The 72089-nt window shown below is 38.9% G+C and overlaps 2 protein-coding genes and 1 long non-coding RNA gene across 3 annotated transcripts in view; 1 reads left to right on the top strand and 2 right to left on the bottom strand.

Moving 5' to 3' along the window:
* LOC143438573 (epidermal retinol dehydrogenase 2) overlaps positions 1 to 7283 on the bottom strand; it is a 20123-nt gene extending 12840 nt beyond the window's left edge. The window contains exons 1-2 of the mRNA XM_076924254.1: positions 7146 to 7283; positions 3469 to 3815 (exon numbers count right to left, since the gene is read on the bottom strand). Of these exons, the coding sequence (XP_076780369.1) occupies positions 3469 to 3801 (333 nt within the window). The 5' untranslated portion in view covers positions 3802 to 3815; positions 7146 to 7283. The remainder of the gene's footprint in view (positions 1 to 3468; positions 3816 to 7145) is intronic.
* A 14312-nt stretch (positions 7284 to 21595) lies between these two features.
* Positions 21596 to 41381, bottom strand: LOC143438571 (short-chain dehydrogenase/reductase family 16C member 6). The gene is made up of 6 exons (XM_076924253.1): positions 41061 to 41381; positions 34475 to 34606; positions 28083 to 28182; positions 27498 to 27642; positions 23931 to 24056; positions 21596 to 22580 (listed from the first exon to the last, which is right to left on the bottom strand). Exons 1-6 carry the CDS (start codon positions 41379 to 41381, stop codon positions 22454 to 22456), a joined length of 951 nt encoding a protein of 316 aa, XP_076780368.1. The 3' UTR covers positions 21596 to 22453.
* LOC143438572 (uncharacterized) lies at positions 40789 to 45437 on the top strand. The gene is made up of 3 exons (XR_013107318.1): positions 40789 to 40943; positions 41300 to 41429; positions 44979 to 45437. It is a non-coding gene; the product is annotated as an uncharacterized LOC143438572 (long non-coding RNA).
* Positions 45438 to 72089: the final 26652 nt, after the last annotated feature.

The raw sequence follows: 72089 nt of genomic DNA, 5'->3' as shown, positions 1-72089 counted from the left end.
TCCTCACTGCACTAGATTGCTAAGCTCAACACTCTACACTTCCTTCTCCTCTCTCTCCAGTACAGGGGTTAGTGTTGGAAGGCCATGTTCCTTCTTCACTCAAACCCATCTTACCATAGCCTATGCTTCGTAACCTTGTTTTAGATTTTGCATTGGCAACATATATTTCAGTCAAGTGATGGATATAAGAACAGCTTTATCATAACCAAACAGCATATAGACCCCATCCTGGCATATGCAGAGATATGGGAAGAAATATAATATAGACTTTAAACACAAGGCAGATTAGAAATTGCCTGTCTTATTTTCCTCAACAGACTGGTTTTCTTCTCTCCACTTCAAAATTTTAGGAACAAGATCCGTGAGTCATGTTTGTTGTTGAAATGCCAGCTTGAAAAGGCACTGTTACTTTAGAACTAAGGGCTCCGGGTGACACAGTGGTTCTTTTGCCTCTAACAAGCCTTCAGTTACTCATCTTGGCTCCTAGTGGGCACCAGCCTTTCCAGGATGATGACAAGGCTGGTACTGTCCCTCTGTTCTTTTTTGTGTTCTGAATTCCATCAGTGCCATTAGCTTATACATAATCAGTAACAGACTCACACCATTTAGAAAGGACCACCCATAGTAGTTATCATGTGTTCATAAATGAGGCTCACAACAGTTCCTCTTGTATCTCTAGCTGTTAGTGTGTGTGCCTGTGTGTGCATGTCTGTGTATATGTATGTGTGTACTCATTTGCATTTGTGCATGTATGTATGAGTATGTGCATGTATGTGGATGTATGTTCATGTGGGTGGTCGTGTATGTGTGTGCACACATTTATGTGTTTGTGTGTGTATATATGTTGGTGCACCTGAAAGAATGGATGGTGTAAAGTTCATCACAGTAGCACAGAATGGTATTGGTGAGGACATATCACCATGGAGGATGGAAACTGCTATTGTAGAAGGCCCGGGTTCCGATCAGGTGACATGACTGTGCCAGGTTTCACATAAAACACTGGAAAAAATCTAAATACTTTGGAAATCTAAATGCTTTGGAAAGAGGCTGGTAGTTCATGAAATTCAACATCAAATTCAGCAAGGAGAGTAGCAATAGGAATAAAAACCAGATTTCCCAGCAAAGGGGCAAATGTCAACAACTTCAGAGATTTGGGATAGAAACAAGAACCCGCTGGAAGGCCCTGGGATTTCAAGCATGCTACTATCTTATTCTAAAGCTCTAGGATGGCCAATGTGAATTCCCCAACAGCTCAGGTTTCCCATTCCCTACCTATTAGAGGTAGCAGGCAACAAGAAAGATCTGCTTTTGCTAATTACTATGTGGTCCATGATTTTGGAAATCATCAAGAATTAGTTACCAATTTTAGGAAAATTGTTGATGCTACAAATTAAATTCAAGAGGATGTCCTTCCTTCCTTCCTTCCTTCCTTCCTTCCTTCCTTCCTTCCTTCCTTCCTTCCTTTAATTTGAGAAGAGGCTGTTCAAGGCATAGATATGATAATCCAAACTGATTGTCATTAAACACCTAACTAGAATTTTTGAATATTACATCAGGATAATTGAAAACCCCATAGTCCCAGTTTGTTCATATCCTATTGTTCAAAATAACTTGTCACCTAGATGAACCACAAAGCAGCACTGGACTTTCTAAACTCATGGCTAAGCTATCATGCTGAGATACAAGCTCTCAATGCCACTCAAGACTAGATGAGAGAAAACTCTAAGTACCACTTCAAAAATTTTCTTCATGGTCATTCTCCTGGGGGACATGCCTTAAAAATTCGGATAGTTTCTTTCTAAAACAAGAAGTGGAATGGTGAATTTATAAGTAAAATTGTTTCCCCTAAATGCAAAAGAGCACATTGTCAATATGCTTCAAGACTATAAAGTGATAAAAAATGAACAAGTTAGAAATATGGAAGGGCAAACCATGTCAGAAGTCAACTATCTGGGACAGACATGGGTCCTAATTCAAGAGATAGGGAAGTAATTATTTATAGAACACTATTAATTTGCCATTATGGTAAAGGTCTTCAGTGTCTGAGTATGGACTCATGATTGCTGAGCCTGATTAGAGAAGTTGTTTGTAGTTAGTGAAAGTCAATATGTTAACCAGTATGCCTCATAGGTAAACAGGTGCTGCTGGCCAGTTGCCCCACTTGGGATGCAATCCCAGACTAAGCCTGGGTAGGCTTATCAGGTTTGGACCTTCAGACTGTATCAGGCAGTCTGTAATCAGAATTAATGGTAAAAAAAAAACAAAAACAAAAAAGATGGGCAGTAGAAAGGCTGTTGGAACAAGCAGGCTTGGTTCCTCCCTTTTCACTAAATTGGGCAATCCTCTAATTGGCCCAAGAGAGTATAGCGTGTGGTGCATGCATCCCAGTGTGGATATAAGGAAACAGAAGTCCTTTTGAGGGGCAAGACTTGATGAGCTAACAGCCTGTCTGCCAATATACTGGAGTTTCAGCTTCCTGAAACTCTAAAGATTCATCTATGTTATTGCCAAAGAAGTATTTAAAGCAGTGATTCTCAACCTTCCTAATACTGTGACCCTTTAATACAGTTCCTCAGGTTGTGGTGACTCTGAACCATATAATGATTTCGTTGCCACTTCCTAACTGTAATTATGCTACTGTAATGAATTATAATGTAAACATTTGCTATGCAGTATAACTGATATTCTACCTCTATGAAAGGGTTGTTTAACTTCAATGGAGTTGTGACCCACAAGTTGAGAACTAATAATGATTTAGAGGATCTGGGTGTGAATTAATTCAGTGATGGTGCAAGTGCTTAGGAAACATCAAGGCAGTGGGTTCGGGCTCTACTACCACCAAAATCAAATAAATGTTCTCAGGTTGAGTATTCTCATTTTCCCATGATCGCCTGAGAAAAACACATATTCAAATGGAAGACATGGTGGCAGAGAGGATATAGCCCATGATCTAACTCCAACTAAACAGGGTGCACACATATATTGTGTGGTCTTGGGCAAAGCATTTGACATCTGTGTCTCATCCCTCAAAGAAGGATGTTTCGACCTCTTGCTCCTTCTTCCACTGGACTGGTACAGCATGAGGTGGAGGTGAGATCCAGATCACAGGGTACTACCCAGGAATCCAGAAACTCAAGTCCTGGCCATTCCTTTGCTAACTGTCAGCTCTATTGCTAAAGGAAACTAGATGCCCACACAGACTCACTGTTCTATTTTCAAACGAGAATAATAATTTACCTTATGGTGTTATGATATGCTACATACAGGGTATTTTGCAAAACATTTTGAATACAAAAAGAATGAAAAATTCCAAATTCCCATTTCCCCCAGGTTATCTGTAAAGTAGAGGGATACTGAAGACAAGTGGAAAGCCTTAAGACAGATACCAATGACTAAAATGGGTGCATGCCAAAGTAATTGCATAGGATTCTCACTACCCACAAAACCAACGAGACTCCCTTGCTGTACCTGGTCAGCCACTCTGTACACTTCTTCCCTCTGGCTGCAGTCACAGGTGTAGGCATGCACTCTGGTGGCTCCTGCTTCCCGAGCTATCTGACAAGTCTCCTCGTTTGTTTCTTTATTCACATCCCAGAGAACGAGCACTGATCCCAGTCGGGCAAACTGCAATGCTAAGAGTCTTCCGAGTCCACTCCCAGCACCTGTTATGAGCACTATCTCACCAGCAACATTTTTCCGTGGCTTTGAGATGACATGAAAAAGTAGGGCCTCCAAAAGCGTCAGCAGTGATTTTCCTAAGAAGACAAGCAAGTTTTTCGCTGATTCCACGTTGTAAGACATGTTCTGGCCAACACCTTTAAAGCAAGGGAGAGTTTGCTCAGTTCTCCTTTTCTGAAGGAAAATACTAAGGATGTGATAGAGCTGCTCTTGCTGGATACTGACACTAAACTCAGGAGCGGGCAGGAACCACAGCCATGTATGGTATCTGATACTACGTCTACACAAGGGCCTCAAGTTCCACTCAGATCTGCATGCCAGCTATGTGGCACACACAACACTGTTTGTTAGTTGGCAGCTGGAGCCACCTTACCCAAGAGTATGCCAAGGGCTGTGCCTGTATTTATCTCTAGTTAACTTTTGCCTTACTATGACTCATGATGGGAAGCTCAACCATGCTGTCACATCATGATGTTTATAATATCTTTCTCTCTCTCTCTCTCTCTCTTTTTTTTTTTTTTTTGGTTTTTTGAGACAGGGTTATAATATAACTCTTAATGGTGTTATGTTTTTGTCTCCTTTTAGGTTTCTTTTTTCTCATTTGCACTACAATTCTTCCATTTAGTGATGCTATCTAAGATTTGAAGGCCAGGGATTTAGTTCAGTGTAAGAGTGCTTGCTAGCATGTATCAAGCCCTGGCTTCTTACTGATCCTCAACACTATGGCAAAGAGATTTGAGACAAAAGGGGAAATTGCAAAATCCTATCTGCATAAAGAGAACTAACTGGTTTTCCATCAACACCCTACTTTTCCTCCTCCAGTTGATTTTACATCAACACCCTAACTCCTTTTACTAGGCTGAGGGCCCTTGTTCAGTCAGCTCCCCTTCACTTATGAGATTTGGTGAGGCAGTCTTGGTTGCCTTCTCTGCCTCTGTGAAACTTGGTGCGGTCTCCAATGTCCTTCTGGACCTTGATCTCCTGTTTACCAGGCTTGTGCCTTAGGGCCGTTCTGTACCCGAGAGGAGAATTCTCTGATTTATCATAGCTCTGGCTCACAGAAAGTGCCTCACAGTTGTTACCAGTTTTGGTTTGGATTCATAGTGCAGATCACCAACAAGGCACCAGGTTTTTGTGACGGGGGTAAAGAGCATTCCTGAGCAGGGTGTTCCATTGAGAGGCTCACATGCAGGTATAGGTTTCCAGAGTTCAAAGGACAGATGGTAGCAGCTCTTTAGTTTGCTGGCTGACCGAGGATCAACTAAATGCTTTTAATGATAATGGGTAGTTTGGTCCATCTTTAGAAGGGTTTAGCACATGAAAGTTGCTAGGGCCTAAACTAGTTTCTGGCTTATTCTACACATAAGACTGACAGATGGAGAGTATGTATACATGACCTGCTTGCTTAAGGTCACTGTGCTAGCATACGTCTAGGTCGGCTCTCTGTCATGCTTAGCAATTATCAGCTTCAGTTGCTTCTCTGTGCTCTGGGGATGGGGCTTGGATCTCAACTTAAACTGTTGTAGATGAAGAAACAGATTGTCAGCAGATAGTTGATTCATCATAAGCAGTATTGTTATAATAGTGCCATGGGTGATCCAGATTGGGGCCTGCAAAGAAGCAAGAGGCGAGGGGTGTTGGGAGGCAACCTTGCCAGTAGTGAGCAGCAGGAGGCAGAGACTGAGCAGTAGCTTTGTGGCTCTGAAGGCAGGCTTCTTCTGTTCATCTGGGGCTTCCAGGGGGCAGTCCCTAAGGTTCACACTCAGATCTGTGGTTTAACATTGGGCTTTACTATACTTTGAATGCAACAACTCAGATCCTCTGCTAACTTTGCTCTGATTTATTTCCTGAGCAACTTTTGGATGATCAGGTTTCTGAGGCAATCTGTAATGATACCTTGGAGAATGACTCCCATTTCTGTATGCGGTCATAGGATGTGTCCCTGTAGCCCTGTCAGGGTGTATGCTGGATTATGCACAAAGCAAAGGGATACTCTGGCCACTTCCTACACAGTAGCATCTCACTCCATTAGCTTCCCATTAGAACACACACGGCAGGTGACCCAGCCAGGCCACGCTGTTCCCTTTTGGCACAAAATTATACGGTATTTTACCAGAAGGACAGAGCCCTCTGCTCAGTAGTCTCCAGCCATGTGGAGAAATGTCAGGATGATGCAAACTGGAACAAGTCCCAGCTTTTCCCTCTCTTGGCAGAAGTGTCTTAGGTACTTAGGAGCTTGGTACCATGTAGTAGCTCCATGTCAAGTTTTGGATTTCTTCTGTGTAATCATGCATTCAGTGAGGAGAGAAATTGTAGAGATGGGTTTAGGATGCTACATCTGTCAGTGTCATACTTGGCAAATTTGATTAACAAAAAATTATTTTGTTGCTAGGTCTCAGTATTCTCTAAGAGGCTAATGTTCATGCAGATGCTACTGCACCAGGGGCTGCAGGAGTGAGTAGGCATCAGCTTGTGCACAGCCATTTTTAGGGAACACAGGTTGGGGAGAAATGTAGAAGAGCTTGCTGGATTTTAGTCACAACTGCTTCTCTCCATCTCCTCCCCAGTCTCCAGAAGGTAGCATATTCAGAGCATGAATTCCTCGATAGGTCTGTGGCCCATAGACAGCACAATAACTCTCTAATGATGCCCTGGGCATTCGTGGGAACAAATGGATCAATGTTCTCTGGCTATACCCTCGGAAGGTGATTTAATAAGTACAGCAGCAAACAGAAAGTGAATCTATGCCTTCATCTTATCTTAATGACTCACTCATTCTTAGGAAAATACAAGTGTATGCCATTTCATCAGGCTGAAAACTTGGTATCATTCCCAGCTCAAAAGCAGAACTAGCTGGGCCTTTAGTCTCAGCACTTGCGAGGCAGAGGCAGGTGGATTTCTGAGTTTGAGGCCAGCCTGGTCTACAGAATGAGTTCCAGGAAGCCAGGGCTACACAGAGAAACCGTGTCTCGAAAAACCAAAACCAAAACCAAAACCAAAACCAAAACCAAAACCAAACCACCACCACCAACAACAACAACAACAAAAACCGCAGAGCTAACTAGGCACATAGTAATCCTGTGACACTTGCTTCCAAGACCAGGGTTGCAGAGAGCAGATGGTGGGCAGATGATGGTGGCAGAGACATTGCCAACCACAGCTTCTGCTCAAAGGAGTGAGTTAGAGGATGCAGGGAGGGCGTTGTGAATGTGCAGCCCTGGGCAGAATACAGGAACCAGGGCCAGTAGGTAGGAATCCATTCTGCTCTCAAGCGACCAGCACCTTACCCTTGGAGGGACAGACATCTGGGTTTGCCCAGAACATTGTTCCTGTGCACTGCTGGCTCTCCTGCTGGTCCCTGACTGCTGCTGAGGCTCCCCTGGGTTAAACTCTTATGACTGGATCTGGGCACCAGCGGTGCCACCTCTCTAGGAGCAGCCCCAGAATGTGGGATCTCTGTGACTTACCTCTCAAACAGTTCCCTCTCTGGTCACCACGGAGAAGCAGGAGTCTTAGGCTTCAGGCACCCAGGTCCCTGGTTAAGCAGCAAGGTTCAGATGTTTATCCATGAGTAGGCTGGGGCCCAAGCCAAGGGGGTGGAGCCTCATGCAGGCACCCTTTCCTGAGAAAGGTGGAAAGGATAGTGGAGACTGGACATGTGCCCCAGTATTGCCCATTCCTTTAAATTTTCCCATGCCAAGGCTGGATGCAGGATTGTTAAAAGAGAATTGACAGAGTCAGTGGCAAGAGATTTCGTAACGCCAGGTGTGCTTGCAAGCCCAACCAAGATTTCACAGGGTTTAGGGACCAGGTTGTGCCCCAGATATCTGCAGCTCATGGCACAGATACGAAATTCTACAACACTGATTCTGTCACATGAAATCCAAAGTCTCAGGTGTCTGAAAGGGACATGAGTGTGATCTTGGGATCTGTCAGGAGGTGGGTGGATGGCAGCTTGGGTGCCTGTGGCTCAGGCAGGTAGCCAAGGGAGAGTTTATTTTAACAACATAAAGTTGAGAAATCAAAATAGAGTAAGTGTCAATGGTGCACTATAACCGGTTTCTTCAATATCGCTTGTGTACAAAAACCCCCAACAAGACACTGCTATAATAAAACAGCCAAGAAAACAATCTAAGTTTGTAAAACTAGCGAGTAATCTCATGTGTCTCGAAACCAAAATGCTTATGATGGGCAGGGTTTCGTGGGTGGTACCACACTGAACAGGAAATACCGGGAGCAATAACCAGCTCAGGTCTGGATGTGCATTTCCAGAGTGGGAAGCAACAGAGCAGGGGTAAGGCCCAGAAGTGTGTAACCTCAGCCAAGTTTTATGTGGGACAGGCTTGGGCAAGAAGAAAAAAGCCTGGAAAAGTAGGGGCAGGGAAAGCCATGAATTGTGTTTTCAGTGTTTAGAAGTTTTCCTGGCAAGGCCTGGAAAGGTTTGGGTAGCTGTCCTGTGGGACAAATGTGTGAACATGGTTAGGTTACTCATCCTTAGGTTAGTCATCCTCACTGGAGGGCATGTAGAATAGGAGACCTTTAAGGATTGTATAATGAGGTCAGCTCAGATGCTCTCAGGGTCCATGAAAGAGGGCAGCCAAGCATCCTGGAAGGAAGAAGTGGCTAGGTTGGAGGTGCTGAAGGCTGTACAAGTGAGCAGAACCTAAGGGTGATAGTGGACGGAGGCTTGAAGAGGAGATGCTGATGGGGCTACCTCATACAGCCCATCTTCCAGTTCAGATGGATGGACACTAAAAAACTCAAAGGCTAACCTTTCATCACCTTCATGGCTTCTCTAAGCAGAATCCTGGGATGCCATTCCGGCTAGACATTGGGGAGAGAACTCATGAAAGAAATGGAGCATTATTAGAAATTTCATCACTACAAAATAGGGTGTGAGCAACGTGATGCATTGCATGTGCAGCCGAAACAGCTGGAGACCTGGAGTGTGAAGGCTCTGCCTGAGGATCAGAGGCTCAGCTGCTACTGAGAGTTAATAGAGGGCTTCTAAATAGAGTCCCTCTGTAAGGGAAAGATACAGACAGTTTACGATGGAAAAGATTCCATGGACTAACTGACATATGACAGTATGACTCAGCGCAGTCTGAGTGTCTTGGATTGGATGGATACATACTCAAAGAATAGTTACCCTCCACACTGACAACTATTTTGAGAAAGAAGAGTGTGTATTGCAATATAGGGTGTCAGTTATGTAATTCTCAAACACATACATATAGATACACATGAACACACAAACACACACACACACACACACACACACACACACACACACCCAAAACTTAAGATTTGAAAGGCATATGCCCTTTGACCCAATTCTTTCCAAAGAATCAGGTATTATTTGTTGGTTTTCAAAAGAGAAAGTGGGTGATGGAGAGTCAGAGATGGAAAAAAGACTTTGTAGGTAAAAGGCTGCTGGAGAATGCAGGGTTCCTCCAGCTGGAAGTTAGGCCTGGCTGCTGCTCACAAAAGGCCTCCTCCATGGTTCCTCACGGCACAGTCCCAACATGAGAAAGTCCTTGGGTTTCCAAGACGGGTTTATTGGCATGATGGATGGTGGATGGATCTAGATGCACCCCCCCCCCCCAAAAAAAACCCAGGGAAGTCCTGAGTTAAATAGGGAGGGAAAGAGGGGGGAGAGGCTGGGGAGGAATGCTTAATTGGCTCCACCCTCTGGCCTTCAGGTACCTCATTAGTATATAAATCTCTCTAGGGCCTGAGGCCTGTTTATTACACCCTCCACTTGTGTCCTATGGTGACTGAAGGGTGTAGGTTGAATGGAGATCAGACCTCTTGTCAGGAGCCTGGGTTCTGCGGGCGTGGCCGAACCCACAACCCAAGAACCAGGATACCCTTCCATGGCCCGACAAGACTTTTTTTGTTGAATCCTTGGATCTATTAACCTTCTGAGAAAATAAGCATATTAAGGAAAATCTTTGGTTATTCATTTCTAAGAATTATGTGCAAATAGGTAGTCTCTAGATGGTTTCATTAAAGTCAAGGTTTTCAAGGCTATGGAAAATACTCTTCACAAAATATATGTTTGCAAACATGATAGAAGGTGAAGTAATGCTCCAATCACTTGTCTAATGAAGAGCTCACTTACAGGCATTAAAACAACGATGAATGATTTAGCAAGCTTAACACCTTTGCTTATTGAAGAAATGGCATTTCGATGGATTTTTTTTTTTTTTTTTACTGCTTTCCTGGGCTTTTGTCTGCATTCTTCAAAGGTTTCATTTGCACCCAGTTTTATTTCACAATGAAATTACTCTGAGGTTGCACACATGATATTCTCGTCTCAGATGGTGAACTGCCCATGTGTGTTTAGATCCTGCTTTCCCTCCATTGAGATGTAATAAAAGACATAACAGGCGGTTAAACATACAGAAGTGCTAAAGAAAAAAAGTGACTCCCAGTGAAAGCTGCCTAAAGACAGGCAAGTAATTGATCTAATTTCCAGAAACCAGGCAAAAGATACCAAGAGACGAAACGCACCCAGGAAGGCATGGCACAGGTGACTCATCCTTTCTCACAGAAACTCAAAGAACCAGGTTCAGTAAGAGGCACAAAGAATGGAAGTCAGACAGGGGACACAGAGATGAACTGAAGAATGTTAGGACAAACAACTAGTAGAGTAACTTATAGTGAAATGTAGGAAACCATTTTACAATTTGGGGATAGGCAAGTCAGAAACCACATGTAAATACCTAAACCCCACAGACTTCTCCATAGCAAGAAAATAAGAAAAGTAAAATATGAGCAGACTAGTAGAAACTGATCACTATAGTAATACTTCTGTAGACTAGCAGAATAAACTGGGGAAAGTGGATAGTGAAATGACAGGCAATTCAGACAAAGGGGAACTAACAGAAAGCTTCCCTGAAGGTGTTAAAATGTCACTGGTATTCAGAAAAAGTCAGTTCAAAGGATTACCCCATTCCCTGCCCCCAGCTATCAAAATCCACATATCAAAACATTAGATGAGAAAACAGAATCCTGGCAGTGTGATCTGGAGTGTCCTATGGTTCGACAGTACTTAGGTCTGTTGTCTATTATTTTGCATCTTGGAATCAATTGCTTGGCATAAAGAATTTCCAAGGAGGCTTGTTTGTGAAAGCTAACAAGCTAGAAGCCATGCAGATACCTCTGTTTCACTAGCCTTGGTGAAGTCAGGTAATAGAGCTCGGAGGCTGACAGTACACTTCCTGGCAGGGGAATCTTTAAAAAGCAGTTAAGAGAAACGGCATAGACTAATGCTATCAAGTCAATTCCAGGATCACATTATTTGTGCCTGTGTATACTTGGTTTTATGTTAATATGCGTGGAGATGCACAGAGAAAGATTCTCTCCATTCCTCATGGTAATTCCCAAAAGGGGAAAGATGAGTGAGGGAAGTTGATGGTCGCTTCCTATGTTTTAATATTTGCTTCTATAGTGTTTGGTATTTTTTTTTTTTTTAAAAGTCATTGGTTAGTCTGTGGTACTAAAAGCAACAGTAAATTAAACATGTAAACCTCCTATTTAAAAAGACTCTTTTTTTTTATTGTTTTCTAACTTTTTTCATTTTTATTGGTTATTTTATTTATTGACATTTCAAATGTTATCCCCTTTCCCAGTTTCCCCTCCACAAATTCCCTATCCCCTCCCCTTCCCCCTGCCTCTATGAGGGTGCTCCCCCACCTGCCCACTCACTCCCGCCTCAGCGCCCTAGCATTCCCCAATCCTGGGTCATCAAACCTCCACAGGACCAAGGGGCTCCCCTCCCAGTGATGCCAGATAAGGCCATCATCTGCTACAAATGCAGATGGAGTCATGATTACTCCAGTTCATGGTTTAGTCCCTGGGAATTTTGGAGGGGGGCTCTAGTTGGTTGATATTGTTGTTTTTCCTATGGGATTGTAAACCCCTTCAGCTCCTACAGTCCTTGCTCTAACTTATCCGTTGGGGTTCCTGCTCTTAGTCTGATGCTTGGCTGTGTGCATCCACATCTGTATTGGTCAGGCTCTGGCAGAACCTCCCTAGGAAAGTTATACCAGGCTCCTGTCAGCAAGCCCTTGAACATATTTATGGGGAAATACTTCATAAAATAGTGAAAGAAATACAGTCACCAGATGATATATTTTATCAAAATACATTGTAGTGGACGCAGGGGGTAATAAAATAAAAACTTTCTGAGAACTGATTAGTAAAAACCATCTATTTTGCCTGTGGTAGGACAAGAGGGGAATTCTGCTGGCTGAATCCAGAGTGAGTTGCAGGCACATCTGACCTGTGCAAGACTGGGACAAACAGTATGTGTGAGTCATCACGGGCTGAGTGGGTGGAGAGTGTGTGTCCTGCCACCTGACTGGGGGAAAGTCAGTGCATAGCAAAGAGATGTAGACACTTCAGAAAACTGAGACCAGAGGAAGGCAGTGATAGGACCAGGCACATGACTGGACTTCAGTAGGAACTACGTTTCTCAGGATGGCTGGGCAGGAGGCCAAGCATTCATTCCACTCCAACACAAAAGGACGTATTGTTGTATGCTGGTTCTCTCTCCTCTATTTATTTCAAGATCATTATCACTGCTAACAATTTCCCCCCTGAGTAATTGCAGTGTGAATGGCATGGTAATGAATTTATGCGAATCTGACCTAGATTGCTGTCTCTGAAGCACTGTTGGATGATAATTCAGACAGATAATTCAGGCCAGTGTCTCATGGCCCATTCCCCGCCCCCCCTTCATTTTTCTTTTTTTCTTTTTCTTTTTTTCCTTGTGATTTCTTCTCTTTCCCCTTTGGATTCTTTGATCAGAGGAAAATCTACTAACAAAGGGCATTGGCTGTTCATATTGGTTATGGAAAGAATTATCAGAGGATACGTGATCAGGGAGAGCAGTAGGGCAGTCTCTTCCCTGTGTCTACCTTTCTTGGTTTTATTGTGTTGTACTTAAAAAGCTGGTGCATGTTAAGCACCTAGTGTGAGGATTAGTGTGTTGTGCAGCTCTTCAAGTTAATTCCCTGATTCAAGTTAATTCAAGTTAATACTTTGACCAAGAAGTTCTGTTGCAGAGTTTTTAAACCGTATTTTGGTTTAAAATGTATTGGGTACTAGAAATTAAATTGATAAAGATTCGGACCCTGAATGCATGTGATAACTTCAAGGATTGCCTTTCCCAGTATACTTTTTTTTTTTTTTTTTTTTACTTATATCTGAGATGAGAAACTTCTTTGACATGCTCTCGATGGTTGTCCCTCAGCATCCCAGTTTGATGTGTCTCTCGATGCTTATCTCTCAGCATTCCAATTGCTGCTGTTCAACTCTCTGACAGTCTGAACTTCCCAGGTTTCTCCTTTCCTATGGATATGTTTGAGTTTCCCTTCTTTCATTTTACAGGTTGCTAGGCTTGAACCTGTCCTTAGAAGGAAAGGTAATTCCTACATTCAGGTTCTGAAGGTATGTGGAGGAGGTACTTTGAACTTTTATGACAGGGCCTTTATTAAAGGAATAATGGCTTAATTAGAGGATGAGATTGAACTCCCCAGCTTCCCAGCTTCTCTCATGCAGTGACCATCATCATCTGCATCTGATGAAATCATCTCACCAGATGCTGGCGATTTCCCAGTCACCAGACATGAAAGAAATACATGTATTTTCTCTGTATTTTACCAGGTATGTGGTATTCTGCAACAGTGGCAGATGATGCATAAAGACACACCTGTGATAGCTGTATACTTGCTGCATTACCCTCTGACAAGCACCAGCTTTTATTGGACTTAATTCTCTGGTGTTTTCCTTTGTTAATTTCTTTTCCCAAATGTTCAGCCAATTATATTTAAGAATATATATGATCTAATACCAGAAAGACTTTCTCCAACCATGTAGCCATTCCTACAGCTAAAAATATAAGTCATAATGATTTATTGTTTTCAAACACATTTGATGTTTTCAGTAGCACACAGATTGTCCTGGGAGGCTCCAAGCAGGGCACACAGGGATGACAGTTGTCTTCTTCATGGAACACTTTGGGACACAAATGGAGATGGTTAAGGACTATAGCCTTGGATAATATTGAAAGAGTTAAAAGACTTTAAGAAAAGTAGTTCCCTGGTCTTTAACATGTCCTCCTCAAACAAGTCTACCTGAGAAAGGCCGGAGATCTCCTGTCTTTGAAGCTCTGTTTCTGTACCTCTTTTCAGACTCAGCCTCATTCTATCTTATAAAATGTGAAGGACTCTTGGGTGATCCAGCAATCCAAGAAGCTTCTGGGAAGAGGTCAGCAAGGGCAAAACCAAAATTAGTTGTGGTGCAAAGTGTTAACATGAGCCTGCATTTCGTCTTCAGAGTGGGGTCTGGGGAGGAAGGGACTGATGCCTAGCACCTCAGTGGGGAGTAGCAAGAAGGCTGTGGCTTGAAGTTCCTAGCCTCAGTGACAGTAAGAAATACATGTCTTCCCTTTGTATTGTTCCAGTTTAAGTCTGTTAAAGCAGTAGAAAATACAAGGCCCCATTTTTCATGTTTTATGTATTCTTTCCAATGTCTGAGTACTTCAGACACTTAATACACCACTGTTCTGCCATGCTCCCAACTCCCCAGTCTTTGTAACTACCAGACATTCCCCTTCCCCCAATTTTTCACTACCATCCATCCATCCATCCATCCATCCATCCATCCATTCACTTTACATCCTGATTGCAGGCCCCCTTCTTCTCTTTCCAATCCTATTTTTACAAACCCCTGCCTCCCATTATCCCCATCCTTTCTCCTCAGAGAAGAGCAAGTCCCCCTATAGGTACCAACCTGCCTTGGATATCAAGTTGTAGTAAAACTAAGTATGACTTAGTTTTACTTGAATGGCCGAGAAGCACTTTAAGAAATGCTCAACATCCTTAGTCATCAGGGAAATGCAAGTCAAAACAACCCTGAGATACCACCTCACATCAGTCAGAATGAATAAGATCAAAAACTCAGGTGATAGTAGATGCTGGCAAGGATGTGGAGAAAGAGGAAGACTCCTCCATTGTTGATGGGATTGAAAGCTGGTACAACCACTCTGGAAATAAGTCTGGTGGTTCCTCCAAAAATTGGACATAAACCACTACTTTTCCCTAGAAAGACAGACCACTATTAACCACCTTAGTCCCCAAGCCCAGGGAATAGGGGCACTGACTCTTCGTTAACTTCTTCAAGCTGATTATGGGCGTTGAGATATTAGAAGAGGGGTTGGGGAAGAGTAAATTGATAAGCATCTGATGCTGTGTCTTCACTGCATACAGATGGAATTCCAGGACATCAGAGGTTTGAGCAGGTCTGCTCAGTTTGCTCGATGAGTAGATACACCGAGGCTGTGTATTCTGTAATATACAATTTTCAGTGGGTTTTGTTGGAACAGGGAGGATTAGCTAGGATTTACTGCATAGCCACAACCTATTGATAGAAATCTGTATAATTAGTATCAAGATGAAGTTATAATTTCTTAAATGCTACAAAATTTACTTTGATTTGAAATTTAAGGTTTTCATTGGTACGAGTTTCTTATTGATATAAAAATGAGATGAATATTGGTACTCTCATGGGCATTGTGCCTGTATAACACATTTAGGAATACAAGGCCTAGACACACAGTCCTTCTTTAACTTTTTTAACAGATTTGAGATGGTTAGCCTGTGATTTAAGGGCCTATAGCAAATTCATGGCTTGGAGTTTATTGTTAGGGTGTTCTCTATGTTTTATTTAGAAATAGCTGAGAGGAGTTAACAGACAACAGCCCAGGTTACCTTACATGGATAGTTGGTTTTCAAAACGTCAGAAGTCCACAGAATTGACATGACAAACATTTCAGTATTAATGTTCATTTTCATTAGAGACCTGTCTGCTCCGGACAGCTTCCTATATTGAATTCTAAGAAGAAATCGAGCATCCTTGGAGTTACTCCAGTTGTGCAGAGACAGTCACAAGGCAAGAATTGTCTCTTTCCATCTACAGACAAATTACTGTCCAGAAAAGGACACACTTGCAGAATAGTCAACTGATTATATCTGCCTAGACAGAGTAATCAGCCCTTAATAACTCTGCATCACTAAGGTCTGTCAGATGATTCTGGGCCAGAAGGCTGAAGATTTGATGCTCCAATGTTCTGTAGTATAGGGGCTGTCCAGGTGTTCACCGGTCTCTATAAATTGGCTAAGTTTTAGAAGCTATGCTTTGTGCTTCCCATAATTTCAGTTAACTCAGTCATTCTAGATTTCTGACAGGGTTGAAGACCTATAGTCTCCATAGCCAATCCTGGCTATTTACTTTGAGATAAAAGATCTGAGTGGAAGGTTTTCAGCTGACATTCATTCTCAGCCAAGAAAAAAAGCCAGGTTCAAAACTAAGTGTTTTAGTGAGGAGAGATGACAGAGGTTCTGGTTAGTCAACAAAATGATGGACTGGGTATTAGGACTATCTTGTACCTCACTGGTACAAATAGGGATAATTATGCTCTAATTGTGTTTTGAGAGAAAAGTGTTATTTTAACAAGAAGGTGATATGTATGAGGAGCTAAGGGGAAGGAGTACTGAGAGGAAGAGATGGAGTAAGGAGAGGAGAAGATGAAGGAGAGGATTAGCAAGGTGATGAGAGAGAGAGAGAGAGAGAGAGAGAGAGAGAGAGAGAGAGAGAGAGAGAGGAGTATGGAGGCAGATGTCCACGTGTCTTCACCAGTCAAAGACAGTTTATATATCTAGGTTGGGTATTGGGTTATACTTCTGATTGAGCATTACCAAATATATAAAGCCTTTGACTAACACTTAAAAAATTGTATAAAAGCAAAAAGGAAAAGGGGACATGGGATAGGGGTTTTCTAGGAAGGAGAAATGGGGAAAGGGGATGGCATCTGAAATGTAAATAAAATATAAAAGAAAAAAAAGAAAATTGGACATAGCATTACCTGAGGATCCAGCTATACCACTCCTGGGCATATACCCAGAAGATGCTCCAACATATAACAAGGACACATGCTCCACTATGTTCATAGCAGCTTTATTTATAATAGCCTGAAGCTGGAAAGAACCCAGATGTCCTTCAACAGAGGAATGTATACAAAAAATATGGTACATTTACACAATGGAATATTACTCTGCTATTAAAAATAATGAATTCAAGAAATTCTTATGTAAATGAATGGAACTAGAAAATAATCATCCTGAGTGGGATAACCCAATCACAAAAGAACACACATGGTATCTACTCACTGATAAGCAGATATTAGCCGAAAAGCTTGAAGTAGCCAAGATTCAACTCACAGACCACATGAAGCTCATGAAGAAAAAAGACTAAGTGTGGATGCCTCGGTCCTACTTAGAAGTAGTAACAAAATACTCAAGGGAGCAAATATGGAGACAAAGTGTGGGACAGAAAGTGAAGGAGGAGCCGTCTGGAGGTCATTCCACCTGGGTATGCATCCCATGTGCAGACACCAAAGGTAGACACTGATGTGAATGTCAGGAAGTGCATGCTGACAAGAAAGAGCCTGATATAGCTACCTCCTTAGAGGTCTGCCAGAGTTTGACACATTCAGATGCAGATGCTTATAGCTAACCACTGATCTGATCAAGGGTTTCCCAATAGAGAAGTTAAAGACTGAAGGAGCTGAAAGGGTTGTGGCCCCATGAGGAGAGCAATAATACCAACCAACCTGAGATCCCCAGGGTCTAAACCACTAGCCTAAGAGCACATAGGGAGGGATCCATGACTCTATCTGTATATGTAGGGGAGGGTGGTCTTGTCAGGCATAGGTGGGAGAGGAAATCCTTGGTCCCATGAAGGCTGAACACTGAGGGGGGGGGGGAATTCAAGGGTGGAAAGGTGGGAGTAGGGGGATAGGTGGGGTCACATCCTCATAGAAGCATAAGGAGGGGGGGTGAGATAGGAGGTTCCTGGGTGGTGGGGGAATGAGGTAAGTGGATAAAATCTGAAATATAAATATAATATCCAATAAAAAGAAAGAAAGAAAATATGACAGAAGAAATCGATACATGGATCAAAAAAATGCTAAAACTAAAAAGTTTCTAACACAAAATATCCAGGAAATCTGGAACACTACAAAAAGACCAAACCTAAGAATAATAGGAATAAAAGAAGGAAGAGGAGGAGGAGGAGAATGCCCAACTTAAAGGCCCAGAAAATATCAACAAAATCATAGAAGAAAATTTCCCTAACCTAAAGAAAGAGATGCCTATAAATAAATGTACAGGAAGCTTACAAAACACCAAATAGATTGAATCAAAAAATTTACCATTATATAATAAAGAAGTTTTACTAGTTAAGTAAAACTAGTATGAATTAAGGACAAAATTGGGGTTTTCTATTTAGGTTTTTCCAACATAATAAAACTCAGCCTCTGAAGAAACAAAAAACAAACAAACAAACACAAACAAATAGAAAACCCTAGTAGTCTGTTTTCTGCTTTAGTGATCTTTTCCCATTGTGGCTTTCAAATAGAGGGCCCCACTTCTGCCCCAGTATTCCCTGTCTGTTGACTGCTCCATGTGTTCTACTGGGGTTCCTTGAAGATAATGGGAGACCATACTCATTTCAGTACTGGGATTTCAGGGTGGTTCCATCATGCATCCCATCGCCTGTATGGCCGGAGTGTAGCTTCTTCATGGGAGCAACTATGTTTTCTTGATTGCATTTGAGACCATACTTGGTGCTTTATATTAGTGGCTTCTCTCAAAGCACATGGGTCTTCTTGGGCCCACAGATTGCAAGGAATGACTGAAAGGTCATCTGTATCACTAACACCTTGCAGAAGCACAGTTGGCCTCACTAGATGCATTGTCTTTCCATTGGAAACTCCTCTTTTCTTCAGCTATTCATCACATTCTTCCTTTACACTTACTCCAGGAACTCTTCAGTAAACCTAAGGAGAAGAGGAGGGAGTTCCAGCTCCACTTTACTCCTGCATTCAGGGAATGTGTCCCTCTACAGGCTTCTGAGAGTTTTCTTGGGAAAAGGCATATTTCTTAGAAGAGAATATTGTCTCCATTTCCCAATTGTCTTTCCTCTCCCCATCCCTTGTTTTCCCCCAAATCCTGCAAAGTTATCCCAGACTCTGTTTTCTTTTTTAAACCAAACTCTTGTCTGTCAGGTCACACACATTTGGTGATTTCACAAATACTGTTGCTCTCAATTTCCCAGTAAAGATGGACACAAGAGAAATAACTCATTCCTGTTATTTAGAATTTCAAGGTCAGGCCAGTCCAGGTGACAAGTCACACACTGTCTTTGAATCTTTAGCAGTTGAAATTGCCTTTAATCTTAAGAAGTTTTTATTATTAAGGAGTTTTTTTTTAATGTGAACCCAAATCTTCTTTCCACTATTAAGAAAAGGCTCATTTCTCAAAGCCCTTGGGGTGTACTAGTACAGTGATAGTAAGATGCTGCTTCATTAGTTTTTAAGATTTCACTTGAGTATTTGGTTTTTAAATGGCTCACTCATTACTAAATACTGTTTCCACAGTATTAACTTTTAGCACAATAGACTATTTTTAATAATTAAGTTTATTTTTGATAATTTCATAGAAATCTAATGTAGTTTGATTACTATCGCCCAGCCTCTCCCATCTTCTTCCATTTTGGGCCACCTTCTTTTTCTCCTCTCTTATCACTTTGTTTTGTGACTTAGTGGGGTTTATCCAGGGCAATTTGTGCAATCATGGGTTTGGAGCTGTGCATTGGACCCTGGTAGGCTCACCACTCTTGTTTTTTATTACATTGGATTAAGACATTTCTTTGGAGTATGAGGGTGAAAGTATTTGCCAATTGTACTGTTCTATTAGGAAAAAACCCCCAAATCAACCACCACCACCACTAACAACAACAACAACAACAACAACAACAATCTTTTGCTTTAATGGCTGCCAGACTGACAGCACATGAAATGTTTTAAAACATTTTTTAAAAAAGTTTTAAAAGTACAGTTACTTTTTGAGAAGTTGGTAGAAAAAAAAATCATATGACCAAGTTTCAGGCCCACTCAATTCAGTGTTGATGCATTTGCTAGATTTCAAGGTCAAATGTAAAACCATGGGAAACATTACACAGGTGCCTGCTACTGGTAGTTGGCCCTTGTTTTTCAAAAGTGTGGATGTAAATACCTTGAGACAAAAGTGATTTGGAAAAGAAGGTCCCAGAAAGCACAAAGGATGAAACTTCAATTTATCACATGTTGAGTACACTCATAAATTCACACTGGGGTGATGAGGCCTTGTGTTAAGTATTAGTGCTCCTCTCGAGATGGTTCAAAACACATTGGAGGATATGTATGGATCATATACAAATGCCACTGTGCCCCCCGACCCCCGCCTTCACACACATTTGAAGCATCCTTCAGTTTTATTCATGGCATCCTCTACCAATCCTGGATGAATTACAACGGACATTGTACTATGAATACTTGAGGATATTGTAATAGAAAGAAAAAGCACAATGGCTTATGAAGACTTTTTTGTTTAACACAATATTCAATGGCAAATCAAGACTGAAGGGGAGTTGGCTCCAAGGGTCAGGGAATAGTCACTACCACTGGGTAGTGACAGTCCTCCTAACGCATACTCTCTTCCTCCCCTTGGCCAGGTTCTAGGACCAGTAAGAGTCCATGCGCAAGTCAGTAGAGAGGTCAGACATATTTTCCTCTCAGCTTTGGAATGGGGTACATGTGGTATCTGCCTTATATCCTCACAGACTCAATAATTCCACAGATAAAACCTTCACAGTCCTAGTGAGTAGAATCCTCTAGCCCCAGGAAGTCCAGAGTATGATGTCATTCCCTAATGATATTGTTTATTTATCACTCCTCTCAGTTGCACACTACCAACCAGGGATCCTTATAAGCAATGTTTCTTAGAAACATATATGACACATAATGCTTTCTGGGTTACCAGGGGAATAGAATTAGGGAATTGAGGCGGTTCTTATGTAGAGAGGTAAATGTTCTGTTAACTTGTTTTATCCAGACTATGTCAATGCAAATAAAAAGCAGGAGAACAGACTGTGCAGTTCTTAAATTCTGCAAGCTTATAATATTGAACCACAATATTGACCAGGAAAAGAGCAAAAGCAAACCAAACCAAAGTCCCTTGTGTGGTTAGCAGCACTTGGAAAGCTCTTATCCTGTATTTAGTGACTGTTTTATTCATCTCTCTGTTTGTAGTGCCATAGACAGCAGGTACTTGGTAAATATATGCTGAACTAGTGGGTAAAAAGACTCTCCCTAGAGCACACATGAACAAAAAACAGGTCCAGTTTTTACTCACAAAACTGTCAAACATCTTATTGCCTTACTGGTGTTCTTCTTAAGACTGCTTTATTCTTCTATCAGGACAAACTCTCCCTTCTTTTTCTGCCTCAAGGTAAACAATGCTTTAGTTGCATGAATGTATAAGGAGCATGTCCCCAGTAGCAGAACAGGTCATAGTAATAAGCTCTGTCACTAACAGAAGGCATATTGTAAGGCAGTAGAAACGTAAATGTCAGTCCTTAGATGCAAGAGAAGTAGCCGGGTGGTGGTGGCGCATGCCTTTAATCCCAGCACTTGGGAGGCAGAGGCAGAGGCAGGCGGATTTCTGAGTTCGAGGCCAGCCTGGTCTACAGAGTGAGTTCCAGGACAGCCAGGGCTATACAGAGAAACACTGTCTGAAAAAAACCAAAAAAAAAAAAAAAAAAAAAAAAAAAAAAGATGCAAGAGAAGTTAATGGGCTCAGTATGTGGTCATTGCAGTTAAAGAAGCATCTTGAGCATGGAGGGCACCAGAAGTGCCATTGTTAGGACTGCTTGTGAAATGGCCAGACATGAAGTGCACATTCCCATGTTATAAGTGTTTGAAAAAATAACTTGAATTGAGATATATTAATTAAAGCAGCATTCCTGATGTCATTAGAAAAATAAGTTTTATTTACAAGCCAGCAGAGTATAGAAAGTCTAAGTTGTTTATTTTTCTCATGAAGTAAAAGAGTGAAGAATTGTTCAACACATTGGGATGCAAACAAAACTGGTAAGTTACAGATTTCTTTAATTCAATAAGCATGTTCAGTTTTAGATGTACTAACAGTCTAAATATGATCATGTAAACCTAGTAGGAGTTAATAGGCAACATAAATTAGCCTTCATTTTGTGAAGTAAACATTTTTAACTACAAATTAAGATATATGTTGAAAATTATCAGCCCACAGCATTGATTTACAAGTTCATTACTTATAGTCACCTCTTTTTGGGAAGTGTCTTATATTCTATTTTAAAGTGAGATTTGGGCCAATTTGCATTAATGTTTTATAACTATAGGATCTATATGATCCTATAGATCATAGGTTTTATCACAGGATCCCATAGTCTGTTTAGAGTTCACTGAAAAGACTGCAACAAGCTGAAGAATTATATGGGAATCTGGATAAATAATATAAATGTTTAGAAAAATATCAGTGTGGCTGAGAAAGGTGATAAATGTCTACAAATCTAGCCCTCAAAGGCTGAGGCAGGAGGATTATGAAAGGCCAGTCTAGATAGTATATTGAGAATATTTTTGAGAGAGAGAGAGAAAAAAAAACAAGGAGAGAGAAGAAGAGATAAAGAAAAAGCCATGTGCAAATTGTCTCCTGAGAAGACAAGCTGCATACTTTCCAAAACCTGGATAACCTCAGGTACATTGGCATGTTGCAACCACTAGTGGGGGGTGGTTTCCAACAATGTGCTGTCTCATCTCTGTATGTGATTATCATGGTCGAGGCCTGAGCTATTGCTCTTTCCTTTCTGTTTCAATCTGCAGCTCTTCTGCTTTGGATCTTCCTGTGAATGAAGCCATACACGAGTCCACGCCAAGGTACTCACACAGGGCAATCATCATTTTTGGAGATATTATTCTAGAGAAAAGTAGAGAAAAGTTATGATCCTTTACAACTCTTAGAGTCACTAAAGGGACTACTTTGCAAGGACCAAGTGAAAATAACACAAAGTCTGAAAGATCAAGATTCATGTTGTGCATCTATCACTCAATGGATGGGGTGAATGGAAGGATGCCATCATATCATAGATCAGGACCATCAACATTATGGAGGATGATGGATGTGTTTGGCTCTTTCTTTACCCCATAATCATTACCAAGCTTTGAAAAATCCCAGTTTCTCCACTTGCTATACTCACTGGCTCTTTGGAGAGATCAGATGGCTCCCATTTACTCAGTATATATTCACTAGTCAGCAATAGCAAGAATTAGAATAAAAACATACCAATTAAGATTATGTGCGGTACAGTAGTTTTAAGTGTGAGGGTAGTTCTAATGTTCATCGGAAGCCCCAAACACATCTGATTCTAAGCACTGTTCTCAAAGAGAATATATCTTGTGCTTACAGAAGAGCAGGAGAAGGTCCTTATGTGAAAGCTTTAGTAGTTCTATTTAATCTTGAATTATCTATTCTTTCTAGACTCCAGATGTGCTATGCTGGCAAGCTTCCTGAACAGCCATCAGGGCTATAGGCAACACACAAAAGACACCACCTACATGCTAGAAGTGGGCCTGTGAGAATCTACCCACAACTACCCCCAGAACACATTGTATTGGCCTTTAAAAATGTTGCAGGAACTCTTTCACTAAGTGAAATGAAGAAATTACAAAATACCTTAGTCTTTTCCCAGAAACATCAGGATTTTTGTCCATTGTTGTAAAAGTGTAACTCTGAATTATACAAACTAAACTGATTAAAAAAATAAAGACATAAAAACAACAATTAAAAAAAGCTGAATGTGGTGTTGCATACACTAATCAGAAAGGCGAGACAAAGGTGTTGGAAGCCTGAAATATGCAACATGATAGTATCCCTAACATCCCAAGTAAGTGAATGAAGAGACACTCACAAGCAACAACAACAACAACAACAACAGCAGCAGCATCATCAGCAGCAACAACTATAATACAACAAAACCACAGGAAACAACTCAAAACTTCTCCAAAGCCTCGCCTAGAGTTTGCGTGCTTTTTGGTTCTGTGTAGGAACAGATGCATTGTGCTCTTGAGAAGGCCACATAATGGCTCAACTTAATTAACACCAGAAGTAACAAAGACATGGTTCAAGAAAGTCTAATAAATCCTCCTAGTGTAGTATTAAAATTCTTTGTCATTATTTTAAATAACAGTGACGTTATCTTCTAGATAAGAAACTAGCAATGATCAGATAATTTGTTCACAATCAACCCAAAGGTCTTCACCAACTTACTGTTTGAGAAGCAATGCAAAATATATAAACTTGGGTATGAGGAGGTAAACTTGGTCCTCTAAAATAGCATTGAATATTTTTTGAGCCACAAACTCCTGCTCCAGGAGAGGTAAGAGCAATGGATACCTGGAATAACAATACAGAGCTTCTGTCAGTAGACTGGACTTTCCCATGGTGACCAGTATTGAGTGCTGTTGAGCTTCTTCTGATTTATAATTTCATTCAATTTTAGCTAGCGAGTATACTTTATATGACTTTATTATTATAAATTTTATTGATGGTACTCTATGATCAAGAAGATGTTTTCTTTTGAGCAATGTTTGAGTCATACTCAATACAAGTGTACACTCTTTTTCATTGAGCAGAATGACTGTCAAAGTCTATTACATCTACTTGGATGGGTCTTTTGATCTCAAGGGCATCATTTAGTACCTTAAAATTTTATTAAAATCTTCTTCTCATCTCATTTAAGCTTTTAATAATACTATTAAATATTATACCTAATACTATTAAGTATGACACTGTATTTATAATTAGTTCAAGAAAGGAAAAGAAATATATAGCTCTACTGCCCTTTGCACAGTTATCTACTTCATGAATTTTTTATTGTTTTTGTCTTGTGAATTCTTATATTCTCTGAAAGGTATCACTTGTTTCATCTTAAAGAGCTTTCTGTTTCTTGTATTTGGAGCAATAGAATGAACTCTGTTTATAGTGGCCTTGCTTTTTTATTAAAATTTATTATTATTAAGATTTTAAGATTTATGTACTTATGTGTACTAGTGTTCTATTTGCATGTATGCCTGCATGACAAGAAGAAGGCATCAGATCCCATTATAGATGGTTATGAGCTATTATGTGGTTGCTAGGAATTGAACTCGGGACCTCTGGAAGAGCAGCCAGTGCTCTTAACCACTGAGCCATCTCTCTAGTCCTATGGCCTTCATTTTTGCAACATGGCTTTGCTGGGAAAGATTCTTGATTGATTTCTTGAGTGTGTCATCTGAAGTCTTCTTGGTTTTCATTATTTCTGTTGAAAGTTCAGCTGTTAATCATACCTGAGTTGACTTGTTCATGATGAGACATTTTTTCTTCTTGATGCTTGTAAGATTATTATTTTTTTGTCTTTCAGTATTTTGATGATGCCATGCACATATGGAATACAAAGTATTCATCTTTCTTGGGGCTCTCTGAGGTTTTAGAAAATTTCTAATGGAGTTTATTAGCATGATTAAAATTTACTTGAATAATACCTAAGATTTGTAGATATGAAAACATCATAGTGGCAATATCCCATAACCAGCATTTGGAAGTGAATGGACAACTATGTTGCCCATCTTCATTTTGTTAAATAAAATTCATTTATTATTTCCATCATAACACAATGACTACGTTGTCCAGGAACCAGTCCATTTTAGGAAATAACTTTTAAAAATATATCTTCAATTATAATGGAAGACTGACATGCAGTGGTTGAGGGATCCTGGGTATAAACATTGATGAAAACCCAGAGCTTTTTTTTTTTTTTTTCCCAGAAACTACTCATTTTATAAACTACAAGGAAATAATTAGTATTTTAGTGTTTTCCTATTTGACAATTGGAATGGCAGTTTCCAGAAATCCCTTTGTCACACAACCAAATTCAGCTCCTCTTCTGGAGGATAGAGACTTGCATGTGTTTAAACTACCTTGAGAGAACAGCCAGCACAGTCTAAAACATCATAGTCACTACACTTTCTAGCTTTCATGCTTGTGTGGCAGACTGTGGAAAGCTTAACAACAAACCAGCTTTTTGGAACACTTAACGACAATTTACTTGCAAGTCTCAATTCTGTCCCGATTCTCAAAATTTAAGATGTTTTCTCCCAGCTATTCCCTACATGGTCCACACTGGGATAAAGGGAAGGATTGGGTGATTGGACCTGCCAACAACTTCTGATGCCTTAAAAAAAGTCAGCAGCTGATCACAGAGGCAGCATACTAAGCTCCTGATGATGAAGTGATTCTGGAACCTGAATTTTGTTAGTACTTTATTGGTTTTCATTGACTGTTTCTGTTCAATTTTCTTACCATTCAGGATATGGAAGTTGAGAGGGGTGGAACTAGAGGTGACAGCTACTGCCTCCATCCTCTATGCATTTCTGATAGCCCAAAGCCTGGGAAGACATGATCTACTGATGCCAGAGCTCTGGCAAGTCTACCTAACATTAATCTCTTTTAGGAGACTCGAAGACATGGGGCCTAATGTTTGACTGCTAAGGATCCCGGAGCTCTCTAACAACATGCCACCACTCTAGAAGCAGGAGATGGCCTGTAGGTGGATTTTGTTACTTTGTGGGTTTTTCTTCCTTCTACCTTTTTCCATCTTTTCTTCTATTTTAAACCCCTAACATTACCTAGGAGAGAAAAAATGATAGAGGAAAGGGGGTGACATAATTGTTAGACTTCTTTCTGCTCATTGGGGCATCCAGTTCCTTGGGGGCAAGTTTGATCATTGTCATCAGGATATCTAATTTCTTGTTCTTGTTCTTCTTGTTCCTCCTCCTCCTCCTCCTCCTCCTCCTCCTCCTCCTCCTCCTCCTCCTCCTCCTCCTCCTCCTCCTCCTCCTCCTCCTCCTCCTCCTCCTCCTCTTCTTCTTCTTCTTCTTCTTCTTCTTCTTCTTCTTCTTCCTGTTTCTTTTTTTGCATGTAACCAACAGCAACCAACCAACCAAAATTAATCAACGATCAACCAACAACCCACCAGCAGCTCCAACTCTCAAGGCCCTGGCATTTATATACTCTCTGAAAAGTCTGCAGAATTCCAAATGTTACACAGCCACAGAAATTATCTGAAACTTGCAAAATCATGCCCATGCTAGAGCATGAGGCAAATCATAGTCAGCTGCTATGGACAATCTGAAGCATCTCCATACCCGACACCTGGGATTAAAATGAAAACATAATTCTTACAATATTTGTGTTTTTTTCAAAGAAACCAAAATTCCCAAACTGTCACTACAGCTGCTCTCCTTGCCAAATGCCTCTCCAGAGCGGCTTCACTCAGGAACAAGCACTGTCTGGATGAGGCTCCTCATTCAGGGTACTTCTGTCTCTATGCAGAGCTGCTGAAAGCAGATTTGATCAGGACTCCCTGCTGCTCGCTCTTCTGAGGAAAGGTGGTCTTTCTCCAAACATAGCTCACTCTTGTGATAGAACTTATTTCAGTTCATGTCCTAACAATGATAAGATCTGCATAGTCCTTACATTGCACTGTAGTTCACTGCTCCCTGTGCAAAAGTCTTTCATTAGCACTCTAGTGATTCAAATTATTATAGATAAATTTTGTCCTTATATAAATAAAGATACATTTTATATTTATATAAAATCACTTCGCAACATTTCCTATATACATTAACAAACATCACAAAATATTTTATACCTGGGGATATTTATACTTTTATATTTTACATAGGAAGCAAATTATTTTCTCAATTTAACCGTGATATTTTAACACATTCTCATTGTTAGCATCTGTTCTATCTTAATATTATGATTATTCTAAGAGTAAAGAAAGAGCTCACTTACTTGGTTGTACAGCCTTCAAACATTCCAGTTTTGATGAAATATGGGCAAACGATGGTGCTTTTAATTTTAGTTTTTTTTGCCATAGTTAACTCAAGGAAGAGAGACTCAGCAAAGCCAAAGGCTGCAAATTTGCTTGAAGAATAATCTGAAATAAAGTGAGGGGCCACTAGTGATATAGCTTGGAAAATTCTCATAATTATTTATTAAAAAATCTTCTTCTTTTTCTGGCTTATTCTTGAGGACAGAGTATCTCCACCCAGTGTGGCCCAGAAAATCAATGAAATTGTTTCAATTTATCTTAATTGAAAGAATACCAATAAACCAACAGGTGTGCACGTGTGCATGTGTGCGCACACAGAAACACACACACACACACACACACACACACACACACACTATTTTATGTGTTTTTTCAAAAGGAGGGTACAGTTTTCAGTCTGTAATTGTGAAAAGGGATATGGGGTGGTGGTGATCTCCTGGGTTGAATGTTGTAATATTTCCCTTTAGGGCAGGAAGAGCCTCTCTGCATTCTGGAAGGGCCCTCTTTCTGAGGTATAAAAGAAAGTACAGCGAATGGATAGTCACCTGATAGTCCATTAATACCAACGAGTCCTGCTGTGCTTGAAATACAGACCAGGTGACCATGGTTAGCTTTAATCATGGCAGGAAGGAAGGCTTTACAAGTCTAGGAGATATAAACACATTGTGCCATTAACTGATTAATTAGTTACTTTCATTATTCTGCAAGCATTTGATGAGTTTATTAATCCACTTAGTGAATTTCTATTTAATACTCATGGTGTGTTAAATTCTAAGGTAGCATAAAAGTAGGACATATACAGCCACTTTGAGTTTACTATGTGCTCAGATATAAGAAACAGTGAATACTTTTTTTTTGTCCTTTGAAATCAAGTTTACTAATTTAACCAGAGCTTTTTATATTCATTGGCTTGCTATAATTGTAGAAACTTAAAAGTGCTCCCAAGTTTTTATTTAATTTTGACAATGTGCATAAAAATCAATCACACTTACATTCCACGCTTTCCTATCAACTTTACCATCAGTACCGGTTTCCTTCACTTTCAGGACTTAGCAAAATCGGAAGAGATTGCTAGAAGAAGATGGATTCAATGCTAACTCTGTGTCACATGGTAAGAGGGGCACTTTAACATTGTCTACCCTGACTAACATATTTGGTATGTTTTGGTAAACTTGATTTATTTATCTGTAAGCAATATCATAAGTTTCCACGCCACAAATGCCTTATTTCTTCTTTCACTCCTGCTCCTCACATACTCTCTCAGGGAAGTTTCACAGTATTTACTGAACCCCAGTAATAGGCTCTTTTTTCTCTAAATGTTGTTGATAAACAAGTTGGAAAAAATGTAGAAATAGGGCAGAGATAATGACGTAACTTGTAGCATACGAGAATGTTTTCTTTAAAATGATCTTTAAATTTATTTATTTATCCATTTATTTATTTGTATTTGTTTGTTTGTATGTGTCTCCATGTATCCACCTTTTACTTTCTATTACTGGGATAAGCATAATGACTAAAAACAACATTCTGTATTTTCCTTTCCAGCTCCTGTGAGGGTCAAAAACAGGTAAAAGATCAGGGGTATCATTTCTGTGCGCCTTTCCTCATTACTGTCTAAGTCCAAGTTTCTCATGTCACCATTTTGTCAGCTCTGACATTCTACTGGCTCAGAACTGAGTTCAGTAAAAGCCTGGCATGTTCTGTCCTATCATTCATTACTGTTCCTAGGAGGTATATAATTTGACAGTGTCATATTTTCACAGTGGAGTTTCTGAGAGGCTGCACAGATGTGCTTGCCTAACAGAGAGAAGCCGACCACTGGACCAAAAACAGCATCTTAGCTTCATTTTGTTTCGTCAACTTTGTTCTATGGCTGCTATACTAATGCCTGAGTTTGTGCTTCGTTGATGACAATTGTATTCTGTCATTTTATACTCATGTACCATGTCAGTAAAGGATCTTCTGTTTCTTGTGGTTATGGTGTCTTTCTCTTTAAATAATAGAACTCTTGGAATGACTGTATGCTGGTTGGAAGTGGCAGGATCTGTTTATGGTCTTTCAGTTCAAAAGCTTGAAGGTGCTGAGTCCTATAGGCATTTTCTATGTTATCACCCATTAGACTTTGAATGTGAAATGCAGGGTCTAGAAGCTTAGGTAGAGCTTCCATTATGATACCAGTTTTATATCTGAGAGCTTGCTGACTGTGCGAGTCAATGTCACTTTGTTATGGAACCACAGGCACTGAGGCAGAGAAAGCTCCCAGGTGGGAGTGAGAGACCATTGATGTTTGTTACAGTCTGACAAACTGCCAAATACTTCTGGGACAAAGTGTCCAAGGGAATCTGTAAGCTACTCACACAGATCTAACTGTTTTCAGAGTTTTGCTTTGTGCTGGGGTTGGATTTGCTGCTAGTTTTTTATATTTCCAGTTGAAGACAAAATTGGCTGGATATTTACAGGAACCCTCACCCCTTATCCAGAGAAGATGCATTTTAAGATTTTTGTTAATGCTGAAGCCTTGGTGAATATTAAATTGTACATGTGGGATGTATTATCCTATGTATATCTACATGCTTATGATAAAATTTAATTTATAAACTAAGCAATTGGACAAACAGTGACTAATAATAAGCTAAAACAAGTATAATAATATACTGTGACAAAGTTATATTAATGTGACCTTTCTTTGCTCAAAAATCTTAGTGTATTATGAATGTTACAACTTTCACATATGACTTTTTTCCTTAGTAAAGGAAATACTTTGTCTTCTATTTGGTATACAAAAGTGACAAAGATATTGATCTTGTACTTTGAGGCCATTTTTAAGTAAAATAAGAGTTCTCTGAGAACCAGCTATAACACTTGATTTTGAGAGAGTGATCAAGTGATCGATGGGTGGGGGCTGTGTATTGCAGATACATTGACAAGAAAACGACTTATTGGGTTGGAATGATATGTTGAAGAGTTCACCATGTCACTCAGAATAGCATATAATTTAAAGATTGGGACTTTACCCATACTGTATTGATGGGGGCTTCATAAAGAATGTTTAAAAGATGAATTAATGATAGAAATAAATAATTTACACTATTTCCATGGGTATTATTAAAGGAAAGAAAAGGAGTACAGAGAAGTGTTCATTTAGCAATCATTTGTCAAGAATGCTTTTTAATGTAAAATATTTTTGTGTGCCTGTGTATATGTGTATATGTGTGGGGTAAATGTGTGTGTTTACACGTGTGTGTGTGTGAGCTGTGTATATGTAGAGCTAGAGGTTGAATATAGGTGTCTTTTGAGTTTGCTTTCTGCCTTACATTATTGAAGTAGAGTCTCTTACCTGAACTCAGAGCTCATCAATTTCACTTATCTAACTAGGTAGTTTGCCATTGGGATCTCCGGAATCTGCTTCTCACGTGCTAGGATTACAGGCTGGCTGCCAAGATTGCTTAGCATTTATGTGGGTTCTGGGGATCAGAACACTGGTTTTCATACTTGGGAAGCACTCTTACCCATTGAGCCATCTCCTCGACCCATGAAGTATTTTTAATAACAGAGTAATTAATAAGAGATTACACTGGGTATAGGTTGTTATTATCTATATTAAAATAACTATGTAAACAAATCATAATTGTTCTATAAAAATCTGTGCCTTTTTCCCTCAAATTTTTATATGTAGGTTGTGATGTAAAGAATCATTAAATTCACTTGATTTTATTTCATTGCAGTTATTTAAGGCTTTTGTTTTCTCTGTAAAAAAAAAAAAACTATTGAATAATCTTCCTGAATGTTTCCACACCCATTGACAGGTTTGAAAAATTATTTCTATTTTTATGGAATATTTATTCATTTAAATCAAAAGTGATGTTTTTACTACCAAAACCAAAGTTGGTAGTGTTGAACTTCTTTTTGAATTACATATGTGGATTATCTCTTACATGTTTTTAGTTTACCTCTTTGACAACCTTTTAGCATCATCAGAGATTATATTGATGTATAGATGGTATCAACTTTAATGACTTGAAGTTTTGGGAGTTGCATTAGTTGGGTAACAATATGAGAAGTTTATTCATAACATTTTAAAAGAAGTAAAATTCATAGTATAACAGGGCCCCAGATCTTAGTAGGCCCTCAGACCTTAGCACAACTGACCCCATCATAGAAATACCATTCAGGCCATAACACTTTTAAAGTTAACTATTAATTGAGATGTTGAATTTAATGTTGTATATACTTTATCTTCTAAGAGAATGATAAGATTAATTAATTTGTTAATATTATATTGAAAGATTAAAAACAGTATTCTCATAGAAGCAGGGGAAGGGGGATGGGATAGGTGGTTTCTGGAGTGGAAACCAGAAAAGGGGATAACATCTGAAATGTAAATAAAGTAAATATCCAAAGAAGAAAAGAAAAACATGGTATCTTATAGTTATACTGAATAACAGTTAACTCAAACTAGTGCCTATGAAGTATACTCTGGACAGATCTTGGAGGAATGTTAGTTCTCAGACTCCATTAGATACCAAAATTCAAGGTCATAGAGGTCCCTTATACAGCATGATACATGATACACAAATACTTGTGTATAATCTATGAACTTTCTTTTGCAAATTTTAAGTCATGTCTGTTACTTACAACATATAATTCAATGTTAGTGCTATCAATATATTATGTTTTATACTGTATTGTTAAAGAAATAATAGCAAGAAAGTGTTTATACATGTTCTCTCCAGATGCAACATCATTTTTCAAATATTTTCAGTTAGTGCTTGATTGAATTTGTAGCTATGAAGGAAAGGCTGTAAAGGGCTAGTGATGGATCTTTAATATAAATACTGTTTTATTTTCTGATGAGTATATTGATAGGTGTATGGGAAAGCACTTTATCTTTATTCTTGACTTATTTCTCCAAAAATTATTGCATCTACTAATTTTATATAAAGACATTTTTTGGATGAGTTTGAAATCTTGGTTTATTTACAATCCTATACTCCTCTACTTAAGAAGCTGTAAGTACGTGCAAGCTAGAGTCAAATTCTCTGTGAATTCTTTGTGTAGTATTACTAGAACCCAGTGAAAAATATTTGTGGATAATAAGGGAAGGCAGTTTTTCATAGACTTGAAAGCTTAACATTTTGGAGAAAAGAAATCTCTCACTAGAAGTGATATAGGCACAGTGTTTGGAGATATCTATGGTGAGATTAGCCATTAAGCTTTGGAGCAGGTGAATCCAATGCAAGAAAGCAATATATGAATTGTGAATCTCTCAAATTTTAGAAATGAATGATGATTCTCTCTGTAGTTTCTGGATGGCAGTGGATGACCTGGTTTTATTGGTTGGTTGCTCAGAATAATGCCTGAATTTGCTGACATATACCACAATGGCTTATGTGTGTTTATTGAATCCTTGTACTATTAATTGTGTGAACCATTAAGGCTGTGGCCTTAGACATGATAGAACAGTACAGGCTCAATGACAACAGGAAGCCAGAAGGATGAGAGTCAGGAGGAAGAATTTTGTTAGAGCACAGAGCTCATGCCAAGACCCTCTGAGGAAGGTTTGACATAATAGGGTTTAGTGAGAATGTCTGGAGTAAATTGAACAGGAGTAAGAAGTAGGGAAGGAGAGAGTTTAGAGATAGATAAGAGAGGCTATCTCTATGTCATGGTAAAGTTTACAAGCTATGCTATGATATTTTTTTGGACTCTGTAAATGAGGACTGATTCTTACATCGAATGAGATTGTTTGATTAATTCAGTGTAAATATCACCTTGCTTCCACATGAAGATAAGGTAGAATGCATTAGGGTTGAAGATGGAAAGTTATGATAAGCTGTCAGTAAATGAAAGAGGTGCCTTGAACAGCTGGCATCAAGGGTGGAGGGTCATGCACTTGGGCATAACTTGTATGGCAGGCAGGACAGTGTTTTTTAAAAAGGAGGGAATCAGGGTGATTTCTATGTGTATGATATGATTAGTAGTGTGTGGTTCCTAGACCCATCTACCAATATAAATGATATTTACCATCATCCAAGAAAACAATTTTAAGATGAAATAAATGAACAGGGAAGGAAAGTAAGAGCTTGTAGAAATGTTTATGGAAGACTAAAGTACTCAAGCACTGTGTTAACTGTCCTGTTAGTATTGGCCGAAATAAATTTGTGGGCTCCAGTGTGATTTCACATCGGGTTTTGGTGACTCTGGATGAAGACAATGATGCGAAGATGACAAAGATTGCAAAATATTTGAGTTGCAGTGAGTAGGAATTGGGAGACTTGAAACAAATCAATCCCAAGGTCTTTCAGAGATAAAACATTGATGTTCTGCTACTCTTTGACAGTCTCCATATTACCTATGGCCCTGGCTGAAGTCACTTGGATATCCCACACCCTGCACTTATCACTAGTGATTATTTTTTTTTATCACAAGTGTAGTCCCTTCCAGTGGAAAGAATTTTGGTAGTCCTAGCTTCCTTCAGTCTCTTATCCACTCTGTAGAGTGGCACTGTCCAAAGCCCAAAGCCTTAGCCTCTAGGCATTAGTGAGTAATTAAATGTACTCTAATTGTCATACATTATATATTATTATTAAAGAGCATAAAATAAGAATTTAGCTCTTTATTCTCATCAATCAAGGTTTGAATGATTAGCTTATTAGAAAGCAGAGAGAGAACATTTTCATTGTGAAAGGCGGTTAGAGATGTCCCTGAGAATTTGAGGTAGGGCAAAAGCAAAAAAAAAAAAAAAAAAAAAAAAAAACCAAAAAAACCCAAAAAACAAAAAACCAAAAACCAAAAACCAAAAACCTAATTTAGGCCAGGTACAGCAGAGCCTGGTGAAAACAGACAAATGCTGTATGTCTTGGCAAATAACTGAACAATTGCTTCTGGAAATGCAGAGAATTCTGACTTTCACTAACAAACACAAAGAAAAACTTACCCAGAAGTGACAGATGGCATTGACAAGAAATGATTTTTCCACCAAATGATCTGGAGTATTGAGTAATGACTTCCCTGTTACAACACCTGCATTATTAACAAGAATGGTGACATCACCGACTTCTTCTCTAACCTAGCCAGAGAGGAGAGAGAAATGGCGTAGATTGAAATGTTGAATTCTTGACATTTATCTTCCTAAGTCACATCCCCCCTTTGTTTTACTCAAGTGTAGTTGTGGAGTGCACAGTGTGTCAATGACAGTTAAAGGTAGTGCCAAGATTAAATTGCCTACTGACACTTGGCAATAGTTGCTTGTGTAAGGAGACTCTATGATGTCCCCACTACTATGAACTCACTTAGCAATATGCCCTTCAGAACACATCTCCACTGTTCAACCATACTTGTCTATTATTTCCTTAAAAGGATTTAATTTGCTCTTGTCTCTTCATGAAGAAATTCATCAATTTAAAAGTAATCCTAGGATGCTTTTTGAAACAAACATTTCAACTTGGAGATTTTGCTTAAAGAACTTGATGATTTCTTCTTGAAGAGAACCAAGGACACAGCAGCAGCTTATATGATTTTGAGCATCTCTTGGATTCCTCTGATGAACAGCTTGAAAGGAGGTTTCTCATGTCTGGTACTGGGGTTTTTGTCAGAGACTCTATGTTGCTGGGAGCATTGTCAGCCCAAGTAAATTCATTTAAACTGCATGTATTTATATACACTTATATGTGTTATTTATAATATTAGATAAATAAAAATAATGAGTTTAAAAGCTTCTCTAAACATCCATTGTGTTATTTTTTTTTCTTCCTCCATCCCATTACTTTGGTATTGATCTTCCATCATGGCCGCCAAATTAAGTCATTGCCAATTTTGACCATTTCCTTCTTAATATCACTTGTATATTTTTGGTGAAGACACAGTGCCTTGGACACAACCCACAGAAAGGTCACCTCCCCAAGGACCAGCTTGCATAGTACTGGAAAGCACTTTGAAAACTGCCAAGGGAGAGAGCAGCCAATAGTAAGTTCTAGCCTGTTGTGATACCTATATGCCACAACAATGACCATTAGGGCAAAATATCCCTAAGGGTGCAATAATGCCACTCACATCTTGTTAGTAACCAAAAATTACTAACGGTCTAATTGGATGTAAGGCCCACTTAACAGGAAGAAAATCATTCCTGGTACTGGAAACCTAGCAAATTACAGGAGCTGTTGAGATCATGGATCTTAGAGGATAATCCACTACTTCTACTTTACTAAGCCAGTGTAGTTAATACCTAATGACATTCTAAACATTTATCCTTATATTCACGAGCAAGTGTAGTTCTCTTCCCTCATCAAAGAAACTTCTTTTTGTAACAGATGGAGACCATTACAGAAACCATAACTAGTCAGAATACAGAGTACTTCTGATTGTGGGGTGCCCAGCTCCAATTGATATTTTACAATATACCTCTTACACTTATGACTCAGGGAACATTGAAGAAGAGAGAACAGAAAAATCATAAGGGCCAGAGGACCAGATAATCTGATGTAAGATTGTATCTCCTAGAAATAACAGGGAAGCTTCACCCATAAAATATCTTAGCAATATGAAAGCCTGCATAAGACCTGAGCAAGGACAACACAAAGAGGCACACTAACAGGGAAGGGGATAGCTCATGGGGCCCCGCTTCTAAACAAAGACAACTAAGAGATGCTAAGAAAGGGAGAAATAGTCTTCCCTAGGAATCAGGGCTTTAATTGGTTGTTTTGGTGTGTGTGTGTGTGTGTGTGTGTGTGTGTGTGTGTGTGAAACATTGAAAGAAAGAGAGCATGAACTTGAAAGGAAGCAAGGAAAGGGAAGGGGAAATAATATAATTATATTTAACTTCAAGAAAAAAAACTCACAGAAGGAGCAAAAATTCTTACTGTGTTTATATGACATTACAAAAACATACCATTTAAGTGTTCAGTTGGATGAATTTAAATTCACATACCCATGTAACATCTATGTCAAAAATATAAAACACATTTCTAAGACCCCCCCCCCCCCCCGCAAAGTTTTATACATCTCCTTTCTTGTAAGGTATATTTTAGATCTGGAAATTTCTCCCGAGGTTTGGCATTCAGTTTGGTGCTTTTGGGACCTAGTAGAAGTTTTGGGATGTGGGATCTAGTAGGAAGTTTCAGCCATTGGAAGAATTTTCAGTGGGGACTGTGGGATGTAGCATTGCTTTCTCCCACTCCTGGCCATGTGGTAAGTAGGCAGGTTGCCATGCCCTGTGTCCTCTGTGGTGAAGTAAGTGCTGCTTTCTCCTGACTGGCTTCAGTGATACATGTTACCATGTCCTGAGCCATAATAAACCTGTTTTCTTGGTTAAAAAAAATAGTTTTCATAAGGAGATGGCCTACTATACAAGGGTAATACCCCCTTCTTTGTTCCTCCTCCTCTCTTTTCTTCCCTCCCTTCCTTCCCACCTTCCTCCATCCTTCCTTTCCTTTCCTTTTTGGTAATAGAGGCTGAATTCTGGTTGCATGCTAGGCAAGCAACCTACTATCAAAATGTTTCACTAGCCCTCTTCTTTGCTTCGGGGCTTCAGTAAGTTGCTTAGATGCTTAGACAGGTGTTGCTCTTGTTCTGTAGCCCAGACAGGGCTTGAGCTTGGGGTCCTCCTACCTTAGCTTCCTGGGTTGTTGGGAAAAGAGCTGTCCCTAGCATGGCCTGTTTCCTGACTTGGATCTCTATTGCTCTGGTGTTCTTTCCTGCTGGTCTTTAGTGCCAGCAAAGTGTAAAGAAATTCTTTGCCCATTTGTCTCAGAGCATCTCTCTTCTTGTAGCCATTATGTTTACTGTGAGCATGTGGATACCTGATGGGTAATTTTTATAGTCGTCAATTCCCTGATTCCTGTTTGGCTAGGGTAAGTCATGCTTGGAGTGAAGACATCCAAAACAATGATGTATTTGTTTCAGTTCCCCCAACTTCTGTTACCCTGTGTACTCTGCCAAAAAGACTAGCTCTAATCTCAACGTTATCTTCCAGTAGGATTTTTACAAACTTCACAGCTATCTCATCTCTTCCTTCTCACATGGCCCACTTCTCTGCTTACATAACTCACTAAACATCATGAGTCCTGGTTGGAGTAAAGCATACTCCAGGAATATTAGGTAAAGTGTGTCTCTCTTCTGCCATTTTGTCTCGGATTGTATCTCTGTAGGTCACAATAAAGCTGATGCTGCGTCAGAGTAGTAAACAGGTTAAACAATGACCTGAAAACATCTCTCTCTCTCTCTCTCTCTCTCTCTCTGTCTTTGTCTGTCTGTCTGTCTCTCTCTCTCTCTCACACACACAAGCACACACACAGAAAGACAGAGAGGGGAGAGAGAGAGAGAGAGAGAGAGAGAGAGAGAGAGAGAGAGAGAGAGAGAGAGATTCCAATCTTTTGGAAAATACAACTATTCTTTCTTCCCTCTAGACGAGAAGGATTGCCTATCCTGACTTTTCTGATTCCTGGTCCATGTTATATGCTGAACCTACCAGTTGGAGATACTTTAAATATGTATCAAATTGATGTTTGGATCTATCTACCTATCTATCTATCTATCTATCTATCTATCTATCTATCTATCTATCTATCATCTATCTATCTGCTGTTGATATCTGTGAGTTAATATGGGTTGGTGTTCACATTAGAGCTCTCTGCTTCGGAGGAAGGCAGGTCTAAGAAAAACTTGCACAAAATACTAAGTAGTAAAGGACATCTTACTGGTTTAGTGAGACTATTAGTGTAAAGAAGGGTTCAATCTTAGATAAGTCAGGGAGACCTGGTCAGAAAATGTGGAGAAAGAGATATATGTATGTATATATATTATATATAATATATATTTATATAATATATAATATATACATATATATTGTATATATTAATCACTAAATATCTTAGGGAAAAATGGTCATTGACATCACTCCAAAAGAAAGTCCTGCATCTAAGAATCACTACTATAGGAGAAGTTACTATCTAGTTTGTGGAATTAAATTTTTACTCTATTTAGGGAAGACATTTAAAGAAGACATTGATCAAGCTCATGGGTGAGTAAACAGGCTATGGGAAGTTAAGAATCTGCCCAAAGACTCACTGTTTCTGAGAAGACATTGACTCACATCAAACCTGGAGTAGCATACAATACTTGCTTTTACACAAATTTGCTCTTTTGATTATAGCCTCAGCTTGCCTCGAACTTACAGTCTTGTCTCACTCTTCTCAGAGCTCAGATTACAGTCATGTGCTACTATGTTTGACTGTATTTGTTGACTTTGCACACTGGAATTGAAAATTCTTTTTTTCTCTGCTTATGGAAAGCTAATTACTCTGCCATTTGGAATGTTGTCATGCTAACTGGCTCTCCATCCATTTCAAGGGTGAGAATGATGTCTGCCATTTGCTAAAGTCTTACAGGTAAAGTATTTCAGTTTCCCAGTGTTTAAGAACTAACTACAATTAAGTGAAAGACAAGGTTGAGGGGTAAACTTGGAAACATGTTACTTATAAGATAGTGGCAAAGAAGAAAAAACCTTTCAGATATATTTCAATGGCAAATATTTCTAATTTTTTAAAAATATTTTTCTTCTGGACACCAAGAAAATTTCAACCAGAAGAGAATGCTTTATAGGGAGACAGAGATGGTGGTGTAGGAGGCAATCATACGTTTCAGTACAGGGATAGGTTGGGGAATGTTCGCATAGCTCACAGCTCACTGATGATGCTCCTGTGATAATGTAGCAGGGGTCTTAGGGCTGTTTTATGTCCACTGGTTTCCTGATACATGATCTGGCTGTTTCTTCAACTCTCCCTGCCTCTGTTTCATAATGGACAAAGTAGTAAAATGATAGTTCTTGTTTCATTGTGAGATTTGCATATGATCAGAGACAGAAGTAAAGGTTTTTTTTTCCAGGTACCCTGAACTGGCTGGTGCCTGGTTCTGGAACAGGATCTCTGACTCATCAGATTACATTAAGTTAACCCCTAATGCATTCTCCTGGGAGCTCTTTCTGTCATGTTTCTTTCCCTTTGGATTTCCCCTGTTCTGTACCAAAATGGATCCAGGGAGTTATAACACTCACATTGTTATTATTTGTCAGTAAGTTACAAAAACTCAAATCCTGTGTGGTTCCTCACACAAAAAAGAGGAAGAGGAAAGTAAGGAAGTATGAAGCAAGAGGTTCAGAAAGTATCATGGTTTGGTCATTCAGTAACTAATTTTGAACAAATCCAAGATTGAATTGCACATACAGAAATTGGATTGCAAAGAAATCTCTTGGGGATTCTGTGGTCAAACTGTATGTACCTTGTGACTCCCAGATACCTGGCCATGACTCTGTCTCTTGCCAGTTTCTGCCTTGTCTTCTTGAGTAAGCTACAAGGTCAGTACTACATGGCTTCTTCCTCTGTTTAACAGGAATGATGATAACAAAATACATTTTATAAGGCCAAGGTGTGTTGATTAACTGGGTTATGAGATACACAATTGCTGAAAAGAGTAACATAAGATGAAAATAATATAGTTGCTAGTTTTATATATTGTTTTGCTTTGGCTTGTTTGTTCAAATATTTTGGATTAACTTTGATACTCTGAGTAGAGGCTGGTACAGTAACTTTTTTTTTTTTTTTTTTTTTTTTTTTGAGAAAGCCATTAATCACACATGTCCAACTGCTTCCCCTAATAGGATTACCACAATCTAGGCTATTAATGATTGTCTGTTTCAATAATGCCTGAGACATAGAGCAGAAAACTGAAATGTTCTTATGCTCTATGTTCCTATCCCTTTAAAGTCACACAAATTATTCAGTTACTAAATAGCCTGTTCTTTTCTGTGGAAACAACAATAATGGTGTCTGCCTATAGTTTCTCCTCCTTCCTGCCTCACTGATGTTTCCATTGTTGATCCTCTATGTGCTGTGTTGTGCTGTGTCTGTCAAGAGGATTGTGGATAATGTTAAGTATCTCACCCGAAGTCAGACAATATCAGTAGGTAAACTGTGAGAAGAACCTTTGTACGCCGAGTGATTTCCTCTTTATTCTCTTTATACTATCCTCAAAAACCACAATGTGGCCATAGGTTTGCCATAATCTGGAGGAGGGTTTCATTGTTATCAAAGTCATGGGAAAATAGGGAGGTAAAGCTGCACACCATGACCTGCCAACTCACTTCACAGATACGGAGATGGGTGTTGAAAGGTAAGTAATGTGGTAAAAGTTGCACAACTAAATCAGGAGATCTGGGACTTGGCAGAGTGTCTACCAATCACAGGTGAATCCCTAAGCAAAGCTGCCAGACAGGACTGGGCTCTGAAGTGAGTAGGTTACTAAGCAAAGCAGTCAGGCAGCATTGGGCTCTGAAGCCAGGACAAGACCTTCTAGGCTATGCTGCTTTTTGTCTTAAAATATGAAGCCATATTAAAAATGAACAGAATCAAACTGTAAGTACACAGCAATCTTTGGGAGAACCTATAATAAATCCCTCCCCCTTTTAGTAGTAAAAGTGCAGGTTAAAGCAGTTTTCCCAGAATTGTAGCAAGGAGCAATGATAAACTCACCTGGTCAGCAACTCTGTAGACCTCCGTTCTTTTGCTGCAATCACACGTATAGGCAAAAACTTTCACATCACCTTTTTGTTTGACCAGTCTACATGTTTCCATATTGCCTTCTTGATTAATGTCCCAGAGAACCAAAGTGGCCCCGTGACTGGCAAAATGCATGGCCAGTAGCCTTCCAAGTCCACTACCAGCTCCTGTTATAAGTACAATCTCTCCAGAAACATCCTTTTTCTTTTTAGGAATTACCTTGAAAACTAAAGATTCTAAAAAGTAATATAGAAACTTTCCAAAAAAGATGACTGTGTCTGCCACTGGATTCATGTTGATTGATTGAAGAAAGCAACGTCCTAATAAGGGGGAAAGTACCTGGTAAGTCTATTTTATTATAACAGCTGCAGTACAGTGCATCATTTAGTACAGGGGCTTTATATCTGAGACAGTATTTTCAAATCATAGCTTAAGCAGAAATTGTCTTCTGATGAGTAGTAAATTATATAAACAATGATCATGATAACATTTATGTTAACAAGAAACATCTTAATTATTAAATTACATAAAAAATAATTATGAGAACATTTTATGTTAATAATAAACATCTTAATTTATAGCACTCACATTTTCAGATAATGTGATTGATAGCTAGGCCATAGATGATAAGAATAGCTTTGTAGTTAAGTACATAAAATCTTTATGCCATGACTCACTCAGCCTTACATGATCAGTAATCTAAGACTTAAGCCATTTGGTCTAGCCATTTGTCTACTGCATTGTCCTAGTTTGTTTTCTATTGCTGTGATAAAGATCATGAAGCAAAAGTAACTTAGGGAAGAAAGGGTTTAATTTACCTTACAGGTTACAGTCCGTCATGAAGGGGAGTCAGGAAAGGAATTAAAGGTAGGAACTTGAGGCAGAAACTGAAGCAGACACCATAGAGAAATGTGGCTGGTTGGCTTGCTCAGCCAGTTTTCTTATACAATCCATGATCACCTGCTCAGGGGAGGCACCATCTGCCATGAGCTTGGCCCTCCCACATCAATCACCTCCTAGACTTGTCTACACACCAATGTGATAGAGACAGTTTTCTCAACTGAGGCTCACTTTTCTCAAATGACACTGGCTTATATCAAATTGACAAGACAAAACAAACCAACAACAATCCCTCCAAACCTAGACAATATGAATGAATCATCTTAATTATCTAATAGAAATGCTCTTCCCCTTGGCAACTGTTTAATAATAATATAGAAATAATATACTACAAATATAGCTTCTCTATATTTTCACCTGATTCATATAACAATTTTTGGGTCAGACAAGTTAAGTATAGTATTGCTACTTTATACTGAAATAACAAATCTTAAGTAATGTCATTAGGCAGTCACATAGCTAGCTAGTCAATGGCAGAAGTCTCTCTCACTGTCATTCAGGACTTTTTAACTAGAATAGGCTGTTCTGAGAACTAATGGGTCCTTTACCCACAGCCATTTTTTAAAAAAAGAATTATTTATTTATTTTATGTATGTGAGAACACTGTAGCTGTCTCAACACATACCAGGAGAGGGCATCAGATCCCATTACAGATGGCTGTGAGCCACCATGTTGTTGCTGGGAATTGAACTCAGGATCTCTGGAAGAGCAGTCAGTCAGTGCTCTTAACTGTTGAGCCATCATCTCTCCAGCTTCCACACTTTTTAAAAAATAGATTATTTTTTATATTTGGTCACACTTTCCTGGTTTCTGATAATTTTCTTCTGTCATACTTTGACAACCCTACACTAATGTCTTATAGAGTCATTAGATATAGAAACAAAGAATTTATACTTAAGCCTGAGTACCTCAATGGTACCCACTATAATGATGATGATAAAAATACTATCATACCATTGTTATTGAAGCTGTGAAAATTCACATACCAGGCTACTACCAAGTGCTCATAAAGGCATTTAAATTTCATAAGGGTGCAATCACTAAGAAGCTGAGCAAACCCAGTTAGTAATAGTGAAGATAGAATTTTACACCATACCATTCTAAATGATAGTGCATACTTTTCCATTCCTGCAAAAAAGTTGAGTCTGATAAAAAGAATTGCCTTTCAAAACTTTTCATTTTAAACAAGTCAAGAAGTAAGTTAGATGTCATATTGAGAATGTTGAAAGACCCATGGTGTTACCTTGCTGTTAGCCCTATCCTGCCAGTAGCTTCCACTTAGAGAAGATATAAAGAGAAGAATTTTGTCCCTAAATCATCACTGTGAATATTTATGTGGATTCCAGAGAGGAAGAAATAAAAGGAAAAAATTTATGTTCAAATAATCAAGGGTTGGGTTTCAAAAATGCTCTACCGTTGAGAAAGACAGTGTAGCTCTGAGACAAGAAAGCTAAGTATGCCTGAAAGCCTTGAGGAGTGGGCAGTACTTGAATCCATGCCTGCACATAAGAACCTGCAAAACCCAGGCTCAACATCCATGTGAAAATACCAATGCCAACCCCAGTCTCACAGCTTGCTCTTCCACTTGAAGCCCTTAGCACATGTCTAAAAAAATGAAGGAATACCCTTGTGAGTTAAAGCCCCATTTATTGAAAGTTATTTCTGAACATTGTATTTATAGCAACCAAAGAAGGAAGAGTTCTGCCATCATGGAGTCTGGGCTACAATCCAAATCTATTCATAAACAGTGCAGTGCTTGGGTACTTTTATACCCACATGCACTTCCTTGTTAACCTTCTGGACTACAGAGTGTTAAATAAAAGCTAGACATAAAAATGAAGTAGTGACAGCTGATACTTGATGAGTAATTACTCACTGTAACACTTCATAACAGAGTACTTGGTAGCTCCAAATGTCCAAGCACTCAATCAGGAACTAAAATTTTTATGGGCAACACTAACTCCATCAGGGTTTATGTGTACTTTTAAAAACTTTGTTCTAAAATAGAATGCTCCTAATGGCATGAAAATACAGTTCAATGGACATTTAAATAGTGGCTGCCATCTTAAAAATGCATATCCCTTATCTGTTAAGTAGTTCCAAGCACAATATGTTGACATACAATGATTTTTATAGCAAGATAAACTGAATTCATCCAAGTCATATTTTATATGCTGTTTGTTGATAAGTCTAAGATCCTCTTAAGGGACCAAATATAGGTTCTTGTGTACATATGTTGTGACATACATGAGTCAAGTGCAGGTGCCCATGTGGGTGTCCCTTAGCACTTGCAAACCCCACAAGTACTTCCTCTTTCCCCTGAACAATTCCTTTCTTCTTTCACACATTCTCCTTAACCTGATAAAGCCACAGAAAACAAGGACAATCTACTAGAAAGAAATAATAACGAGACTCTGGAGATAGTACATTAATTCATGGCCCCCTCTAGGAAATATACTTAGTCATTCTTAGAAAAACAAGATCTTAACAATGATATACAGTTGCTGTGGGATGCTCACAAGTACCCTTCCTGTCTCGTTAGTATTGGAATCAAGACTCTTTATTTGGAATCAATACAGCAGTATTCCTCCACTGTGTTTCATTTGCAAAAGTAGAGACCATGCCTTCTCCACCCTTTTGCAAATAATTGATACTCCATATTGGATTCTCAAAAGACTTTGATATGGTGATCCTGTCAAACCTAGAAATTGTATTATCTTTCATATTTGACTTCCCCATTTCTCCTGTTTTAGAGGAAACAGCATACTTTGGGTTATGGACACAGTCACCATTTCTAGAGTATGTATGTTGAAGCCATCCAAGGTCATAGCTGGCTCAGCCAGACTCCCTCCATTGACTCACTGCCTGTCCTGCCATGGTGAATATGGGGAGAGAAAAAGAATCTGTGTGTGTCTGGGAAATAGCTTCATAAGAATTTTTTTCTACTACTCTGATTCTTTAACACTTTTGAGTTTTGTTCTAATTTTACAGAAAACAAACAAGACCACAATGATAAAACAGAAGACCACAAGGTTTGTGGCTGAATCTTGGGGTCACTCGACTTTCCCTGGCCAACAAGTCTACATGGCCAAATTAATTTACAAGAGTAATAATTTCTTCAGAAGCCAATTTTTTTTGTATTTCTGTACAAAACTGCCAATATCATGAACAGAAGGGGAGAACCATGAAGGAGAAAGAAAATGATGTTTGGTGGTGTTTCCATTAGCCTACAGCAGCAGTGTGGAGATGGCTCCATCAGCCGAGCTCCAGGGACTTGGTGTTGCTTGGGAGGGATCCATACAGCATTTTGCGTTCTTCATGTGTAATCATATTGCTAAAGACAAACTACTTCATCATTTATTGTAAATAACACTTCCCCAGACCTACCATAAAGTTTCTGTGATGTATTGTCTTCCAGTTGCAATAAAAATTACTGAGTTGCATAAAAAATGATATACAGAATATTTCGAGGTACCAGAGGATCTAATTATACATAATAGTTATTGCATTCAGATGCTAGTTTTATGCCAACATGACAGAAGCTAAAGTCCTTTTGGAAGAGGAATCATAATTGATAAAATTACCCTACCAGATTTTCCTAAGGTGCATTTTCATGGTTAGTGAACAACGTGGGAGGGTTCAGCTTACTCTGGCTGGTGCCATTGCTGGGCTGGTGATCCTGGGCACTATAAGAAAGCAGGCTGAGCAAGCCACAAAGAACAAGCCAGTACATAGTCTCTAATTACTTCTGCATCAACTCCTGCCTCCTGGATCCTACTTTGATTTCTTTCTGTGATAAACTGTGATGTGGAAGTACAATCAAAATAATCCCCCTCCTCCCCAAGTTGATTATGGTCATGATGTTTCATCACAGCAATGTAAAACCTACCTAAGACAAGAAGACACAGGTGTCCTCACCTTTGTGAGGTAACATGACTTGTGTCAGCAGCTAGAAGCTGTGACACATGTGAATTTGTTTGATGAGTTCTGCCATATCTTTGGCACCTGTCTAGGTACCTGACACAGATATGATGGGATTGCCTATTGCTTACTCCATATTCACAGTGGGGTAATATATTGCCCATATCATGAAAATTCAGCTGTCAAAATGGCCTGGTGTTAGAGATGTGCCTTTGCATTCATGAATGAACTCTTTAATAAATAAAAATGTATGGTGAAGCTTTATCAAGCTGTATAGACACTGTGAAAGTATACCTCACATTTTCTGCTTGATTGGTTTTTCCCATGGTGTCATTTTACCATGGCCATCAGCCATTCTTGTGTTTCCTAAACCATATCTACACAGAATACAAACACTTCATTAGCTTAGTAAAATACATATGTAGTAAAGTTGCTAACTTATTTACATAATTTGATGGTTGGGTAATTTATTTTATTGGATATTTTATTTATTTACATTTCAGATGTTATCCCCTTCCCCCATGCCTCCCCATAAGCCCCTTATTCTATCCCTCCTCCTCCTTTTTGCTTTTATATCATTTTATTTACATGCAAGTATTAAGGTCAGTTCTAGGTTGAGGAACTAGCAATACAATAGATAAATAGTCAAGGAACAAGCAAGACAATAAACACAAATAGTCAAAGAACAAGCAAGGCAATAAACAAAATCCCATGATCACTGTTTCTAAAGGCTTATCAGGATGACCAAAATATCTGAGCCTACTTCCCTGTCCTAACCCAAAGTCATTTTCATGCCTGAAGCCTACTTCTTTGTCCTAGCTTAAGATTTATATTCCTGCCTGAAATCATTTCTTTGTTCTAGCCTAATATTATATTCCTGCCTGAAGCCCATTTCCTTGTCCGTGGCCAGTGTCAGATCCCTGCAAAGAAGCCCCTAAAGCTCTTAATATCTACCTTTTTTTTTTATTTCACAAAAAATACTAGGCCTGTCTTAGGTCGTTCTGACAAGGATGCCTTCCTTAATCATTGTGTTATCAAAAGAAATGCATTTCTGTCTTAGGTTTGTAAGGCTCTGTGTGGAATCTTACCCATCCTTGGCTTGCCAGCCTGTTAAATTAATAACTCTGTCTGAAGGGGGGTGTCCATTTTTTGTTTCAAGTCATGTACTTTGGCTGCCAACATGTTGAAGTTGTTAAAGACAAGCATTCACATGATGGGCAGGAATAAAAGTTTTCCCAGGTTGGGTACTTTTTGCTGTAATTTTTTAGGAAAACTTTATAGCACTCCCAACCCCTGAGAAAAGGCCACATAAACATTCCAAAACCACACTCTCAGCTTGGACAACCAGAACATTTTACTGCACTTCTTTTCCATCTCTGGCAGAATCACTTGTAAGTAGTTTTTAGAGATTATCCTGAGTGTAGTCAGGTCTCTTCTAACAGGTAGCCATGTCATATAACCCTGGTAAAATTACTAGTCCTAATAAAACTGAGCACACATCAGCATCTGCTAGTAGCCCACATTCAGGTATCCCTACCTGACCTGAATATCCATAATAATCATGCACTATGTTTGGTTACATCTTTAATACCCTGAGCTCTGCCCCCCCCAGTAAATTATAATTTATTAAGGTTTCTCTATGGCAAAGTCCATCTTTCCGTTGTGTAATTATCAGAATTCAGAAGAATAGTTTTTGGGTACCAGGTACTACATTGCTCCCTACAATCAGTTACATAATAGCTCTTTAAAATGTTCAGTTTTAGAAGTTGTTTTAAGACCATTGATAAATTGTTCAGACTGAGTTCTTATGTACTCATGACCTGTGGTGTCCTGCTCTTTCCCAACTCCTACCATGGATATTTTAACAGCACAATGGAATATCTGATACGACTTATGTGTAAGGCACATTACTATCAGTCCAGTCAATTTATACTGAAACAGCCACAGTGTTGTGTGTTTGTATGGTAATGCCATAGGAATTAACATCCTGTGTCTGTTATGACTGTATAATACAAAGTGTTCTCGTATCTGTGTTCTACCTGTCCCCTCTGTCTTCCTCAAAATCCATGCCAACCAGTAATCCTGCTTTTTCCAGAGGGTTGATGTTTCTGGAATGTCAATATACAGTCTTTTAAATAGTTTTCTTTCATTAAACGCAATGTATTTAACATTCTTATGAAGCTGACTGATGGCTTCTCCTTGGCTCTTGTCTTCTCATTGGAAAGAACTCTGCTAAGACACATGGAGAGTCTAATCAAAAGTTTATTTTGCAAAACAAAGCATACTCAATTTTATGTAATTTAGTCCTGTTGCTGGAAGCTTTATTTGGTGACAAAAAATACCCAGTTGGGACTTTATCTCTCTCATTTTTTTTCTGTGATTTCATTTAGATCACCTTCATATATGTATATATTTTAAGAAGTTGTTAAGTTGAAGCTTGATTATCATCAACTTAACAGATAATATCCACATATAAGCAAATACATACCACATTTATATTTTCAGGTTTGGGATACTTCATTCAGTATGATCTTTTTTTTTCTAGTTCTTTCCATTTACCTGTGAATTTCATTCATTCTTTCTTTTTTAAAAAAATTGAAAATAGATTCTTCTATCCTGAACTTCAATTTCAGTGTATATGATGAACTTTTCTGACCTCTGCAGGCACTAGGCTCACATAAGGTGTGCATATGTGCATGCAGGCAAAACACTCGCATGCATAAATTAAATAAATCTAAAAAATAAAAAAAAAAGAAAATAGATTCTTCTTTCACACAATATAACCCAGTTTCCCCTTCCTCTCTTCTTCCACTTCTCCTAGCTCCCCCAACTTCCATTTCCCCCAGATCTATTCCCCCTCTGTTTTCTCTTCAGAAAGAACAGATCTGTAAGGGACTACATCCAGACAGGACAAAACAAGATACAATCATATCAAGGCTGGACAAGGCAACCTAATAGGAGACAAAGAATCTCAAGAGCAGGAAAAGAATCAGAAACACACCCATTCCAACTCTTAGTCTTATAAGAACACTAAGATAACAGCTATAACATATATTATGTAGAGGACCATGTGCAGACCCCATGTTTGTCATTTCAGTCTCTGTAAATTCATATGAGTGCTGCTTTGTTGATTTGGTTGACCATTTCATAGGATGTATCTTTGTCTGATTAATGGTAGCCATTGCCTTTCATAAGATTTTCAGTTTCATGGGATCCAATTTATTAATTGTTGATCTTAGTGTCTGTGCTTATTGATGTTCTGTTCAGAAAGTTGTGTTCTGTGCAAATGCGTTCAAGGTTGTTCCTAACTTTCTCTTCTATTAGCTTCAGTATGTCTGGTTTTAAGTTGGGGTCTTTGATTCATTTGGACTTTGTATTTTGGTATTCTTCTACATGCAGACATCCAGTTTGCAGCAGTATTTATTGAAGATGCTATTTTTTGCAATATGTATTTCTGGTTCATTTATCTGTCCATATGTGTATGAATTTATGTTTGGGCCTTCAATTTGATTCTGTTGATCAATGTCTATTTTTAGGCCAACATTGTGCAGTTTTTATTATTATAGCTTTCTAGTACCACTTGATATCAGGAATGATGATACATCCAGCATTTCTTTTATTGTTCAGGATTGTTTTAGCTATTGTTCAGGTTTTTTGTTTTTCCATATTAAGTTAAGAATTGTCCTTTCAAGTTCTGTAAAGATTTGTGTTGGAATTTTGATGGGGATTGAATTGAATCTATAGATTGTTTTTGGCAGGGTGGTAATTCTTATTATGTTAATCTTACCATTCCATGAGTATGAAATGATAGAATTTTTATCTTCTGATATCTTCTTCAATTTTTTCTTCAAAGGCTTGAATTATTGTCATATAACTCTTTCTCTTCCTTTGTTAGAGTTGCCCCATAATGTTTTATATTATTTGAGGCTATTGTGAAGGGTGTTGTTTTCCTGAGTTCTTCCCCTTAGTTTGTCATTTGTTTATAGGAGGGCTACTAGGTTTTTTTTTGTTTGTTGTTGGTTTTAATTTTTGCAGGTTTTTTTTTTTTTTTTTTGTTAATCTTGTATCCAGATACTTTGCTGAAGGTGGAAGGTGTTTTTAGCTGTAAAAATTTTTAATAGAATTTTTTGGGTCACTTATGTATAGTATCATATAATCTGCAAATAACCATACTTTAACTTCTTTATATGTAATGTGTATCTATTTCATCTCTTTCAGTTGTTTTATTGCTCTAGCTAAAAATTTAAGTACTATATTGAATAGATATAAATAGAGTGGACAACCCTGTCTTGTTCCTGGTTTTAGTGGGATTATCTTTAGTTTCTATTCATTTAATTTGATGTTGGGTATAGGCTTGCTGTAAATTGCCTTTATTATGTTTAGATATGTCACTCATTTTCTAATCTTTCTAGTATCTTTATCACAAAGGGGTGTTGGATTTCTATCAAAGGATTTCTTTGGCATTTAATGGGATGTTCACATGGATTTTTTTCTTTCAGTTTATTTATATGGTGGATTACATTGACTGAGTTTTGTATGTTGAACCATCCCTGCATCTCTGGGATGTACCTACTTGATCATGGTGGATTATCTTTTGGATGTGTCCTTGGATTCAGTTTGCAAGTGTTTTATTGAGCATTTTTGCATCTATGTTCATAAGGAAAATTAGTCTGTAATTCTCTCTCTTTGTTGAGTATGTAGTTTGGATTCCAGGGTAATTGTGGCCTCCTAAAATGAATTAGGCAATGTTCATTTTATTTTTCAAAGTCTGGTAGAATTCTGCACTAAACTGTCTGGCCATGGACTTCTCTCTCTCTCTCTCTCTCTCTCTCTCTCTCTCTCTCTCTCTCTCTCTCTCTCTCTCTCTCTCTCCTTATTTATTGGGAGACTTAATGAGTGCTTCTATTTTATTAGGGATTATAGGTATGTTTAATCTGTTTAGCTCATCTTGATTTAACTTCGCTATGTGGTACCTATTGCAGAAATTATCCTTTTCTTTTAGATCTTCCCATTTGGTGCAGTACGGTGCTGGGAATGAGACTTGGCGATTTAACCTGGAGGAAAAAAAAGGAGAGGGGAAGATCTATAGTCAGCCTGCTTCCCTGGTGGATGTGGACTGTGACTTAGTTGTGAGTACCTACTGGATTAGGGAGATAGGATAAAACAACTAGTTAAAGGAAGAAGGTTAGGAGAGGAAGGTTTATGAGATCCACGGATGCAGGGATAGAGGGAAGGAAGGCTTCAGCAGGTGTTCTGTTGTAGAGATGAGAATGAGACTGAAGGATTTGATTTGGAAGAGAAGAGGGAGTGGTGAAGGTGTTCAGTTAGCTTACCTGTTTGCCAGGCCTCCTCAGCTAATGTGTTCCCAGGAAATGCTTGCTGGTGTTGGATCCTGGGTTAATGGCATGAGTTGAGGAAAGGAAGGCTGGAAAAGATCTTTTTGATTTGTTGGGCATGAGTTCAGAAAGGAAAGAAAACTTGCATCAGTTGTCCTGCTATAGAGCTGCGGATGAGACTGGAGACCAGGGAGATGAAGATCTTCAGTCAGCCTACTTGCTTCCATGGCAGAAATGACCTGTAGGCCAGCAAAGAGTACCTGTTGGATTTGGGGGATAAAGCATCAAGTGAAGAGGAGGGTTTAGGAGGGAAAGATCTGTGGGATCTACTAGAGATGCAGGGAGGGCTGCTACAGGTGATGCAGAGCTCAGGATGAGACTGGGGGATTGCATCTGGAGGAATAGATGGAGAGGTAAAGATCTGGTACCCTGGCAAGGGTGCATTCCTTGTTACTTTTAATATTCTTTCTTTGTTTTGTACTTTCAGTATTTCGGTTATTATGTGTTATGGGTACTTTCTTTTCTAGTCTGGCCTATTTGGTGTTCTGTATGTTATTACTACTACTTTTTAAAATTTTTATTCATTGTTATTTACTTATTTTTTCTTTTTATTGGATATTTTATTTATTTACAATACAGATGTCATCCCCTTTCCCATTTCCCCTCTCTAGAACCCCCTATCCCATCCCCTCTCTCCTTATGCTTTTATATTACTTTGATTACATGCATGTATTAAGGTCAGTTCTAGGTTGAGGAACTAGCAATACAATAGATGCAAATAGTCAAGGAATAAGCAATACAATAAACACAAATATTCAAAGAAAAGTAAGGCATTAAACCCAATTATGTGAACACTCCCATGATCACTGTTTCTAAGGGCTTATCAGGATGATCAAAGTATCTGAGTCTACTTCCCTGTCCTAGCCCAAGGTCATTTTCATGTCTGAAACCTACTTTTTTGTTCTATTCTAAAATTTAGATTCCTGTCTGAAATTACTTCTTTGTTCTAGCATAATATTTAGATTCCTGCCTGAGATTACTTCTTTGTTCTAGCCTAATGTCAGCTTCCTGCCTGAAGCCCACTTTCTTGTCCTTTTCCAATGTCATATTCCTGCCAAGCAGCCCATTTCCTTGTCCTTGGCCCATGTCAGAATTTCATGAAGTCATTTGTATATTCTTTATGGTACAGAAATATACATAATTGCTATTTTGAAGTCATTGTCTTATGCCTCAACTCAACTGCTTTTCTTAAGACCTGCTACAACAGTGGTGCTGGATTCTGGAGGAGCCATATTGTTTTTATTGTTCATACATTTTTTTTTTCTGTGTTGTGATTCAGTCACCCGGAGTAATGATGTTTGGTGTGTTTCTTGGTGTAGATATTTCATCTTATTTTTGTTACATTAGCGTTCTGTTCTTTGGTTGCTATTTCTCATGTTGGGTCCAAGCCACATACAGGGGGTACAGGACACCTGTGTCCCAGCCAAGTGTGCTGGCTGTGAGGTCCCTGGCAGAGAGCTGTTAGATGGGTTTGGGGGAGTCACAAAGAGATGGAGATGGGCTAAATAAAAATGTTTGAGAGGGGTAGTGGGGAAAAACTAGGGGGACTAATGGTCAGTACAAAGAGGCCGAATCCTAAGGGATTATGGGTGGACTGAGAGGTTGGGCTCAGGCAAGTAGCCTGCCTCAGGGCTAAGAGATTAGAATACAGAACAGAAAAGGTTGCCTACCCAGGTCCCAGCCTGGTGTGGTGGCTGTGGGCCTTTGGTAGAGAGTGGTTTTTTTTTGTTGTTGTTGTTCCTTTTTTGGAGTGGAACATTGGCAGACTCACAGGGGAATGGAGGTGGGCTAGAATGAAAGGCTAAAAGTCCACAGGGAACACTTTGGGGGCTGTAGGCTTCCAACAAGAGGTCTATGACCTAAGGGCATGTTTGACAGATTTAATCTGGGATATTTCTAAAATTACTTCATTTGGCATCTACAATGTTATTTGGAATTTGATTACTTAGATTTCTTTGCTTTAATTGCTGTAGTATAGCATAGTCAGCCAGTCTATTGTAGATGGGGCGAACTGTTTATATACCAACTTTCCGCTTTGCTGAGACTTTCCCTAGGCTGGAACAACTTCTTTTCTTATAGTCAACCTATTGACAAGCTAGTGGACAATTCATGGACAGACAGGGATGTGGCAGTTCTCTGTACTGCACTACTGAAATGAAGAAATACCAAGTAGAGATAATCAAATACCTGAGCATGGCCATGCATGCCTTTAACTCTCACACTTGGAAGGCTAACACAAGACAGTTGTAAGATTCAGACGAGCATGAGCTAGTTGTAAGACCCCATTTCAAAGACCAAACCAAACCAAACCAAACCAAACCAAACCAAACCAGAGCTAACAAGACTGTGGCTTTAAGTTTATGTTTGGTAAGTCACATTTCTAACCTTCAATATGACTTTGATAGTGAGTGCCACGCATATTAGATTTATAAAAATGAATGAACAGTGTTTGCTCTCCGGTGGGTGTTTCTTAATAAGATCGACTCACTCCTTGTACTTGAGGCTGACTTCCAGACTGATGTGTAAGATTTGGTTCTGTGCATCCCAGCCTGAGCCTCCATCCCTGGTCCTGCCCACACACTGTGTTTTGGAAAGGACCACGTCCTATCATTTTATCCTCTTAGGTTCATCATGCAGGGATACTTCTTTTTGAAATTATCTGGTCTGTTACTTTTTGCTTCTTTTGATAATTAATTTCAATGGTGTATCTTTTCCTCGCCAACAAGTGGCTTAATTTTTAAGCCATTCAGTTTGTTCAACAAATATTTTTTTTCAATTGCTTGTTCCATTGAGTCTTGTGTGTGCTAGGCTCCAGGGGCACAGAGGAACATGTATAAGACTGTTTTTCTTCTTAGAGGGGTTGGTGGATGATATAAAACAACTAATTGTGCATGGGCATATATTTAATATTAGTGACATGTGACATGTGACAGGCAGTCATGTAATTTAGATTAATCTAAAGTAGATATTTTCTGGCAAGATGGTTGTATTTTGCTATCTGGTAATACTTTATATAATTTCACATGGTAGATATACAACCTTTATCTATTAATTGATTAATGGGGAGACTGACACGTCATTTTTCATATCATGTGGCTAATTGATAATAGATTAAAAATAAACATATTAGTAATATTTTATCCTTAAACATTTATTATGTATAATAATATTGGCTCTTTTTATCTTCTAGAATTTTTTGAACTACATCCCATGGTTCTGAAATAGAATTGGAGAACAGTACAGTGCCTTTTTAAAATTATCTGTTCTCCAGAATTTTGACATTAGTCACAAATTCAATAATTAAGCTATTCACTACAAAAGGCCAGCAATATTAAGTTTTTCAGTTTACAGTTTGCTGTGGATAATTGAAACTATGTAAAGAGAGACTGAAGATGAGGAGCTGTGGCTTCATGAGACTGAAATCATAGATAGATTAAAAACTTCAAGGAGACAAAATCTCCTTAAGAGATATTGAACTTATAGGAGGTGTCATCAGTCATTAGCTGTCTTTAGTTCTTTGTCAAGTGATGAGACACTGTGAGATTTTTTTCCTTTCAGATTAACATGTCTATTGATATTACCATTGTTCAGGTCTTGTTTTGGCAGCTACATTTTTGTGGTGCTATGGGCTGAGCTTTCCTCTTATCCCTAGCAAATAGTCTCATAGCAGAATCCTTGTTCCTATGGCTCTTATAGTCTTTCCACTCTTCTATGATGTCCCCTGAGCTTTATGTGCAGGAGTTGGGTAGATGAATCCACTAGGCTTGGGCATCATACAATCTTGCATTGTATTCAGTTGTGGTTTTCTGTAGTATCTTCTGGTCTGTTGCAAAGGGCAGTTTCTTTGGTGAGGCATGAGAGCTATGCTTATCTGTTGGCATAAGGATATGTTTAGCAGTTAAGAATTATGTTGTTCTAGTGAAGTGGTGATAGTAGGCACGATTTTATTCCTGTTGAATATGCCATAAGTCTAATTAGAGAGCTGTTGGTTACCAAGAAGGTCTGAGTAATGCCAGTTTTGAAATAGCTGTGACAAAGCCAACCATCCTGGACAACCTGGCTGACCATGGAGACAGGCGAGGTGTGGTCCTCTTTTACTGTGAGATTTTCTTTTGTTTACCATAGCACACTAGGTCCCTTCAGTCATGTTGTTAGAATTCCAGCAGAAAACAGTAAAACTTAGGTGATTCAAGTAACTAAACAAAGGTACTATTTACAGAGATATGGGTAGGGTATGAATAAGCTGCGTGGGGAGATATGATAACCAGGGACTGCTGACAGCAGACTGCTTTGCCACTTCTGGGTCTGAGGTTGGCACAAACAGGGAACGTTACTTGAATGAAAGATGGAGAGTCAGTATGAAGAAAACTACCTCTTAGAATGTAGTTAATTCTGGTGTCCCATGTAGCCATTGGCAACCTTCAGTGAGGGAACTGGAGATATGAAAAGTCTTCCAGTTACTGTCTGCCAGTGTTCTCTGATTAGAGAAAGCTAGCGGGGAGCCAAGCAGCACAATGATGTTATCCGTTTAGGGAGAATCCCCTGGTTACAAAGCCAAGGAGAAAAGTTGGGATATGAGATGAAGAGGGAGGTGGTCTCTTGCTAATAACCTAGTATCACAGATGGAGTAGAAAGAAAAGAGAGTGCCATGCTTGGATGCCCCTGAACTCCATATGTTAAAAGGCTTGGTCACCAGCTTGTGGGGCTGTTAGAAAAGGTGGACCCTTATAAAAGTGGGGGCTGGTGGGAAGAACTTAGGTTACTGGAGAACATGCTTTTGAAAGGAATATTAGGAGCATAGCTCCTTCTTCTTTTTCTTTTAGCTTTCTGGCTGTTGCATGTTAAGCTAACACAGTGTACTTCCTTGGCACAGGCCCAAAAGCAGTGTGGTTAACCAGCCATGGACTGATACGTTAAAAACTGTTGGATAAAAAAATTTTCTGGTATCAATTTATTATTTCAGATATTTGTCACAGTAATTGAAAAATACCTTTGGCTCACAGTTCTAGTCTAAAGTCAAATAAGCATATATCTGGTAGTTATCATCTCCATAGTGGTTTGAGATAATTTAGAATGGATACACCTATTCAAAGTGATCTTTGTACTCGTCCCACACTTGAGATAAACTTGGCAACTTATCAAAACATTAGTTACATGAATAGAATAATTCACTGGTGAAAACAGAGCCATAATAACCACTTATAGTTCTCATGTTTTTCATTTCAGTTTTTCGAAATGAGTATTAAATTTTAACATAAAAAAAATCAGGCACATTTAATTCCAGAACTTGGGAGGCTAAGGCAGAAGAATCAAGAGTTCAAGAAAGACCTGGACCACAGAATGAGATGCAGTCTGAAAAAAAAAATCATCATGAGCGTTATTAGAGGCAAATAACATGCAAGCCACATGGGAAGAAGCACAGCACAGACACTTGTCTGTGGGTTACTCACAGTCCTGTAGTGAAATAGCATGCTTGGAGAGAGGACAGGCAACACCAGTTTACATGTTACTTGACTTATTTTTAGGCAATGTTTTCTAACGTCTGACAGCATTTTGGTTTGTCCCAGTCTAGCTTCTGGCCTCCTTCTCTTGCTGAGCAAGCTTGCTAGTGGCCTGTGGTTTAGTGCTTTCACTTTGAATACCCTTTCAAGTTGGTATGGCATAGAAGAACATCTGTTAACTAAGTATTAAGGAGAAGAGCTTGATCCTGTCTTGACTAATTATGTGCTGAACTTGCCGCTCTGGTTTTTCCAGTACAATGTGTTCACTGCCCAAGTTTTCCCTTAGCTAATGGCCTTCCCAGCATTCCTTCTTATGTATTTTCATTCTGTCCCACTTTAATTGTGTGGGAAGAAAACTTATGAGCAGGATACATATAAAAAGACTGGAATTTGGAATCACTAATCCTTCCTTACTTTTTGGTATTCTTTTGAATAATTTTTACCTTCTAGCTCAGATTGACACTTTTGGGGTGTATTTTTGACGCAGTTATTATGCCCATAAACTTTTACTTGACAGATGTTGCAGCTCATGTTTGCATCTTTTCTATATCTATATATAAAAGCTTGTGTTAGGACTTACCAGATCCCGAGTCTTGTAAAAGTATATCTCAGTAAATGAGAGGAAGGAGTATGGATCTTAAATACTCTAATGTATTTTAATATCAAATTTCTAGGTTTTTTCCCCTGAATTTCTAGTTTCAAAAACTAGATAAATGCTCAAGGATTGACTTTCTTATGTGCTGAGACTAGAGTCAGCTTCTCTGTGACCTGAACAGAGTTCTACAATGGGCATTAGAAGAGGTTTGAACTTATTGTTGATAGCACTCAGTTTGAGACACTTGGAATAATTTGAGGGGGCAGTACAAGAACTTAAGAGTATACTTAGAAAATTTGAGCAGATTTTGCTTGCTTCTGAGGTGTGTTAAGTTACAAGTCTCTGAGGCAAACAGGAAAAGGAGAATGATGTTTGGTTTTCAGGCATCTCCTCAGATGTTATGTGTCTTCTCTTTTGCAATAGATATGGATAATTTCACTGTGTGGGCTATTGTATTGTTATTACAGTAGCAATGCAGTCTTAAGCAAGTCACATCACCTCAGGTGCTCTAAATGGGGTAATATTGTTATGCAATTTATAAGTTTGTTGTGAGAGAAAATGAGGTGATAGATGTCAATGCTTAGGTGTGTTTGACACAGAGATAAAATCACTAAGCTGAAATTAACATAGTGTCAGTAATCTGTGGGATAACGTCAGTCAAAAGTATAATGTAGTCTCCAATGGAAGAAAAAAGAAGAGACAAAATATGGTGGCCTCAAATCTTTTACAGGCTATCAAACTATAGATTCTAAAATCTAAGTTCTGAGAAATATAATTATTCTTAAGCTTCTCACAAGCAAATTATTTAAAGCAAGATGTAGAAGAATTATTAAAAGTATGCAGAGGGAAATATATTTCATATGCCTCAGATCATAGATAAAGACAATAGCACATATATTGGAAGAGGCATACATGCCCCAAAATAAAGAAATTACTCTAAAACACAGAATACCATAAACCTCCATCATACAGGATGCATATACCCAGCAAAATTATTTTCAAAGACTAAGGCTACATAAACATTTTTTCAGAAATACAAAGGTGAGAGAATTTATTAATACTATATAAATTAGTAAAGAATCTGAAAAGTAACCCTTCACAAACAGAAAAACTATAAAGAAGAAATCAGTTTACACCTGCAATTGTAGCATCTATTGATTTTGCAGAATCAGCTTATTTCTTTTTCATCTTATGTTATTGATATTGTTTTATTTTACTAGATGTTTGAGTTACACTTTTAAATAGAACTGGTAATAGTGTGTTGTTTTGCTGCATATTAACAAAGAGATGTTTATAATTTTTAATTAGTATTTTTCTTATACATTAAAAAATAATCTTTAGCATTTAAAATCATTTTTTATTTGTACTTTGAGATAATTACATCAAAAATGTAAATTTAATGCAAATCACACAGTTATTTTAGGATTTACTTTAATTGGTCTTGATGTACTATATTCTTCTCATTTCAATTATTCTTAGATGTGTGATTTTCCACTGGCATGTGTTTGACTTACCAAGAGGTCTTAGAGAAAATTGTTTCTATAGCTAACAATTGCCAATAGCTCCACATGTAGGTGTGAGATTTCATACTCAGCTCGTCTCTATTATGAAAGTTCATCTGTCATGGGCTTGCCCTTGTTTTAAGCATGTTATAGCAGCCACTGTGAGTTCATATGTGCAGCTGCCTTGTATCCAGAAGATATTTCTTTGTAGCTATCTACTGCCTCTGATTATTACACTTTTTCTGCTCTCCTGGTCGTCCACAATGATACATAAGCCTTGGAAGCAGAAAGTATGGTATATACCTTCCACCTATGGCTGGACATTCTGAAGTGTCTTATTCACTACATCCTCACCAGTTGTATGACTTTCTGTTAATCACCATCAAATGGAAGCTTCTCAGACAAGGACTGAGAGATGCATTTATATATGAGTATAATGATGTTTTTAGGACTTGATTTAGTATTATGGTCATATGCTAGACTAATAGTAATTGGTTCTTCCTTAAGGGCCTATTATTTGTCTATCCAAAAAATTCTAGGTCCAATTATATAGGTTTCATCTTGCAAGTGGTACATTGAATCCAAGCATAAACTGGTTGGTTATTCTCACAGTACTTGTAGCACTATTACACCCATGAGCATGCCTTCCCAGGCTCATCACTACTGTTGCTTTCCAGATTTACAGATGAGTATGCTTGATGTTTGCTTTCCTATTTGGGTAGTATCCGTTACACCCTCCATCACTATGAAAAGTCGTCAGTAAGGTCAAAGCTTCTGGGTGAGTACCAGCTTGATTTATTCATGCTCTTTTTATATAACTTAAGTATACAGAAACATTGGTAGTATCTTTTAATGCGTGGGAGTCTGTGAGACCTCATTCTCCAACAACTCCAAAAGTTAAAAGTATTTCATGGCACTGGGACTTTTATTTGTTATGGTATCTATTAAGAACATTGTTGTATTGTTACAAAGTAACTCAGTTTGAATTCTTTTTATGTATGAGGAAAAAACACAAGTTTGCTGGCTACTATCAAGTAGAGAAATAAGTTTGACTTCATAAGCATAAAAGATAAGTAAAAAATTCAATAACATATAAGTTAGTAAAGTAATAGGGACCTAAACATAAGCAATATAAAATCCCCTTATAGAGATGTTTGTAAAACATTCTAAGACATTAACATAAACCTAAAAGTACAGATATTCTTGCATTCATGAGAATATCTATGTTCTAATATTTCTTATTCTATTAGATTGGTCTGTAGCTTGGTGTATACTTGGTCTGTCAATAGAATGTTTGTGTTCACTGTGTGCTAATGACAACAGAATATATATTTGACTGGTATTGCCATAAAGATATCAAGACTCTAAGATCACATATTGTTTATGTCTGTCCCTTGCAAAAACTTAGAAGGTCTTCAGTTTTGTAAACTGCTGCAATCTCACAGAGTAAATATTTGTAGGTTTTGAAATAAAAATTAGATTGGTATTTTGTTGTTGCTGTTTTGGTTATGCTTTTAAAAAAATTTTTATTGGATATTTTATTTACATTTCAGAAACCATCCCCTTTCTCCATTTCCCCTCCCTAGAAAACCCCTATCCCATCCCCCCTTCTCCTTTCTGCTTTTATACATTTTTTAAAAATGTTAATTAAAGGCTTTATAAGTTTGGTAATGCTCAATAACAAGATGCCCATACAATCAGAAGTGTAATTCAATACCCAACCTAGATATATCAACTATCTTTGACTGGCAGAGACACGAGAACATCTGCCTCCATGTTTCTCTCTCTCTCTCTCTCTCTCTCTCTCTCTCTCTCTCTCTCTCATCACCAAGCTCCTCTTCTTTTTCTTCTCCTCCTCTTCTTACTCCTCCTCATCCTCTCCTTACTCCTCCCACCTTAGCTCCTCCTACATATCACCATTCCTGTTAAAATAAAACTTTTCTCTCAAAATACAATTAGAGCATAACTGTACCAATTTGTGTCAGTAAGGTACAAGATAGACCTAATACCAAGTCCATCATTTGTTGACTAACCAGAACCTCTGTCATCTCTCCTAACTAAAAGATTTAGTTCTGAACTTGGCTTTTTTCTTGGCTTTATAATGAATGTCAGCTGAAAACCATCCTCTTAAATCTTTTCTCTCAAAGTAAATAGCTGGGATTGGCTATGAGACTATAAGTTTTCAACCCCACCAGAAATCCAGAATGACTGAGTTAACTGAAATTATGGGAAGCACAAAGCATAGCTTCTAAAACTTAGCCAATTTATAGAGACTGCTGAACACCTGGACAGTCCTTATACTACTAAACTTTGGAACCTCCGATCTTCAGCCTTCTGGCCCAGCATCATCTGACAGACCTAGTGATGCAGAATTATTAAGGGTCGATTACTCTGTCCTGGCAGATATAATCAGTCGACTATTCTGCAAGCGTGTCCTTTTCTGGAGAGTAATTTGTCTGTAGATAAAAAGAGGCAATTCTTGCCTAGTGGCTGTCTCACCACAACTGGAGTAACTCCAAAGATGCTCAATTTCTTCTTAGAATCCAAGACAGGAAGCTATCAGGAGCAGACAGGTCTCTAATCAAAATGAACATTAATAGAGAAATGTTTGTAACATCAATTCTGTAGACTTCTGATGTTTTGAAAACCAACTATCCATCTAAGGTAATCTGGACTGTTGTCTGTTAATTCCTCTCAGCTATTTCTAAATAAAATATAGAAAACACCATAACAATAAACTCAGAACCATGAATTTGCTATAGGCCTTTAACTCACAGGTTAACCATCTCAAATCATTTAAAAAAGTTAAAGAAGGACTGGGTCTAAGTCTTGTATTTCTAAATGTGTTATATAGGCACAATGCCTATGAGAGTAAGAATATTCATGTCACTTTTATATCAGTAAGAAGCTCATACCAATGAAAACCTTAAATTTGAAATCAAAGTAACTTTTGTATTATTTAAGAATTTATAACTTCATCTTAAGAACAATTATACTTATTTTTACCAATAGGTTATGGCTATGCAATAAATCCTAGCTAATCCTCCCTGTTCCAACAAAACCACTACTTTTCCCTAGAAAGACAGCCAAATATTAACCACCTCAGTCCCCAAGCTCAGAGAATAGAGGTGCTGACTCTTCATTAACTTCTTCAAGCTGATTATAGGCATTGAGATATTAGAAGAGGGGCAGGGGGAAGAGTAAATTGATAAGCCTCTGACGTTTGTGTCTTCACTACATCCAGCTGGAATTCCAGGGCATCAGAGGTTCGAGCAGGCCTGCTCAGCTTGCTTGATGAGTAGATACACCAAGGCTGTGTATTCTGCAATATACAATTCTCAAAACAAATTTTGGTATCAAGATAATTTTTTTGTTTGAATTCTGGAATTTAGTCTTCTGGTGGCCTGCCTCTGTCATGTCTAATCCACATAATTCTGGGACTTTCTGTGAGGGTGTGCTCCCACCATCCTCCCATTCCTGCCTCCCTGCTCTGGAATTCTCCAACACTAGGGAATCCAAACTTTCAGGCACCAAGGCAGTTCACTTCCACTGATGCCTAACCCCTTACCCCATCCTCCCTGCACCAATTACTATGAGGGTGTGCTCCCACCATCCTCTCATTCCTGCCTCCCTTCTCTTGAAATTCCCCAACACTAGGGAATCCAAACTTTCAGGTACCAAGGCCTTCCACTTCCACTGATGCCTGGCAAGGCCACCCTCAACTACCTATACAGGTGGAGCCATGAGTCCCTTCCTTTGTGTTCTCCGGCTGGAGATTTTAGAATGGCTACTCCAACTTGTTTCTTAGGACCATTTGCTAAAAAAATTGTTTTCCAGCCTTTTACTCTAAGGTAGAGTCTGTCTTTGTCACTGAAGTGGGTTTCCTGTATGCAGCAAAATGTTGGGTCCTGTTTACATATCCAGTCCATTAACTTATGTCTTTTAATTGGGGAATTGAGTCCATTGATGTTAAGAGATATTAAGGAACAGTGATTGTTGCTTCCTGTTATTTTTGTTATTAGAGGTGAAATTATCTTTGTGTAGCTATCTTCTTTTGGATTTGTTGGAAGAGGATTGCTTTCTTGCTCTTTCTACAGTATAATTTCCCTCCATGTATTGGAGCTTTCCTGCTATTATCCTTTGTAATGCTGAGTTGGTGGAAAGATATTGTGTAAATTTGGTTTTGTTGTGGAATATCTTGCTTTCTCCATCTATGGTAATTAAGAGTTTTGTTGGTTATAGTAGTTTGGAATGGCATTTGTGTTCTCTTAGGGTCTGTATGACATATGTCCAGCATCTTCTAGCTTTTAGAGTATATGGTGAGAAGTCTGGTGTAATTCTGATAGGTCTGCCTTTATATGTTACTTGGCCTTTTTCTCACGATTGCCTTTCGCCATCTGAATCACCTTAGTGCTACCTGCCCTGTCTCTGACTGGAGCCTGTCTTTCCTATTATCTTGGTTGTATCAGAACTGTGTGGGGTGGGTGTTACTACTGGGGTCAGATCTGGGGCTCGATTCCTCTGGGTTCTGTGAGATTGGGGGCAGAGGTGCCACCTGGGAACTGCTCAGTGTTCGGGCCCAGACCAGAAGGAACCAGTGCTCCAGGCCAGGAGTGACTTCCTGGGTCATAGTGTGTCCTAGTTACTCCTTGTTTAGGGTGGACATTGCTGTCTTTTTACCTAAGATAATGCCCCGGTTAGAGCTCCTGGGAGGCCCGCTTCCTCTGGTTCTGTGAGATTGGGGGTAGAGCTGCCTCCCGGGAACTTCTCAGTGCTCCTGCCCAGACCAGAAGGTTGGTTATGCTTCTATAGTAAAGTTTCACACACTGGAAGTTTAAGAAAAGTCAGAAAATGAAACAGACTTGCTAATAACCCAATGCAATAAATAAAGGAATAATTAAAAATATTCAGTTCTCTCAAAGGCAGAGGATAAAGAGAATGGAGAATTAAAAATAAATGAAACAACCATACAGCAGCTAGAAATAGGAAAACATAAATTCTTTTGTATGAAGAGTTATCCAGACCCTGGAGATCTAGACCTCTGCATTTGAAAAGCTAGGAATCATCACATTGGATGAAGAACACCAACTGCTGCATGTTCCATCTACAAAAGACTCTCTTCAGATGAGCACACACTCAGATGAAAAACCTCAAAGAGACAAAAGCAAAAGGGTGGGAAGAGAGTGATTATCCCAACAGTAGGTTTAGAAGCTATTATGGCTGTATTAATATCAGACAATGTTGGTCCCTGAACAAGCAATAAAGAGAACTGTTTTCTAATAGTAATTAATCAAGAAGTTACTGTCACCCCAAATGCTTACAGACACAAGTGATGTAAGGCCCAGTTACACTGCAAGGGAATAGACTCAAGGAAAGACTCGTATCCACTATTAGAATTCATTATGCAACATGGGTTTAATTTTTTATTTTATTCCAGTAATGAAGGACTAGTTTTTTTTAAAATTTTTTATTCCACCACCCAGAAACCTCCTATCCCATCCCCCCTCCTCATGCTTCTATGAAGCTGTGCCCCCACCTACCCCCTGCCCCCACTCCCCCCTCCCCAACCTTACATTCCCCCCCCCCCCAGTGTTTGTCCTTCACCGGACCAAGAATCTCCTCTGCCACCTATGCCTGAAAAGGCCATCCTCCTCTACATATACAGCTGGAGTCATGGGTTCCTCCCTATGTGCTCCCAGGCTGGTGGTTTAGACCCTGGAGAGCTCTGGTTGATTGGTATTGTTGCTCTCCTCATGGGGTCACAAACCCTTTCTGCTCCTTCAGTCTTCTGTCTAACTTCTCCATTGGGAAACCCTTGATCATATCAGTGGTTAGCTGTGAGCATCATCCTCTGAATGTGTCAGTCTCTGGCAGACCTCTAAGGAGACAGCTATACCATGTTCTTGACAGCATGCACTTCCAGCCATCCACATCAGTGTCTAGCTTAGGTGACTGTACATGGGATGGATACCCAGGTAGAATGGTCTCCAGATGGCCCCTCCTTCAGTTTCTGTCCCATGTTTTGTTTCCATATTTGCTCCGTTGAGTATTTTTGTTACTCAATGAAGGACTAGTTTAACAAGAAAATCAATATAAGGACCTGTGAGATGGCTCTGTTGATAAGAAGTACTTGCTGTATGAGTCTGACAACATGACTTCAGCCCCTAGAACATGTGATGGAAAGAGCTAAATGATAAAGGAGATAACTAAAAGTTGTCTGAGTTTCACATACATGGTACTGCATGCATGGCCTCACAGGCACACATACATATGTGCACATACTACAAGTAAACAATAATAAATGTAACTTTTTTACATTAACAGGCTAAAGGAGAAGACTATACTAAAATTTCAGTATACACAGTAAGCATGTCAATAAAAATGCAGCATTCTTTTTAAATTTTCTAGGAAATGAAAAACAGAAGGATACCTTTTCAGTACATTAAGTATAACTTTGGAAAGCATTGCTAACATAGTCATTTGTGCTGAAAGTCACATGCTTTGCTCTGAGGTTTGAAGCCACATACGAGTGCTGATTGTCATTGCCGTTAGAGATGGTAGCCAATGCAGTAAAACAGAAAAACAAAATAACATGCACAGAGATTTGAAAGGGGGATTCCAAATAACCTACTCACAGATGACACTGTCCTTGTAAAAATCTAAGGAAGAACAGGAGCTAAATGTGTAAACCAGAGTGACCCCTGTGAAAAGCCTGACTCTTCAAACTTGGACAGTTCTTGCAACACCTCATGATTTTTTTTTGCTAGGCATTGTCCTGAGGCATGAAAGCACATATCTATAATGACCTGTACAGAAGTATCCACATGCACTTTATTTTTAAGAGCTCCAACCTGAAAACAAATGAATCACACAAACGTTGAATGGAGATGTTAATTGTCATCTATCCATTAAAACAGAAAAACGATTGATACCTGTAGCTTTTTGGAGGAAGTTCAACACAATTATGCTGTTTTGGAACCATCAGCACATATTTATATTGGTGCTTCAGGAACAAGTTGCAGAGTCTTACGCTGGTTTTATTATTTTGCTGTTTGTTTTTCTGTTTTTGGAAATAGGTTTCTCTCCTCTTACCCTTTTTCTTCTCTAGCCCCAGGTTTCTGAATTATTACTTTATTATATCTTACAAAAAAGGTTTATTTTCTTAATATTTATGTTGCTTAAACTGTCTCCATTCCAGACTGTTAAGTGCTAGTTTGTGTGAATGTAAGATTTTGCTTTGACTGTTCACTCGTTCCCCACTTGCCCCCTGCCCTTCATAAGAGGTAGTTTCCAAAGTCTTATATCCCATGCCACATCTAGAGCAGATGTTGCAGTCTGAAGAGCTTCTTTCTCTGAATAGACAGCTTGTCTTTTACACGTGACAGTTTGCAGATTTCCTGGTTACGGAAGGTGTAAGGTCAGATGTGGACTTACTCTCATAAGCAGCTTGGTAATCTCTTTAAATTTGTTATCTTTGAATTAAATTGTCCCCAGTACCAGATGATTTTCAGGAGCTAGTTTTTAAACAAAAGCTTTATTAAGACATTCTTGACATATAGTGCCATTCATTCTTTTAAACTGTGTACTCAGTATTCACAGTATATTCACGACATATGCAGCTATCCCCACCAGTAGGCAATTGAAGAAACAGTGATCAGCCCGCTAAATGCAGTGTGAACATCAGTGGTCATTCCCCACAATTGTATCATTACCATGCGATCATGCTCCACTTGTCCAGTCCACTTAGCAGCAAATACTAACCGTTTGTTTTTTATGGCTTTATCTATTTTTAGGAAATAGGTGATTTATTGAGCAGTAATGAATAAAGTGAATATTTTATAGAAGTGAAGCCACACATCATTTGGCTTTTGTGCTGCACTTCTATGTAGTACAGAAAGTTCAAGGTTCGTTCTTGATGCAACATCTGCCAGCATTACTTCCTTTTATTGATGAATGATTTTGTACTTTTGGACATGCTGCATTTTGTTTACTCACTTACTGGTTTATGGGCACCTGCCTTGCCTTCATTTTGTATTTACTGTAACATCATGATAGCATCATGATAACTTTTCTCTTTCTTGTTAATTGGTATATCATCAAATTGTTATGAATAAATAGACTCTAACAATAACTAGCTACTCCTTCCGGTCTGGGCCAGGGCACTGAGCAGATCTGGGGTGGCAGCTCTTCCCCCCAACCTTCAAGAACCCAGAGGAAGCGGGGATCCCAAGCGCTCTAACTCGGGCAGTATCTTAGAATACACAGCCTTGGTGTATCTACTCATCAAGTATACAGAGCAGACCTGCCCAAACCTCCGATGTCCTGGAATTCCATCTGGATTTAGTGAAGACACAGCATCAGAGGATTATCAACTTACTCTTCCCCCCACCCCTCTTCTAATATCTCAACGCCCGTAATCAGCCTGAAGAAGTTACAGAAGAGTCAGCGCCCCTATTCCCTGGGCTTGGGGACTAATGTGGTTAATAATGGTCTGTCTTTCTAGCGAAAAGTAGTGGTTTTGTTGGAACAGGGAGGATTAGTTAGGACTTATTGCACAGCCATAACCTATTGGTAGAAATCTGTATAATTATTATCAAGATGAAGTTATAATTTCTTAAATAGTACAAAATTTACTTTGATTTCAAATTTAAGGTTTTCATTGATACAAGCTCCTTATTAATATAAAAGTGAGATGAATATTGATACTCTCATGGGCAATGTGCTTGTATAACACATTTAGGAATACAAGGCCTAGACCCAGTCCTTCCTTAACTTTTTTTTAACTGATTTGGGATGGTTAACCTATGAGTTAAGGGACTATAGCAAATTTATGGCTTTGAGTTAATTGTTAGGAGGTTAACCATATTTTATTTAGAAATAGCCAAGAGGAGTGAACAGACAACAGTCCAGGTGACCTTACATGGATAGTTGGTTTTCAAAACGTCAGACGTCCATAGAATTGACGCTACAAAAATTTATATAAATGTCCATTCTGATTAGAGACCTGTCTGCTCCTGACAGCTTCCTGTTGTGGATTCTAAGAAGAAATTGAGCATCCTTGGAGTTATGCCAGTTGTGTGGTGACAGACACTAGGCAAGAATTGCCTCTTTCCATCTACAGACTAACTACTGTCCTGAAGAGGACACACATGCAGAATAGTCCACTTATTATATCTGCCCAGACAGAGTAATCAGCCCTTAATAATCCTGCATCACTAAGGTCTGTCAGATGACTCTGGGCCAGAAGGCTGAAGATTTGATGCTAGAACATTCGGTAGTATAGGGGCTTCTCAGGTGTTCAGAGGTCTCTATAAATTGGCTAAGTTTTAGAAGCTATGTTTAGTGCTTCCTATAACTTCAGTTAACTCAGTCATTCTGGATTTCTGATGGGGTTGAAGACCCATAGTCTCATAGCCAATCCTGGCTATTTACTTTGAGAGAAAAGATCTGAGTAGATAGTTTTCAGCTGACATTCATTATAAAGCCAAAAAAAAAAAAAAACAAAAAACAAAACAAAAACAAAAACAAACAAAAAAAAAAAAAGCCAGGATCAAAAGTAAGTGTTTTAGTTAGAAGAGATGACAGAGGTTCTGGTTAGTCAACAAAATGATGGACTGGGTATTAGAACTATCTTATACCTCACTGGTACAATTAGGAATAAGTATGTTCTAACTGTATTTTGAGAGAAAAGTTTTACTTTAACAGGAAGAGTGATATGTAGGAGGAGCTAAGTGGGAAGGAGTACTGAGAGGAAGAGATGGAGTAAGGAGAGAAGATGAAGGAGAGGAGACACTAGGCGATGAGAGAGAGAAAGAGAGAGGGGGCATGGAGGCAGATGTTCACAGGTCTCCACCAGTCAAAGATAGTCTTTATATCTAGGTTGGGTATTGGATTACCCTTCTGATGGAGCATTACCAAACTTATAAATCCTTTGATTAACATTTTAAAAAAATTGTATAAAAGCAAAAAGGAAAGGGGGGCATGGGACAGGGGTTTTCTAGGGAGGGGAAATGGGGAAAGGGGATGGCATCTTAAATGTAAATAAAATAAAATGAAAAACAAAACAAAACAAAACAAAACAAAAAAACAATAACTAGCTACAATCTGTCCAGTCCAGGGACTGGTGGGATGGTCCAGTGGATAAAACAGTGTACTGCACAAGACTGATGACCCAAGTTAAATCCTTGGACGGAACAGAACCCACATACTTAGCCTTTGCTGTCTCCTTGTATCAATTGACACTATCACCCCCACACATGCACAATAGTAATAAGTAAATAAAACCCTATTTAATTAGGTTCTTTCATGTCTATGCACATAATTTATTGCTAAAACTTCTTTTCATATTTGATAAATAAATTATTTATTTTTAAAAAGCTCCTCTGGTGTCGGTGGGGAGGGCTGTGCTGGAAGATAAGTCATGGAGCATGGCTGGAGAATACATTTGTGGCCACACCTTGTCCTACATAATTTTCTAACGAAGTAAAGCACATGCCAGGATCTTGGTGACAGGTCAGAAGACATAGAATCGAAATCACACCTTAATTATACATACGTGCCATTAGTTATGCTTCAAGAGGCTGATATGAACGTTTCATAATTTCTCATTTCCCTTTTAAGCAAAAGACATTCCTGTTTTTATATCTTCAGAGATACTGAAAATCAGTTTCATATTGTTCGGAGTCAAGCCACTGCCACTTTTTGCCTATGTCTTTCAGTATTTGTCCTTAAGCACTTCAGCATTTCACCGTGTTGCTTGTATGAACTAGTACTTGCTTATGTCTCCCATCACTCCGTCAATAGTTTTGCCGTCATGGCTCAGATACAGCCTTTATTCTGCCTGCTTGGAGCCTGGGTTCCATAATGCTGTTGATACTACTGCAAGTCTAGGCCCAGAGCTGTAGGTGGCTTGGCCTCTAGTCAAGTTCAAATTTCCTACATTGCAACACAACATTGTCATCTACAGAGGTCACACCAGAGAACTACAAAATGCAGTTAAAAAAAATCACATGATATCCATCTTATAATGTTTTAAGTTAGGGGTCCCATTTGTAGCCATCCCAGAGTATGTGAAGCCCATTGGTGGGCGGGTGAAGATGCCTGGCCAAGCCTGGGTCATTATCTGCACTTGCTGCTCCTACCTTCCAGATGTCCAGTACTGACAAGCAGCCTTGACATTCTTTATCCTCTTCTAAAAATAAGAGAGACCTTATGACCTAGCCTCAGTTGTCATAAAGAGTGAAGGAAGTGGCTTAACCAGACACTCCACATGCTTGTATGCTGTTATCACTCACACTTCAGTCTTTCTGTGCACAATTATGTCTTTTAAATAAAAACAGTTCACATAGCTTTGCTATAAATATGGGTGGTGAGATCTATTCTCAACGATACTCGTTAAACATTTGCGCAAACTGGTAAGTCAGTCTTAGGCTTTGAAAAAACAAGTACAACATGAAGCAACACTATGGCAGCAAGGCAAAATAATAAATTATCAAGTAAAGAACTTGTCCTGTGGGAGTTGTGATGAGTGAATCTGACTATACTTGGATAATGCCTACATGGGAGGTGGGTACATGGATGCTACAATGTTAGTTACCAGAAACTAAGTCAGAAACGGCTTTGCTAGTGCAGTCAGTTTGCAGTGCTTGACTCATAGAAAATGAAATGCTTTGACACTATGGTTTTAAATTCTGACCAAACTGTATAAAGTTTCCCCTCACTCTGATTCTTGATTAGCATTACTTAACCCTGAGTTATTAATTTAACAGACTGACAAGCCAAGGATGGGTAAAATTATGCACAGAGCCTTACAACCTAAGACAAAAGTGCATTGCTTTTGATAATGCATATTCCACGACAGGTAAGGAAGGCATTCTTGTCAGAATGACCTAAGATGAGGTCTTGTTTATGAAATAAAAAAGGAGGAGATGTGGAGAGAGTATGAAGATATGAATACCACAGCTAGGAATGAGGGTCAGTATAGAATTTTTAGAAGCTACGTGGTAATAATGTAAGTATTTTACATATAATAAATATTAAATATATATGTATCCCTTGATTTAACAATTCTACTTCAAGGAGTTAATCTTATAGAATTTCATCATGACTAACATGTACACACACATGCACATATGCAGAGAGAGAGAGAGAGAGAGGAGAGGGGAGAGAGGAGAGAGGGGAGAGAGGGGAGAGAGGGGAGAGAGGGGAGAGAGAGGGGAGAGAGGGGAGAGAGGGGAGAGAGGGGAGAGAGGGGAGAGAGAGGGGAGAGAGGGGAGAGAGGGGAGAGAGAGGGGAGAGAGGGGAGAGAGGGGAGAGAGGGGAGAGAGAGGGGAGAGAGGGGAGAGAGGGGAGAGAGGGGAGAGAGGGGAGAGAGGGGAGAGAGAGGGGAGAGAGGGGAGAGAGAGGGGAGAGAGGGGAGAGAGGGGAGAGAGGGGAGAGAGGGGAGAGAGGGGAGAGAGGGGAGAGAGGGGAGAGAGGGGAGAGAGAGGGGAGAGAGGGGAGAGAGGGGAGAGAGGGGAGAGAGGGGAGAGAGGGGAGAGAGGGGAGAGAGAGAGAGGAGAAAGAGAGGGACCACAGGTGTGTCCAACCCACATATAGCTAAGGACAGCTATGAATGGGGTCCAGCACAAAATATAAGCTTAAAACATTTTGAGATTTTTGTCTCTTCTCTAGTAAAAGACAGAAAGGGTGTGGATCCCTATGGGAGGGAAGGTAGGGGGAAATCTCAAAGATAGTGGAGGAAGGGAAACTATAATCAGAATATATTCTATGAAAAACTATTTTAAATAGCAGAAAGAAAAAAATGAGATCCTTTTGTGATTTTTTTCTTACTTACTTAATTATATAGTTCTTGAACATGAAGTATATAAATTACCTCATGTCATATGTCAAATGTTGGACACAATTGGTTATGCATTAGGGTATTTATTGAAATACTTTTTATAATATTAATATGGAAAAGTATTTTTTGGCAAAATTGTTAAAATGAGTAATGCATCTACACAATATTGGTGCAATAGTTAGCATAAGGCCAGTCTGTTTGTTGATGTATAACTATTACTAGTCTACTTAATGAAAAGGTAACAGAACAACGTATGAATCATTATTTTATTCATATTAAAACCAAAATAAGACTGTACATGTCCATGCACATTATGTGTATTTTATTTACTTAATTAAATATACTT

The sequence above is a fragment of the Arvicanthis niloticus genome, chromosome 25 (assembly GCF_011762505.2).
Source record: "Arvicanthis niloticus isolate mArvNil1 chromosome 25, mArvNil1.pat.X, whole genome shotgun sequence".
Classification (NCBI taxonomy): Eukaryota; Metazoa; Chordata; class Mammalia; order Rodentia; family Muridae; genus Arvicanthis; species Arvicanthis niloticus.
This window is presented reverse-complemented; position numbering and strand designations above follow the sequence as displayed.

Excerpts from the sequence above, each read along its gene's own strand:
- LOC143438571 (XM_076924253.1), bottom strand. The coding sequence starts at position 41,381 with ATGAATCCAGTGGCAGACACAGTCATCTTTTTTGGAAAGTTTCTATAT. Across the intron at positions 34,607-41,060 it reads TCTACAGAGTTGCTGACCAG|GTTAGAGAAGAAGTCGGTGA; the intron begins GTGAGTTTATCA and ends CTCTCTGGCTAG. Across the intron at positions 22,581-23,930 it reads TTTGCATTGCTTCTCAAACA|AATAATATCTCCAAAAATGA; the intron begins GTAAGTTGGTGA and ends ACTTTTCTCTAG.